The sequence below is a fragment of the Oncorhynchus mykiss genome, chromosome 30 (assembly GCF_057628025.1).
Source record: "Oncorhynchus mykiss isolate SJ-2025 chromosome 30, ASM5762802v1, whole genome shotgun sequence".
Lineage (NCBI taxonomy): Eukaryota > Metazoa > Chordata > Actinopteri > Salmoniformes > Salmonidae > Oncorhynchus > Oncorhynchus mykiss.
Window position 1 is genome coordinate 32,934,953 of NC_143051.1, and position 72,089 is coordinate 33,007,041.

The following is a 72,089-nucleotide window of genomic DNA, read 5'->3' on the forward strand; positions in this document are numbered from 1 at the left end:
TTGTGTCAGTGCTGTACATGTTGAGTGCCCTTCTTTATAGGTTCTGTATAGTTCTGATCAAATACATGAATAAAATCCTACACCTACAGTAGGATAATAAATATATATATATATATATATATATATATATATAACCTCAATAGGTTTGCATGTCATACTTAAGGGAAAGGGGGATACCTAGTCAGTTGTACAACTGAAATGTGTCTTCCTCATTTAAACCAGCGGTACGGGGGGCTGCCATATTCAACATCCACGTCTTCGGCGTATGATGGTACTCCAAAAATACTGTTATTTTTTTACATTTTAATTATTGATTGATTGAGGAAGGGTTAGTAGTGTATGTTAGTGGTGCTATAATATCAATGAAGGTTGGCTAGCGCTGACATTGTTATTGCTTCTTTTAAAGGCGGTCTGCATGCTTCCCATCCTAAAGTTTATGCATATATTATGACGACATCTTGATGTTTTTTGCTTCGGCAAGTGATTTTTCGGTCTTCGTGTTCACAATTTTTTTTGAGGCAAGCCAATGTTCTGTAGGTGAGGGCTACGGCCTTTTGTGTATGATTGGTCAACAGTAGGGATTCTTCAACAAAGTGTTTGAATGAAAACAATGAGACTTGTTTTCATGCACATTTTTTCACTTGAGAAATACTGCTCCAAACATCTCAGTTGTAAAATTGCTTTATTTAAGATCTCATCAGCAAAATATTAAAATCAACAGATTTCTTGAGTTATCATTGTTTAATTCAGACCATTTTGAGCAAGTGTATAGTGGCTATGGCGTCTCAAGATGGACAATGTACTATTGCCACTTTTTTTTCCCCCATTTCCTTTTCAAGCAAAGGTCTTTTTAAGGGAGTATGCGAGGCACAGACGTTCACTTAGCCTAGCCGAGAACATGCATATGCACACTCATTAACGTTCCATGTACAGTACCTTAAAGTACCTTCTCTGTTACAGTGAGACATTCCCTGCGCTACTTCTACACAACCTCCTCAGAAATCCCAGCCTTCCCTGAGTTTGTGGACATGGGGATGGTGAATGATCAGGTCATTAGCCACTATGACAGCATCACGAAGAGGAAGGTCCCCAAGCAGAGCTGGATGGAGACGTTTTTTGACCAGCAGTATTGGGATAGCACCACAGAGAACCTGAAAAGTGCAGAGAGCATTTTCAAAACCAACATTCAGATAGCACAGAAGCGTTTCAATCAAACAGGAGGTGAGCTTCAGAGACCCCAGTCTGTGTGATCGTACTGTGTGACTACATTTTGATATAATTTAAATTACTCCGTGCAGAAGTCGTATGGTTTTGTGTGTTCAATGTGAGTTCTGTGTAAAGAAAGTTAATGTTTGCATGTCAGTGTTTCTAATGTAATCTCTCTCTCTCTCAGGCATACACATTAGCCAGGACATGTATGGCTGTACATGGGATGATGAGACAGGATTCACAGAAGGGTTTCACCATATTGGATATGATGGACAAGACCTCCTGACATTTGACGTGAAGACGGCGACATGGATTGCCTTAGTCCCGCAGGCTCTCCACTCCAAAATGAAGTGGGAAATGGACCTGTCTGGCATTAAGAGCAAGAAAAGCTACCTCACCCAGGATTGCATTGAGTGGCTGAAGAAGTACCTGGACTATGGGAAGACTACTCTGCAGAGGACAGGTACAGAGACACAGGAGATTATATGAATTTACAGCCAGAAAAGTGATATGATATTGTGTATTTTTATTTACATTTCCGTACTGCACGTCATATTCAAGTTATTTATTTTTATCTATTGCTGTTCCGCTCCCTGTAATTGTTTCTCATCACTATGCCTGTATGTCTCTCTTCCTCCCCCTCTCTATTTTATTCTCTCTCCAGTCCCTCCCTCAGTGTCTCTGCTCCAGAAGACCCCCTCCTCTCCAGTGACCTGCCACGCTACAGGTTTCTACCCCAGTGGAGTCATGGTGTTCTGGCAGAAAGATGGGCAAGAACAGCATGAAGATGTGGAGAATGGAGAGACTCTCCCAAACGATGATGGAACCTTCCAGAAAAGCACCCACCTCACAGTGACGCCTGAGGAGTGGAAGAACAACAAGTATCAGTGTGTGGTTCAGGTCACTGGTATCAAGGAGGACTTCATCAAGGTTCTGACTGAGTTTGAGATCCAGACCAACTGGGGTAAGAGGGAGAAAGATTTTTTTTTTATACACTATACATAACCCTCCTACCAAATATTCCTAATTTAAGTTTACTCACCTGCTCAGGAACACTACCTTTCTGACCACATGTTCTCATTGACCTCCTGAATTTTTATTGATGTTGCTTAGAGTTCATTTGAGATCAAAATGTACTATCTAGCACTGTAGTCTGAATGCTCTGTTCTGATTACAGGTGACCCAGCCCCCAACTGTATCCCCATCATTGGAGGGGTGGTAGCTCTCCTCCTGGTCGTTGTTGTTGTTGGGGTTGTCATTTGGAAGAAGAAGAGCAAGAAAGGTGTGAGGAGAGAAAGACCTCTTTCTATTGTCATATGTAGGATACACTGTCATCTTAGACATTATCAGCTGTGATTTACTTTAGAAGTAGTAGTCAGTACTGGTTTACAAGTAATAGTATTGTAGATTCTAGTTAGTGATGGTAGAAGTATGTTTGAATTGACCTGTTTAATGTAAATAAAGAGTCACGTTGTCACTCATGTTGTGTGATGTCTGCAGTAGAAATACAGGATTCAGAATAATGTCAAACATGTTCTCTTGTAATATTCCACCAAATCGGAGTCCATAATAACACAACGTTTATCTCTGTTTCAGGCTTTGTTCCAGCCAGCTGTAAGTGGGGACCTTCATGTTGTTCACTATTCTGAAAATATCAGACTTTTTGGTTTTGTTTGACTGTATCCATTTTAGAATGTGGTTGTCTCTTTTCCTTGTAGATTGTGATGTGGGTTCAAACTTAATGTTAACTGATGTAGCTACTTAGTTAATATGGATGGTTTTATTTACTGTGAACCATGCATTAGGAAGTTGTAAATTAACCTGAACTCATATCTTTCAATCAGTCTCTTTCTAACATTGGTGTTTTATTTCTGTTTTAGCTTCCGACACTGACTCTGACAACTCTGGGAAAGGTCTCCTGAAGATTTGAGAAACCTCTGCACTTCTGTAACATCAGAGTAAGTCACTTAAGATGTCCTCGTATTAATGAGCAAACTAGAGATCCAAACGCTACCACACTGGAACATACTGCTACTGTTTGGAGTGTGTTTGTGTGTGTAACCTCTCTCTTCTCATGTGTTTTTAGGAGCTGAAGAGGACCGCAACGGAAATAACAAACGGAAACTTCAGTCTCACACACACACTGAACACATGATCCATATATAAAACATCTGTAGTCAGAAATATTCTTTGGTAATTTCCTTAGGTTTTACTTTCATTTCATTGATGGTTTGGCTTTTGAAAAGTTGTGCTGTAATTTTGTGGAATTATATAATGTAATATTACAACTGTGTCAGATGTATATTAGAGCCAATGGAACACTCGGCCGTACAGGTAAATGTAGTATAAGATACAGTAATTGTGTGATGTTAAAGCTTTGCTCACACTATCGTGTCTAGCTGATAGTTATACAATTTAACAAGGCCTGTCTACGTGTTCCATTTGTACATATTTCACTTGAAGTGGTGGTATTTTTCTTTCTTTTTGGGCGAGTAGGTTCTGTAGAATAAGTTGGTGATGGGTCAAGTTAAACAACAACTTTTTTTGCAAGTGTTTGTGCTTTGTACATTATGGATGCTCTACACATAAAGCAATGATCTACCACATCTTATGCAAGTCACATATTCTACAAGTGGAGGAGAGATCGACTTCATCACAGCTTTTATTTATGAGAGGTACTGACGTGTTGAATGCACCGAGCTGTCTGTCTAAACTACTGGCGCACAGCTCGGACACCATGCATACCCCACAAGACTGTCTGTGTGGGTGGACCATTTCAGTTTGTCCGTGATGTGTACGCCGAGGAACTTAAAACTTAGATAAAGTTTATCTAGATAAAAATTGTTTTTTGAACAAGTCATTATTCCAAATGGAGTTTTCTTTATGTGTCACATAACAAACATAACTTCATATCAAATTTTTGTAACCCTAGAGACTAATAGATCCTATTCAACTTCTAATCCCATTTGAAAATGGCTAAATATGTTTTGCATATCCAATCATCAGATGAAATCAGCTGTCTTTTCAATAGAAAATATAATGTTTTTCATTCTTCCTGAGTTGGAATGTCACAGAATTTCCTGATCGTTTTGCGAAATGCAGAGAAACAAAGTGTCAAGATAGTCTCAGGTTATAGAATCCATCTGATAAACAGGCTATGGCCTCTGCTTTGTCCTTACTTCCTGGGGTATGTGCCAAATGCCTGTTTTCTGTTGACAGTAACAAAGTCTATGAACAGGGTCAGATATTTATTTTACCACCCATTGTTTATGTTAGGATTGTGAGTAGGGTAATCTGATCCAAGATTTGTGATGAGGCAACTTCTTATTTTTATTTTCATTTTCCCCACTAATGGTTAAGGGTAGGGGAAGCTGATCCTATATCTATCTGTACCTAGGGGAAACTTTACCACGGAGCGACGAAGACACCCAAAAGTCATGACTCATCAGGTGATTCCTCTCAAACAGTGGTGAGAAGAGTTAATCTACCTATAGATGACACTGTGATATTGTTGATCCTTCACTGTAGACATATTGGACTGATGGTTTGTTGCTTTTATGATTCTTATCAGGGTTTGATTTGGTTATTGATTTAGTTTTCCCGTCAAAAGTACCAGAACACACTGTGGGAGTGGGCAAGAATTCAGGAACACATTTTCATTGGGGAGAGAAAATGAGTGTCCAAAGATGACTTGGTTGGACTTGTAGGCTTGTTACTGTAGTTATGGTCAAAGAGTTTTCAGCTAGTATCCACTGGCTCTGTTCTAGTTCTTTCAGTAGCCTATAGTCTTAGTGAAACAAAAACCCTTCTTAAATGAAAATGTGTCACTGTAATAGGCCTACGTCCCACTCGGCAGTATGGATATGAAAAAAGATCCCCATGTGTCGGCCATCTTATGATTGAGGATAGATAGACACAAGATAGCTGCATACTGAGGCTCTTACATGAAAGGGTGTGGTATTTACCTCAACACTGTTTGACACCACCTTCCTCTGTGTGTGTGTGTGTGCGCGCGCTGCTCATGTTTCTCTGTGTGTGTGTGCACAGTACTTTGATTGCATTTCTATGCTGTATTATTTTGTTGCTGTGTTTTTCAGTGTGATGATATAAAACAATTTAATATCACATGGAGCTAGATCCAACATGATTCACCTCCTTCAATGGGTCACATCCAGTACGCCAAATAAAGCTCTGACCTTAACCTGAGATACATGTAGCTCTATTATGCCATTCTCATATTGATGCATTGTTCCACCTCTTTCACGTCAAAGTGATCCTCCTCCCATGTTATTGATTTGAGTCAAGGCCATTGTCAGAACTAAACTTACAGCATCAAGTTGTTGCAAGACCTTCCTGTATTTAGGCCTACCACAATACACTTGCAGGTTATCTAAACTGGCTTGTCTTAAATTAGAAATACAGTACTTTATTGGCAATTGTCACAACGACACTGATACTGTTTGTGTTTTCCCCCCTTTATTCCAATTCATCTGATATATACAAAATAATGACCTTTCAACACAATGTAGTGAATTTCAGTGATGGGGAAACTGCAACAACATGAACCTGACAAAGATCAAGATGGCTTCTCTCATTCACAAGTCTGGTTATAATACAGGGTCTTTCTATAGGGTGTAAGGACCACTCAGTGAGGTGGTGGTCTCTTACTGTATGTTTCTGTTTTAAGACCATGTGTCTATCATAGACTTGGTATAATTACAGTATGACTGTTATAGACCATGTTCTTCTGTTTCAGATCAAATGCAGTTTTCAATTAGTTTGCTTGTCTGCGTGTCTCAATCTTCTGTCTGTCCGTTCTCATTTGCCCCTGCAACATGTGCTGTGTTTCATGACGTATTGATACTGAAACCTACAAACTCATATCCGTTCTGGGGTGATGCTGGTTGGGACGCTGCTCTGTTTAGATACATGATCTCAGTGTAACAGAAGGAGGAATAGAACAGAGATGAACAACAGCCTCAAACTCTGGTGCTGATGACCATGAAAATGAATCAGCATACTCTAATGTAGACAGACGTTCAAGGGGCATGCGAGGTAATGACATAGATATTGACATAAATAATAAATAACATTATTGATGTTGGTAATTCAACTGACTTGCCTAGTTAAATAAATAAATAGGCAGCATCTTGAAGAGGATAGGTACTGAGACACATGGGGCCCTATTCAATCAAAACCTATTACTGGTGTGAGGCACAACATCCTCTCACTTCTTCTCTCCCTCCATCAGTGTCTCTGCTCCAGAAGACCCACTCTTCTCCAGTGACCTGCCACGCTACAGGTTTCTACCCCAGTGGAGTCATGGTGTTCTGGCAGAAAGACGGACCGGATCACCATGAAGATGTGGAGTATGGAGAAACTCTCCCTAACGAAGATGGAACCTTCCAGAAAAACACCCACCAGTGGTCAAGTGGAAAAGCAACTATCAATGTGTGGTTCAGTTCGCAGTTAGTGTGATTTAAAAGCACAAACACACATATTAATATGCTTCCCATCACATTATGGGATATGTTAAATCTTTTATCTTTATTCTCAGATATACAGGCTCAAATCGGCAGCCCAGCAGGTTTGTAGAAAAACAGCTCCAAAGAACTGTTCTGTAGTAACTGCTGTTACAATGTTAAAAGCACTGACACTACTACTGTTACAATCAAAATAATTCTGGCATATAACCTGTCCTCACCCTTGTATTTTCCTACCTGGTTGTTTAGGCCCATTCAGAGTGATGAATGAAACCAGCTCCTGTGTTTGGAAAGCAGGGGTGTTTTCTATGGATACTGGAGGACTGTATTTCAACTTGAAAGCAGCTAATATTGTGTGGAGAAAGATGGACTGTGGGACAGCTGTAGCTGCAACTTACAGACCTCAGTTTGGAGGGAAGTAGAGGATAGAAACAAGCATGTATTGATTGCTATGGTCAGGATTCTACTCTTGAGAAGTGTACATTAGTCTCACACGGAGATGGTGTCTTTGTGCATAAGCGTAATTATGCTAATGTAATCTGTTCAGGTAAGATTGATATATGTTGTATTAAAGATTGTATCAAACAAAATTAGGGTATTTTAAATTTTCATTTAATATTCAAATTTTGGGGGGGGATGAAAATACTAGTATCGTCAACAAAACTGAACGTTCTACCGTCTCTTTTTGATCTGATTTTGTCAAGTTTGTGGATGAAGCTGGTTTCTGCTCTGGAAGAGTGGAGCTGAAGTCCAATCAGTCCTGGACGTCAGCGCGTGAAGCTGACTGACAGGCAGGATGCAGAGGTAGTCTGTAGGCAGCTTGTCTGTAGCGCCTTGTTGAGAATGTATAAATAAATAGCATGCACTCTTCTTTCTCCAGAGTCTGATGATGTGAGGCTGGTGGGAGGAGGCAGTCGCTGCGTTGGTAGAGTGGAGTGGTACCAACAGGGAAAGAGGAATATGTAGCCTGTAAAATATGGCTGGAAATTGAAGGATGTCGCTGATTTTTTTGGTGTAGACAGTTGGACTGTGGCTCCACTGTTTCAAGACTACTTGGAAAACGCACTGAAGGGTTTGAAGTGTACTGTAATGGACCTGTGTTATGGCTGGGTGCTGCTGGTGGAGAAGTCAGGTGCAGGAGAGCAGAGAGTTCTGAACAGCACACTTTATTTGGCAGGAGAGAATAACAGTAGGACGCAACTGTGTCAAAAAACCTCCAACCAAAATAGGCAAAAGTGTAAATGCTCCACAACTATATAAAGTTAACAAAGTAACAATCTTCGTGTAAACAATAAACACGGAACAAACCAGCGTAACACAAAACAATCCTACACAAAGACATGATGGGGAACAGAGGAATAAATACATATGATGATTGGGGAATGAAAACCAGGTGTGCAAGGGAACAAGACAAAACAAATGGATACATGAAAAATGGAGCAGCGATGGCTAGAAAGCCGGTGACATCGACTGCCGAACGCCGCCCGAACAAGGAGAGGAGCCGACTTCGGCGGAAGTTGTGACAACCTGAGCCTGCGCTCAGGGACTGTGGAAGAGGCACAGGGCTAACTTTGGTGGCTCCATTAAAGGTGATCTGCTCAGGTAACACTAAAGTTATTATATTCAGCTGATTTGTATACAACTTCCTTTAAACATCTCACAGTTTAACTTTTATGGCTGCTTTACTGCTCATAAAGATGAACTAATAATAATTCAATAGCAATGCAAAGTATCACACAATGCTTTTGTATTTTCATGTAATTTCAGTCACTATAGGCCCATCACAGATGTTGCCCTGTAAGAGAGGCTGGCAAGCACTGTTATATGCTGATGTTATGGTCATATCTACAGTATATGATGAAATTAGTTAAAGTGGCGATCAGCAGTTGAAACAGTAACAAAGCCACTCCCCGCCCTGTTTCTGTAAAAAAGCAGAGGGATGGGGGTTGGAGAAATGTAACCACTTTCAAAATTATAGACAGAGCTATGGATGCAAGGACTGACCATCCATGATATCAAAATGTTAGTTTGAACATGTTTTGAGGCTATATAGTGTTTGTTTACATTTACATAGCTTTCTACTGTTGGTGACAGCCAACTCCGCCACCTATCTGTACATCAAGGTAAAGACATTAAAATGTGACAAGTAAGGTGAACAAAATGTATATTTTAGAAGGCAAGTCTTGGTTTCATCTCTGAATAAATCAGTTGGATTGTATTGTACCTGTTTTTTTTTTTTACTGACTCTTGGTACTGTGTTTTCTTAGACCACCAAGAGGCCGAAGTGAGTGGAAGGGGTGAACTTGGAGAAGGTTTCTCTGAAGTCTAGAGCTGTAGTCGGACCAGGAGAGGAGAGAGCAGCCCAGGGTACAGAGTAGGAAGTTGACTGAAAAGTCCAAGTGGGGTCCTTGGGATGTCCAACTCTGATGTTACCCCATTGAAATTGAAAGTTAAAATATTTTAAATGTAGTTGAAATCTAAAACATTTAATGTTGTCAAAGGTTAAGAGTTAAGGGTTAAGGTTAAGGTTAGGGTTATGATTATGGTAAGGTTTAGGGTATCGATGTCCCAAGGTTTCCGGGTGGCACTAACTGAAATTGACCGTAGAGACGTTGACCTTAGGTCAGTTTTTTGTTTTCCAGATATGATGGGACTGGTGTGGATTTGAGGGGACTTTAATCCCCATCCAATCAAATTAAATGAGTGTTAAGTTTCCATTGGTGTTGCTGTTGTTATGGCTACACTCCTATTGTTGTTGTTGTCATTGCTGCCAGACATAAGAGTTGGCCAGAGCACAGTTAGCATTAGCCTAGCTTAGCTGAGACGTGATCAGATGTCAGTGTAGGGCTAGGTTGCCCCGAGGTGCTGCTCTAATATCAACCACCAGCTGTCTCCACTGCTCCCCTCTAAACCCCACTCGACTTGAGGGGTAACTTGTTCTTACCCTGGGTAACTGAGCGCTCAAGATACAATTCAAGATACAATGCAATACCTAAATCTGTGACAGTTTTTTTGTTGTTTTAAACTCAACTCTTGAGATGGATAACAAAGACAGTTACTTAACATAAAGCGTTGAGTTTCCATTCATATATAGCTACTAATCACTTTGAGGAAACAAAACGGGAAAAGTCAACTAATTTGAACGTTTTTTTATTTAAGTGAAAGACATGATATTACACGTGACATGATAGCTAATAAACATGGACACAGCATTTATTACAGGAATTGTTTGGAACCACTTCCCTGTGCTCACATAACACCTCCACTCCTTCAGCCTGGGTTAGACACACAGATGGCAGCCAATCTCTTCAGTAAATATTAGTAGCTTCATTGACTCCCGCTCAGAGGAAAGAGAAAACCCTAACAAAACGAGTGGTAGAAACGCCACCAGAGGACACATTCTGCCCACCGAGTCCAATCGTGGCTTCAGAGAGCTAAATAACCATGGCGATATACATAATTTGATGCTAATAATAGCAAAATAGCAAAAAGTCACAGGAACATATATAACATATGCCCTCTCACTCTCACTTTCACACACACTGTTTGTGTGTGAAAGTGAGAGTGAGAGGGCATATGTTATATATGTTCCTGTGACTTTTTGCTATTTTGCTATTATTAGCATCAAATTATGTTATTTGCGTGGGTCAGTGCAAATAGTGGATGTGTGGGTGGGTTGTGTGTGTGTGTTCAGTAGTGCGTGATCAGTGTGTGCACGGAGGTGTGTGCGAGGGAGCTGCGTGAAGGATTAGCCCCAGTGTGTGTCCACCCGTGATTAGCCTGGTCAGTGGGCCTGTTGTGCATTCACCCAGGCCATTAGCATATTAATGCTGCCTCCCTCTTGATCTCTCTGTCTCTCTCTTTTCTCCACCCTCTCTCTTTCTCTTTCCTTTCTATAGCTATTTCCCGAGTCTCGCTCGAACTTCCTCCCTGGCAATTTTTTTCTCAACTTATTTTGTACTTCCCTTTCTCTCTGCGCTCATTTTGGGCCCTTCATACTTTACACATTTCTCTCTTCCTTGTTCTCTTGTCTTTCCCTCCAAAAATGTCCTATTGCCCTTTTCTTCTCCTTCTTTCTCTTCTGAAATCCCTCCTTCCCTGATAATCCCAGTCTCTCGCCCCAAGCCCCGTCTCTCCCTACAATCTCCAAATCCTTTACAGTGCTTTACTTTTGCTCTCGTTTTCCCTATTATTCCGTAGCCTAACCCCTGAACTTTGCCAAACACAGGCAAATGCAAACACACACACACACACCCCACTTCATTCATTCAATCTAATTTTCTCTCACTCTCTCCCCTTTCCTGCTAAAAGTGTGCATCTTGTGAGACCTTTTCTGAATAGCTTTGAAAGAAATAGCAACCTAGAAAACAGGGACTGAAGTGCAAACCGGACACATTCAACAGTACTTAACATTATAAATGCTATTAATTTCTCCCTCTAATGACTTCAGCCTCCAAGTAGACTCAACCTCTTGTTCTGGCTCTTAACCGCCACCGTGAGCCACGTTTAGAAGCTGGAGAATAGTAGAAGTACAAATATTTTTTAGGAAAAAGCCCAGCGTGGTAAAGGTGACCATTTATACCCACACGTTTGCTTCTGTCCCTTCCATGTCTGCATTACTGGAGATTTCTGGAGGTCAGGGGCGTGATGTCCATCCACAACTCCTGGTTTCAGGGAGGCAGACACAAGAATTGCGTTTGGACAATCAGCTCCGGACCCCCCCTGGGTCAGCACATAGCAGGGATGGATGGGCAGACATTTGGATAGACAGAGGGCACAGAGAAACGTATAGGGAAATGAAGGCCTCTGAAACCCTAACTCAACCACCCTTTCTGTGTGTTCATGACACAATGATGAACGCAGGGTCACTTTGCAGGGCAGCACCCCAAGGCAGCAGCAATGTGACCCATACAAAAGGGCTCCCCATGGTCACACGGATCAAAGAGACAAAAGCTCCCTATGATAACTTAGTGCAGCCGAGTGTTAACACATGAGCAGCCAAGGTAAGAGCTGGAAACAAAAGTGAGAGGTTGAAACAAAAGTAGCCCCCCAAACTGAATTGCTCTATGCCACATTTGTCTTTCTATATGAGCTGTGTCAAAACGAATAATATGGGCTGCTTTCGAAAGGCCTCAGCCATTCATTGAGGCTCCATGTGCTGCTCACAATTGAAGAGCAGCCCCGCACGCCCCACAAAGAGAAATAAAGTATTTCATATCCGTATCTTAAAGTTAACAGTTATTTGTTTGAGTAGATACTATGAAAAGTCATATTTAAAAGTCTAATGAAGACTTGTTTTTCTTTTGAATTCAGAAAATGCCCTTTTACTCGATTACAGAAAAAAAAGTGGTTTGCTTAAAAACGGGTTAAGTTAACCTCTTTTAAATATCAAAAACCAAATCTTGATTCTTACAGTACTTAGTACATTTTTTTTTCCCACAGAGGATGTTTAGAAGGTTCAATAAAGATTATTTCCCTTTCTGAATATCAGCCACGACTTGAAAATAAAATCTAGTCACCCATTTTTACCCATTCATCTTGAGAAGTTTCTTCAAAGTGGTAGTAATCTGTTGAGCAGCAGTGAAGTTGTTCCACTGTCCCGGACAGGAATCCAACGAGAGTCCAACTGCTGCATCTGGTCTACGACACGGCTCCATGCCACAGATACAACCTCTAGCTCTGAAGTCAACCTTAACTACTGCTCTTATATCATAACAGGTCACTATAGACCACCTCAACCATGGTTGCATACACATTGGCACAACAATTAAAGTGTACCGATGTATTCAAGCTATGTTGAGTACCTTAAAGACAACAAAAAAAGCTACTAGACTTAGTTGAGGCCTAAAAACATTGACACGTTATAACAAATAAAAACACTGCTGCTCAAAGGTGTAGAAATTCATCCTGAAATATTTTTGATCTTCTTCCCTCAGATGTGTTATTGTTTTAGCTGCGTTGCGTTCAATGTCTGACACACTTGTCCTACTTTAGCATCTTAACTCTTGCCTTCTCTGCTCCTGCATCCTTCTCTCTTGCGTTCTCCGAGCCTTTCTGCCTGTTCCTCCTTCTGTCTTTCAATTTCCTTCACTCCCCCCTCTCTCTCTTTCTCTCTCTCTGTCTCTCTCTCTCTCTCTCTCTCCCTCTCTCTCTCTCTCTGTCTCTCTGTCTCTCTCTCCGTCTCTCTCTCTCTCTCTTCATTTCATGCAGCACTGGGGTTACCTAAGAGACTGGGCCTCAATGAAGAAAATCTCCTTTGGTACAATGAACTGGGCGAGAGGCAGGGGGGGGGGGGGGTGTGCAAGGAGGGGTGGAATGAGAGGGAAAGATAGTGATGCAGATGCGGGACAGAGGGATACAAAATCCAAAATTGAATAAATGGTTGCGCTTGTGTGATTTCGCATCAATGGTCTGTCTTTTGGGGTCACCGTTGGCGCCTCTTGATCAGTCAGTCTGTTGGGCTGAGCTGAAAACGTCTCCCACTTTTGAATCTTATGCTGAACTTCCAACTAACTTCTCCCTGTATAAAAGTGCTAGAAAAAATAAATAGAATATACAACTGTTCTTATAAGACTGGGAGATCATTTAGTTTTCATGTAGGCCTATACGGCTGTGTTCATACAGCCATCCCAATTCTGATCTTCTTGTCATTAATTGGTCTTTTGACCAATCAGATCAGCTCTAAAAGAAGCTATTAGTAGAAAAAAAATCTGAATTGGGATGCCTGTGTAGATGCAGCCTATGAGATGAACCTTTTCAAACATAATTGTACAGATTTGTGAAATATGATGTTTTTGGGAGTATTCGGCAGTTTCAATAGGAGCCATTTTGTTTGTTTGTTTGTTTACTCTGAGTGGGAGGTGAAACGACATTGAGGATCAGACTGCTCTATTAAAGGACAAGTGTGTGTTTTGACAACACAACACCAACATGGTCACAGGCCCATTCAACACAATTCAACACAGTCCCTGTTTAATTTAACACATTTGTCCCCATAATCAACTTAATTGGTCAAGTCAAGAAATGTAATTAGTGATAAGTCATTTTCACAAAATGTCCTGCAAGCACCTTATTGGGTATGTTAATCCTACTATTGTTCTTTCCATTTGTTTTGGAGTAGCATACAAATTCCTATTGCTCCAATCTGTCTCTTTTACATCTCTCTTTAAAGCTACCCTTTGAAGAATGTGAGAAAAACAATAGGACTAATAAAAGTGGTTTAGCTAATAATTATGAAGTTAGCTGATGAAGTTAGTTACCACTCCCACTCCCTGCCATAAATACCAGCACTGTGAAATAGGATATTTGTGTATCTTGTTCGTGCCTTTTGCGGCTTACTGCGTTGACGACATGCTCTTCTTATTTCTATGAACATTTTCAGCGCACATGTCAGGATAAATCTGAGATTACCATGGTAATGACTTTATTAAATAGCATAACCAGAAGTACCGCAGCGGAATTAATCGAAGGACTGTGGGCGCAGAGTGCAGGGGTGGAGGGAGTGTGTGGGGGGCTTTGGGGTGTGTGTGGGGTACCCCTGGGCAGATTGTCCGCTGCTCGAATGAAGTTATTTCCAGGGCCCTGTCCATCTGTTACCGTGGCAGCAGTGACCGAGGCGTTGCCATGGCGCGGTCCACACAAAAGGGTGTGGCGTGGGAACGAGTCCAAGGGTCAGGAGTTGAGGTTGTCCGGGTCATAGGTCACAGCCAGCTGGACAGCACACAAGAGGAGGTGAGGGTGAGAAAAGAGGGAAGGAACCATTTTGCGCAGGAGCTGGCCAACTGGACACTGCTGGATGTTAACATTGAACTGAGCGGTGAGATAAAAGGTCAAGAGAAGGGGGGGGGGGGGGCCACTGTCTGGACTCTATAGGAGGCTCCCTGCATTAGGCCCGATATCCACTGGTATCTAATCATGCATAGCATTTGACAGGCAATTGACTCTGGTCAATGTCCACACAAATGTGGCTATTGAGAGCCACGGAAGGCTGTGTGTGTGCCATCGCTTTGCCTAGATAAGTGAAACTCAGGGAAAACAATTGGGTATTTGCAAATGTTTAATTCCGGTTCCTTTTGAATAAAAAAATCCAATAGGGAAGAATGCGGCCAATGTATCACAATTGTTCAATGTAGCAAAACGCTATTTCCAACCTAGAAGACACGAACTGTAAAGAACTGGCTTGAACACCAAACCACCACGACTAGACAGCCTGCATCTCCATTCCTCCACAGGCCTTTAGATTCATTCATTTCATATCAACTGCTTTTAAATCTGCAGTTCCGTTATCATGCCAATCTAAACATTCAAATGTTCAAAATGTTACAGAACTCAAGTACCAAGTTTGAAACGTTAATTCAGTCAAAACTAACATGGTGAGAAACAGATTGAAAATGCCCCACCGCCCCAATAGCGAAACCCATTCAGCCCTTACGATCCAAACGGCGGGTTATAACTGAATCAGAGGATAACACGTTATGACACACGGATGGGGTGAATAGCTTACAATGTAATTAAAGCTACACCAACACCCCCTAGTCAACAGCACAGCACATAGACCCTAATGGGGGAAGGATGAAAGGCCGTGATCTATGCGCCATGGCCAACAGTAATAGGATTAAAGTCAGCCATGGGAGAACATGGCAGACCAAGTCCAATGCCCCCGTTGGACACGTTTTGTGATTGGCCAGAAACACTGTTGGCCTGTTTCTGGCCAAACACTGCAAGAAGATGAGGGACAAAAGCGTTTAACATTGTGTTGTGGCTACAGATATACTAAAAGGGAGAGCGGGGGGGCTAAGATATGCGACGGACAAAATTTAATCCTGAGATTTGACAACTCAATCCCAGATGTATCTTTTTAGCTATGTTCTATCATTTATGGAATAAATAAGGACAACTATTGATGTATCTTTGATGAAATGCCTTAGTGTAGTTTGATGGTTCAATGAACATGATTTGTTATCGATCGATTGTGTCCCAGTCAGATTCAGTTTCATTATACCATGATGTGAATCTCAAGTCCAATGCTTACCATTTGAACAAGTCAAATATTCAAATGGAGCTTTTCATAATGAGAAAAAAAAGGTATGTATTAAAAAATATAAACCCACAGTACAAAATGTTTAATTAAAGTGTAAATAACACATGCATTGATATTAATAGGAGACTAAGTGAACATTTCACCAGAGTGGAAGTTAGGATTCGCACCATGCTGACCTTTGTTCATGCTTGATGCAGCGATGCCATAACCACATGAAATGTGCAACTTCTATTTGCTCTTTTGAGTTTATAGAGCCAAATAAAAGAGGGATGCGTCTCTGGGAAATAGTAAGTTCACTGGGTTCAATCTCTTTAAATCTCCTGCCATGTTGAAGTGACCCAGAGAGCCATTCTGCCCCTCTGTCCTCTCCAACAGTGCAGGCTGGGAGAAGGACCAAAAACGGTTGTTTTACACCAATGATAGTCACTTCCTGCCAAAATTCACAGGGACAGAGTTCAAAGTGATCAGCACACAAATATATTTTAGGCCTCCATTTTCAGAGCCCATTTAATGTGTCTGTAGCCAGGAGGATCACTGAGTTGGAGTTGAATCTCACCTGTATCTTCTACACAGATTGGACTGATATGACACAGCATCCCAAGAAACTTGCTAGCTGGATGTAGATCACAAAATTGTTTCCAAGGAGTTCCAAAAATGTGTTTCAAGCTCTGTCCTCACCTCTGGTTTTAGGGAATTCATATTGAATCAAGCCAATTGTATTCCTCATTGCATATACTGTATCTGGGATGAGTTCTTGTAACAACAGAAGACAGGATTTACTGTTGTGATGACACCATACATCTAGCATAACATATGACCAAAACAATAACATACTATAATGTGTCTACACATTTGAATGTCTTGCAGCCTATTATTTAGGGGTCATGCAAATGAGTTTATGTGTGTAGATGGGGCATTCTGTGACTGTCAGTTTAGCAGAAGTGAGTCACTGTGTACATTTGAAAATATTCAAAACAATCTGGTCTTAATGGCCATGTACTATCCTACCTGGCACAGCCAGAAGAGGACTGACTGGTCACCCCTCAGATCTCTAGGTTTCTTGCTAGGTTTCTGCCTTTCTAGGAAGTTTTTCCTAGCCACCGTGCTTCTACAAATGCATTGCTTTCTGTTTGGGGTTTTAGGCTGTGTTTCTTTATAGCACTCTGACATCTGCCGATGTAAAAAGGGCTTAATAAATAAATGTGATTGATTGATTGACTATGTTCAACCAAATAAACAAATCTCTGTATTTCATTGGAAATTATCGTCATGGACTGGTTATGAAACGTGTACGCTAATAATCGGGAAACAAGTACAGGGAGTGAATTTTTTAAATAAATGAAGATAGAACAAAACAAGAAACACAAGTAGAGTACAAACAGAAACAGAGTCAATAATGCCTGAGGAAAGAACCAAGGGGAGTGACAGATATAAGGGAGGTAATCAGGAAGGTGATGGAGTCCAGGTGAGTGTTGCGCGTAACAATGGTGACAGGTGTGCGTAATGTTGAGACAACTGGCGACGTTGTGCCCGGAGATGGGGAGCAGTAGTTAACGTGACAGGTTATGCTAATTAACAAACTTCGTGTGAGTTTCAGTAGCCTAAAGTACAAATAAAACCTAGACGGAAGAGGAGGTGTGCTTGACAACACCATAAACAAACATCCATGCAGTAGTGGAAAAAGTACCCTATTATCATATTTGAGGAAAAAGAAAGATATTTTTAATAGAAAACGACTTAAGTAAAAGTGAAAGAAACCCAGTGAAATACTACTTGAGTAGAAGTCTAAAAGTATCTGGTTTGAAATATACTTAAATATACTTATTTTTGTACTTGTACTTGTATGTATTGTATGTCGTTTTTTTGTGGTGGGGTTTTCATACAAGCCTTTGGGCTTCCAACCACACCTGCACACCATATTATTATTTTTTATTTAATTATTTTTTTTTTCTGTATTGTTGTGTATAATTTGTTTTCTTGAATAAATACAAAATAAATAAAAACATGAATTCCACCCAAAAACGATATTTTGGTATTTGTTTCATTAGTGTTCAAAATACAGAAATCATCACCGTATGATGCATTTTGCATTATATGTGTCACGGCTGGCTGAAGGACTGGACCATGGTGCAGCATGGTAAGTGTACATTTTCTCTTTATTAAAAATGACGTCGACAAAACAAAGAACAAAACCAAACCGTGAAGCTTTGGGCTATGTGACCTGAACAAAGTCAAAGTTACTGTCACGTTTTGACCTTAGTTCTTTTGTTATGTCTTTGTTTTAGTATGGTCAGGGCGTGAGTTGGATGGGTAGTCTATGTTCTTTTTTCTATGATTTGGTACTCCTGTGTTTGGCCTGGTATGGTTATCAATCAGAGGCAGCTGTCAATCGTTGTCCCTGATTGAGAACCATACTTAGGCAGCCTGTTTTCACCCTTGAGTTGTGGGTGATTGTTTTCTGTTAAGTGTTTGTATCTGCACCAGACAGAACTGTTTCGTTCGGTCACTTTGTTGTTTTTGTTCAGTGTTCTATTATTTTATAAAAAATATGGACACTTACCACGCTGCGCATTGGTCCTCACCTTTTTCCAACGTTGGCTGCCCAATGTTGGTTCCCCTTTCAAATCAAATCAAATACAATTTTATTGGTCACATACACGTGTTTAGCAGATGTTCTTGTGGGTGTAGCGAAATGCTTGTGTTTCTAGCTCCAACAGTGCAGAAAAAACAAACATGAATGGAATTTAATAATAAATGATTTCAAGTCTATGTATATAGGGCATCAGCCTCTAATGTGCTAGTGGTGGCTATTTAACAGTCTGATGGCCTTGAGATAGAAGCTGTTTTTCAGTCTCTCGGTCTCAGCTTTGATAAACCTGTACTGACCTGTGAACAGGCATTGGCTCAGGTGTTTGTTGTCCTTGATGATTTTCTTTTTGCAACCCTGCGGTTGCAGGTGGTGCAGTTGCCTCACCAGAAGGTGATACCCCCCGACATGATGCTCTCAATTGTGTATATCTGTAAGGGTTTGTGAGGGTTTTAGGTGCCAAGCCAAATTTCTTCAGCCTCTTTAGGTTGAAGAGGCGCTGTTGCTTCTTCTTCACTACACTGTCTGTGTGGGTGGACCATTTCAGTCTGTCTGTGATGTGTACGCAGAGGAACTTTCCATCTTCTCCACTGTGGTCCCGTTAATGTGGATGGGGGGATGCTCCCTTTGCTTTTTCCTGAAGTCCACGATCAGCTCCTTTGTTTTGTTGACATTGAGTGAGGGAATTTTCCTGGCACTACACTCCCAGGGCCCTCACCTCCTCCCTGTAGGCTGTCTTGTCATTGTTGGTAATCAAGCCTACTACTATTGTGTCATCTGCAAACTTGATGATTGTGTTGGAGGCATGTGTGGCCACGCAGTCATTGGTGAACAGGGAGTACAGGAAGGGGCCGAGCACGCACCCTTGTGGGGCTCCAGTGTTGGGGATCAGCGAAGTGGTGGTGATGCTTCCTACCTTCACCACCTGGGGGTGGCCTGACAGGAAGTCCAGGACCCAATTGCATAGGGTGAGGTTCAGACCCAGGGCCTCGAGCTTAATGATGAGCTTGGATGGTACTATAGTGTGGAATGCTGAGCTATAGTCAATGAACAGCATTCTTACGTAGGCATTCCTATTGTCCAGATGGGATAGGGCAGTGTGCAGTGTGATGACGATTGCATTGTCTGTGGATTTATTGGGGCGGTAAGCAAATTGAAGTGAGTCTAGGGTGTCAGGTAAGGGAGAGGTGATATAATCCCTGACTAGTATCTCGAAGCACTTCATGATGACAGAAGCGCTTTCTTGGGTACAGAAACAATGGTGGCCATCTTGAAGGATGTGGGGACAGTAGACTGGGTTAGGGAGAGATTGAATATGTCCTTAAACACTCCAGCCAGCTGGTCTGCGCATGCTCTGAGGACGCTGCTAGGTATGCCGTCTGGGCCGGTAGCCTTGTGAGGGTCAACATGCTTAAATGTCTTACTCACGTTGGCCACAGAGAAGGAGATTCCACAGTTCTTGGTAGTGGGCTGCGTTGATGGTACTGCGTTATCATCAAAGAAGGCGAAGAAGGTGTTTAGCTATTCTGGAAGCAAGACGTCGGTGTCCACGACGTGGCTGGTTTTCCTTGTAGTCTGTGATTGTCTGTAGACCATGCCACTTTATGTCTGTATGAATGTTTCATGACCCCTCGGCCAATGAAATATATTCAAAATAGCTTGTCATCAAAACTCTTAAGTCCACTGGCTCTCAAAGTTGTCTGTCAAATCCCATATCTCCAACACAGCTTTTGCAGTGAAGCGTGCATCTTCACTTGAAGTGATTTTTATTTGTGGGTTCAATCTTAGCCAGACGCGATCAAGGTATTGTGTTGTGAAATCCCAGGTCCAGCAAAATGAAGGCAGTTATATACAATTTTAAAAACATTACAATACATTTCACAATATAATATATTGATTGCTAATGGGGATCCATAATACATCCAAATAACTTTCTGCCTTTGAAATTTTAGATATTTCTGGAGTAAGATAAGTATTTCTAAGATATACACTACCGGTCAAATGTTTTAAAACTACTCATTCAAGGGTTTTTCTTTATTTTTACTATTTTCTACATTGTAGAACAATAGTGAAGACATCACAACTATGAAATAACACATCTGGAATCATGTAGTAACCAAAAAAGTGTTCAACATTTTATATTTTATATTTTTCAAATAGCCACCCTTTGCCATGATGACAGCTTTGCACACACTTGGCATTCTCCCACTGAATTGCTCTCTCTCTCTTCTCTTATGACAAGGTCATAATTTACCTTTTTATGAAACTGAGCACATTGATAGATATTAAGTCAACTTTGAATAAGACCATAATTGAAAGTGTACAGCCTACGGACTGTTTGATATCAGTCTTCATTGGAGACTGCCTACCGCTGGAGGACATCTGCAAGATGGTGCTGGCAGGCTTAAATAATAAATTCATGTAAAATCAAGTAGTTGTTATTTTTGTTTGCTGTCACGGTTTACCATAAGGTGTAAAAAATTACCTAACTAAATGTGTAACTTGTACTTAAGTAGTTTTCTGGCCAGATACTTTTTCACTGCGAATCTCATAGTGTTTGAAAATCACTGTTTTTAAAATATTTGAACTTTTGATGATGTCATCGAGTAGAACCTTTTTACTTTATAGTATTTTCTATAAAACGTAGAAATGCGCTGTTTTTACATATGTATACACTGCAGATAATGAAAATGAGGTTGAAAAATAGTGGAATTGCCCTTTAAGTATAAAAAAATAAATGCAAACCAGACGGCACAATTTTGTTGTTTTTCTTTTTTACAGATAGCCACTCAAACGTGCTGGATTGTTTGGATGATCCAGTTGCTGGGTTGTAGGCATCGGGTCACTCAGTTTGGTTGTTGTCTTTAAAAAAAGGAAGGTTGGGTTGTTTATGTTCAGTTGAGATGTGACCAAAGATGTTCTAATGATACAGTGCCTTGCGAAAATATTCGGCCCCCTTGAACTTTGCGACCTTTTGCCACATTTCAGGCTTCAGACATAAAGATATAAAACTGCATTTTTTTGTGAAGAATCAACAACAAGTGGGACACAATCATGAAGTGGAACGACATTTATTGGATATTTCAAACTTTTTTATCAAATCAAAAACTGAAAAATTGGGCGTGCAAAATTATTCAGCCCCTTTACTTTCAGTGCAGCAAACTCTCTCCAGAAGTTCAGTGAGGATCTCTGAATGATCCAATGTTGACCTAAATGACTAATGATGATAAATACAATCCACCTGTGTGTAATCAAGTCTCCGTATAAATGCACCTGCACTGTGATAGTCTCAGAGGTCCGTTAAAAGCGCAGAGAGCATCATGAAGAACAAGGAACACACCAGGCAGGTCCGAGATACTGTTGTGAAGAAGTTTAAAGCCGGATTTGGATACAAAAAGATTTCCCAAGCTTTAAACATCCCAAGGAGCACTGTGCAAGCGATAATATTGAAATGGAAGGAGTATCAGACCACTGCAAATCTACCAAGACCTGGCCGTCCCTCTAAACTTTCAGCTCATACAAGGAGAAGACTGATCAGAGATGCAGCCAAGAGGCCCATGATCACTCTGGATGAACTGCAGAGATCTACAGCTGAGGTGGGAGACTCTGTCCATAGGACAACAATCAGTTGTATATTGCACAAATCTGGCCTTTATGGAAGAGTGGCAAGAAGAAAGCCATTTCTTAAAGATATCCATAAAAAGTGTCGTTTAAAGTTTGCCACAAGCCACCTGGGAGACACACCAAACATGTGGAAGAAGGTGCTCTGGTCAGATGAAACCAAAATGGAACTTTTTGGCAACAATGCAAAACGTTATGTTTGGCGTAAAAGCAACACAGCTCATCACCCTGAACACACCATCCCCACTGTCAAACATGGTGGTGGCAGCATCATGGTTTGGGCCTGCTTTTCTTCAGCAGGGACAGGGAAGATGGTTAAAATTGATGGGAAGATGGATGGAGCCAAATACAGGACCATTCTGGAAGAAAACCTGATGGAGTCTGCAAAAGACCTGAGACTGGGACGGAGATTTGTCTTCCAACAAGACAATGATCCAAAACATAAAGCAAAATCTACAATGGAATGGTTCAAAAATAAACATATCCAGGTGTTAGAATGGCCAAGTCAAAGTCCAGACCTGAATCCAATCGAGAATCTGTGGAAAGAACTGAAAACTGCTGTTCACAAATGCTCTCCATCCAACCTCACTGAGCTCGAGCTGTTTTGCAAGGAGGAATGGGAAAAAATGTCAGTCTCTCGATGTGCAAAACTGATAGAGACATACCCCAAGAGACTTAAGGCTGTAATCGCAGCAAAAGGTGGCGCTACAAAGTATTAACTTACGGGGGCTGAATAATTTTGCACGCCCAATTTTTCAGTTTTTGATTTGTTAAAAATGTTTGAAATATCCAATAAATGTCGTTCCACTTCATGATTGTGTCCCACTTGTTGTTGATTATTCACAAAAAAATACAGTCTTATATCTTTATGTTTGAAGCCTGAAATGTGGCAAAAGGTCGCAAAGTTCAAGGGGGCCGAATACTTTCGCAAGGCACTGTATGACTGGGCGGGTCAGATCAGAAGACTGGAGACGTGGCTTAGTAGGGGGATGGCATTCAGGAAGTTATTTTTGGTCACTCGTGAGAGTAAATATCATTACGGTTAATTTGTTCTGTTGTATTGTAATCATAAGTTTAAGTTTCACATGGACACTTTTGAAGCTTTAGAGGCTTGCACAAGTTTATGAGTTCCTGAAGAGTCTATACATGTTCCAAAGTTGGGATCGTTTCCACTTTGTTACAATATTTCAAAACATATTATAATAAATGTATTTAGAACATATAATGTGCAAAAATAATCAAGGAAAATCAAATTGCAGTGTACAAATGTAATAAGTTTAACAGGAATGACATTTACTCTCACAGGTGGCCAAAAACAACTATATGAAAGCTACGCCCCTAATAACTTATGGATTACATTAAGAAAAGACAGCTGCTGGGTCAACCAGCATGAAAGGGAATACAAACTCAATTGATGGTTAAATTAACCCATGTTTAGGTAATCCCAACAACCCAATATGTTGGGTTATTCACGCAACCCAACTGACTGGGTCAAAATAACCCAGTGTGTGATCTGTCCAATATTTACCCAGTGCTTGGTTACCAAATAAACTACATTTGGTTGTTTTTAGCAGGTTGACATTTATTGTCATGACTCTTTTCCTGGAGGCAGAACTCTGGATTTCCCCTTAGATAGATATTGCAAAAATTCATGGAAACAAACATTTGCTATTTTGTCTTAATTTAAGGTTAGGGTTAGGCATTAGAGTTATCTGTGTGGTTAAGGTTAGGGTTAGGTTTAAAAACAGATTGTATGACCTTGTGGCTGTGCCAGCTAGTGACCATACTGCAGAGTTGCCTCCAGAACAAGAATAATGATGAAAAACCCTAATCTGTTTGTTTTTAACCCAGCATTTTTTGAGTGCAGTCCCATACTCCAACATTCAGACATCATTCACAAACAAAGACTTTTGTTGAGTGTATCCACCAGTGCATGTCCAGGCCCGTCTGAAGTTTGCCAATGACCATCTGGATGATCCAGAGGAGGAATGGGAGAAGGTCATGTGGTCTGATGAGACAAAAATATAGCTTTTTGGTCTAAACGCCGTGTTTGGAGGAAGAAGAAGGATGAGTACAACCCCAAGTACACCATCCCAACCGTGAAGCATGGAGGTGGAAACATCATTCTTTGGGGATGCTTTTCTGCAAAGGGGACAGGACGACTGCACCGTATTGAGGGGAGGATGGATGGGGCCATGTATCGCGAGATCTTGGCCAACAACCTCCTTCCCTCAGTAAGAGCATTGAAGATGGGTCGTGGCTGGGTCTTCCAGCATGACAACGACCCGAAACACACAGCCAGGGCAACTAAGGAGTGGCTCCGTAAGAAGCATCTCAAGGTTCTGGAGTGGCCTAGCCAGTCTCCAGACCTGAACCCAATAGAAAATCTTTGGAGGGAGCTGAAAGTCCGTATTGCCCAGCAACAGCCCCGAAACCTGGGATCTGGGAATTTTTTGCAAATTAATATAAAAAAACAGAAATATTACATTTACATAAGTATTCAGAGCCTTTACTCATGTCACGTTCTGATCTTTATTTTCCTTTGTTTGGTCTTTATTTAGTATGGTCAGGGCGTGAGTTGGGGTGGGCAGTCTATGTTTTGTGTTTCTATGTTTAGGTTTCTGTTTCGGCCTAGTATGGTTCTCAATCAGAGGCAGGTGTCGTTAGTTGTCTCTGGTAGCCTGGGTTTCACTGTTGGTTAGTGGGTGTTTGTTTCCGTGTCTGTGTTTGTCACCACACGGGACTGTTTCGGTTTGGATTTCATTCATGTTCACATTTATTGTTTTGTATGTCTTAGTGTTCAGGTTATGTTTTATAATAAACGATATGGACACTTACCATGCTGCGTTTTGGTCTGATCCCTGCTATACCTCCTCTTCAGACGAAGAGGAGGAAATCTGCCGTTACAACTCAGTACTTTGTTGAAGGACCTTTGGCAGCGATTACAGCCTCAAGTCTTCTTGGGCATGACGTTACTAGCTTGGCACACCTGTATTTTGGGAGTTTCTCCGATTCTTCTATGAAGATTCTCTCAAGCTCTCTCAGGTTGGATGGGGAGCATTGCTGCACAGCTATTTTCAGGTCTCTCCAGAGATGGTCGATCGGGTTCAAGTCCGACCTCTGGCTGGGCCACTCAAGGACATTCAGAGACTTGTCCCGAAGCCATTCCTGCGCTGTCTTGGCTGTGTGCTTAGGGTCGTTGTCATGTTGGAAGGTGAATCTTCGGAAACACGATGCATCTGAGCTCAATTTCGAGTCCCATAGCAAAGGGTCTGAATACTTCTGTAAATAAAGTATTTCAGTTTTTTATTTTGAATACATTTCAAACATTTCTAAAAACCTGTTTTCGCTTTGTCTTTATGGGGTATTGTGTGTAGATTGATGAGGAAAAATGTGTATTTAATACATTTTCAATTAAGGCTGTGACGTAATTTGTTTTGAAAAGGTCAAGGAGTCTGAATACATTCCGAATGCACTGCACTTGCACAGCACTTCAAAGAAATCCAGCAAATTATTCCAGCTCTGTTCAAATAAATGAACATTGCTACGGGTTATTCATAAGAAATAGAAAAGCAATGTGATCTGCTGTCACCAGCACAAACCATGTGTCATTTGTGTGTAGGTCTTAACCTTTTACATACCGTGTATGTTTTAAGGTTTCATTTTCCTAAAATCCCACTACTTCTACTATCTGTTGTATGTTGCATTAACACACACTTTCCAAATTTAGATTAAACATTGTTTTATTCCGTGAAATCACTGAAAAAGAGCCTCTGAAAATTATTTGGAGCTGAAAAGCTTCAATTTCAAGACAGAGTCATATCTGGTCCAAAGGGTGACACAACTGTGAGAAGTGAAAAAAAGCGGTGCATATTATTATGGGCAAGGTCGCAGACAGACAGAGAAAAGGACATTTACCTTGAACTCTGGCTGCTCTTTCTCTAGGGCGGGGTCTACAATTGTGCCAGGGTCTTACAGGGTCAGGGGGGCGGGAGGAACCAGGGACAGAGGCCGCCCTGGGGTCGTGGGGGCTACCCGGAGGTCAGGGGGGCGGGGTGGTTATTGGCAGATTTGAGGGGCAGATGTCTAATCGAATTGTGGAATGTTTAATTGGTCCCCCTGATTTGCATCAATACAATAGGTTTCCCTTCGCGCCTTGGGCTTAGGGGTCAACCGTGTTCCCTTGCATTGAATAAGCATAATCTGAAAAGGTGTGAACTTTATAGAGCAAGCAGACTGCATTGACGGGAATACACAAAATTAAATATACAGTGCCTTCGGAAAGTATTCAGACCCCTTGACTTTTTCCACATTTGTTACGTTAAAGCCTTATTCTAAAATGTATTACATGGTTGTTTTCCCTCATCAATCTATGCAAAATACCCCGTAATGTCAAAGCAAAAACAGGTTTTTAGAATGTTTTGCTAATTTATAAAACAAAAAACTGAAATATCACATTTACATAAGTTATTCAGACCTTTTACTCAGTACTTTATTGAAGCACCATTGGCATCGATTACAGCCTAGACTCTTCTTGGGTATGATGCACAGCTGTATTTGCGGAGTTTCTCCCATTATTCTATGCAGATCCTTTCAAGCTCTCTCAGGTTGGATGGGGAGCATTGATGCACAGCTATTTTCAGGTCTCTCCAGAGATGGTCGATCGGGTTCAAGTCCGGGCTCTGGCTGGGCCACTCAAGGACATTCAGAGACTTGTCCCGAAACCACTCTTGCATTGTCTTGGCTGTGTGCTTAGGGTCATTATCATGTTGGAAGGTGAACCTTCGCCCCAGTCTGAGGTCCTGAGCGCTCAGGAACAGGTTTTCATCAAAGATCTCCCTGTACTTTGCTCCATTAATCTTTGCCTCAAGCCTGAATAGTCTCCCAGTCCCTTCCACTAATAAACATCCACACAGTATGATGCTGCCTCCACCATGCTTCACTGTAGTGATGGTGCCAGGTTTCCTCCAGGTGTGGCATTTGGCATTCAGGACAAAGAGTTCAATCTTGGTTTCATCATATCAGAGAATATTGTTTTTCATGGTCTGAGAGTCTTTAGGTGCGTTTTGGCAAACTCCAAGTGGGCTGTCATGTGCCTTTTACTGAGGAGTGGATTCCGTATGGCCACTCTACCATAAAGGTCTGATTGGTGGAGTGCTGCAGAGATGTTTGCGGTTCTCCCATCTCCACGGAACTCTAGAGCTCTGTCAGCGTGACCATCGGGTTCTTGGTTACCTCCCTGACCAAGGCCCTTCTACCCGGATTGCTCAGTTTGGCCGGGCAGTCAGGTCAGAATTGTTTACATACCCTTCCCCAGATCTGTGCCTCGACACAATCCTGTCTCGGAGCTCTACGGACAATTCCTTCAACCTCATTACTTGGTTTTTGCTCTGACATGCGTTGTCAACTGTGGGTTATATAAACAGGTGTGTACCTTTCCAAGTCATGCCAATTAATTGAATTTACCACAGGTGGACTTCAATCATGTTGAAGAAACATCTCAAGGATGATCAATGGAATACTTATAAGGTATTTCTGTTTTTTAAATTTTTTTAATACATTTGCAAACATTTCTAAAAACCTGTTTTTCACTTTGTCATTATGGGGTATTGTGTGTAGATTGCTGAGGATTTTAGAAAATGTCATCAATTTTAGAATAAGGCTTTAACGTTAACAAAATGTGGAAAAGTTCAAGGGGTCTGAACACTTTCTGAAGGCACTGTATATGGGGATATACTTCCTATATATGTAATATCTGTCTCTCTTATATTGAATGTATCTCTATTCTTATATATATTTCCACATTATGAGGTTGGAATAATACTATGAAATTGTAACAATGACTATACTGCCTTTTTAGTGTAAGAACTGCTTGACAAGACCACCTGAAGTGTCACCTAGACCAATAACAGACAGTCCTATTTAAATGATTTCTTGAGAAATGGCTCTTTGCGAAGAAGCTATTTTTGTTTCTTCTTTTTTTTTTTTACCATTTTAATTGAAAATAATTACAGTAAGGTACTAAGAAAAAAATTGATATTGATATTTTTTTTAAATGGCTGCAATTGGCCTTTAAATTGTACTGGAGATGGGTCATTCCGCCATTTCGGTGCCTTTTGAGAAGTGTAACTTCACCTAATTTTAACACATTCTGTCATAAAGAGCACATGTTCTACTTCATAAAAAATAAGTTTCCCTTCTCAAGAGGTTAAATAAAAAAAATACTATATTAAGTGTCTATTAAGCACCAAATGAAGTAACAGGGTTGACCGTAACAGGTTTGACGATTTCATCTTAAATCAGCCATAAATCACCTTTTGATTGGGGAAATGGAAGCTTGTTGTGTGCCACAGGAAGGGACAATTGAATGCAAGCTTCACAAAAAAAAAATATTGTTAAAAGATTTCTATGGGTAACAGGGTTGACGTGTTATGATCTACCAGCTCAGTTTCCCAACATAAAACACCAGAAAATTGCCAAAAAGTGTAGAACAAGCTCACCTGCTTTTACACAATGATTTGACTAATAGATGTTCAATGTTTCTCCTGAAAAACATTTTTAAAGGAATAGTTTCATCATATTAAAACGAGAGCTCCTTTCATGTAACAGGGTTGACCTTCAAATGAGGGACAAACATAAATGAATCACTAATCATACTAAATAAATAATAATCTTCAGCATTGACTTTGTCGAAGCAACAAAATATCTAGGGCTTTACAATGAAAACTTGGAGAAATGTGTGGGTTAAGTGGGTTAAAATCTTTCTAGAAGTGACAGAGGGTGCATGGAGGGACATGTCAAAATGATGGATTTGGCACTTTAGCAAATCTTAATTCATATTAAAAATCGGATTTATTTAATTTTCCATGTGGTCTATATTAAAGGGCACTTCATTTAATATAACAGGCTTTTAAAATGCAATATTGGTGCACAATTTCTACTTGAAATATCAAAGGGACGCAAAAGGGGAATAAGAGTTCAAAGTTCATACCATTCTCAACCAAAGCTCACGCTGATGTTGGCTTCGTAGTTATTATCTGAACCATTCTGACATCGGACCGTTGTCCTCACATCCTCGGAACAGGAGGTTATATTGTCGTCAAGCCTTTATATAGGAAGGGAGAGGAGGGCATGTTTGAAGACTTTTATAGCCCATGTCCCTTCACGGGGGCGGGCCACTGATTGAGCAGAGCCCTCCCTACCTTATGAAAACCCAAATCTCACATTTTAGAAGCTAAAATCACATTTAATCCCATCACGAATAATTCCATATTCAAACATATAAATTGAACAACAATTCCATGTGAATCCGATAACTCTGATGTGTAGACTTGAAAACCCAAATCTCACATTTTAGAAGCTAAAATCACATTTCATCACGAATAATTTCATGTTCAAACATATAAATTGAACAACAATTCCATTTGAATCCGATAACTCAACCACGTGAATCCACAACCGGGAGGCCGGTTACAACAGAGCCTGGGCGCAAACCCAGAGTCTCTGGTGACATAGCTGGCGCTGCAGTACAGTGTCCTTAACCACTGCGCCACCCGGGAGGCCAGAATCTCTATGTTATCCAAGGGTTTTGCAAATGTAACATCAGTAGGGTAGAGAGAGGAAAAAGGGGGGAAGAGGTATTTATGACTGTCATAAACCTAGCCCCAGGCCAACGTCATGACAATTTGAATATTATTATTATATGTAGAAGAAAGCGATGGATTAGAAGAAGCCTACATAACCAACCCATAAAGTAAAATGTTACATCCATATATGGCCAGCTATGTAACCTTTAACATTGATTTATCCTGCAATAGATGTCGTTCAATTGGTGACGTACATGTTGTCTTCTTCTAATGCCTCTTAAGGGGGAAGAAATCTAAAAGTAACAGAGTGTGATCAGATTACGTTACTCAGTTTGGTTAATCCAGAAGTTACGTTACTGATTACAATTTTGGACAGGTAACTAGTAAATGTAACAGATTACATTTAGAAAGTGACCTACCCAACCCTGATTAAGAAGAACCAGTTATTTCCCTTCAGGCTAACAGGAAACCGTTGGTCTCACTTGTCAGCTCTTGGCTGTGTCCCAAGAACATAATGGGAAATACTTCTCATGCTACACACACAAAACAGTTCCAACAGGCCTATACTAATGCACGCACAATTCCATCTCATATGATCTAATTTCTTTAACAATCTCAACCTTAGGCACCAAATCCACTGGCTCCAGCTCCATCTACAAGTCTCTGCTAGGTAATGCCCCGCCTTATCTCAGTTCACTTATCTCAGTTCACCATAGCAGCACCCACCCGTAGCACGCGCTCCAGCAGGTATATCTCACTGGTCACCCCCAAAGCCAATTCTTCCTTCGGCCGCCTCTCCTTCCAGTTCTCTGCTGCCAATGACTGGAATGAACTGAAAAAATCACTAAAGCTGGAGACTCTTACCTCTTACTAGCTTTAAGCACCAGCTGTCAGAGCAGCTCACAGATCACTGCATCTGTACGTAGCTCATCTGTAAATAGCCGTTCCAATCTACCTCATCCCCATAGTGTATTTATTTATTTATCTTGCTCCTTTGCATCCCAGTATCTCTACTTGCGCATTCATCTTCTGCACATTCTGCCATTCCAGTGTTTAATTGCTATATTGTACTTACTTCACCACCACGGCCTATTTATTGCCTTACCTCTCTTATCCTACCTCATTTGCACATGCTGTGTATAGATTTTTCTACTGTATTATTGATTGTATGTTTGTTTATTCCATGTGTAACTCTGTGTTGTTGTATGTGTCGAACTGCTTTGCTTTATCTTGGCCAGGTCGCAGTTGCAAATGAGAAAGTGTTCTAAACTAGTCTACCTGGTTAAATAAAGGTGAAATAAAAAATTATATAAATAAAAAATATAATGAATCCTAACTTTATATGAGAAGAGAGAGACTCTTCATCAAATAACAGAAGCATGGAGTAAGTTAATTTATTTTCTCCATCCAATATACGGGTCAGTCAATGTGCACCAATGGTAAACGGCCTGAGTTGGACGCCTTCATCTATCCACCATCTTTGAGTCCGGATGAGAGATTACAAAAACATAAATCTCGCGATATTATGACAGGTACTCTTTATTTACACCAGCGACTGAAATCACGCGAGGTTTCTAATGATTTGACTAAATGCCACGTCTGAGAATGAATAGACACCTTTGAGACCCTTTGCTCTGTTTGGAAGAATTTGTTTGATTAACGATCATCGCTGCATAATTACAGCAGACACGTGAGTGTGTGGCAAGTCGCTTATACTGCAACATTGTTGTCATCACCGCAAACGTTAGCCAACCGTTGTTTGCTATTGTACTTAATTTAGCTAATTATCCCGACAACACGTTGCATGCAAGATAAACTGCGACATCTGCATTCTTTTAATCGCATTCACATCCATCTTTGTCGATGTGGCTAGCTGCTAGCCAGACAGTTAGTGGCTAACGTTAGATAACTTGCTAGGTACAACAACAACCGCATCTCTTTCAATCCATCACTTTAAGGGCATCTAGCTACGTTAGTTACTCAGCAAGGCTACTTCCCCATTTAGGACCCTTTCCCTCTTCCTGAGTCAGTCTTTTATACGAGGAGTCAATGGAAAAGTGTAACGTTAGGCCTATTGCCTTAGCAAGAAGGCCATCATGGGAATGCTGTTAGGTGTAACGTTAGCAGATGGGATGTCAATGGAATGTTTAATGTTTTATATGATAACTAGCTAGCGTAACCCATCCACTGTAACTTCCCAAGTTCATGATGAAATCAAGCTGTTGATATATGAAGCTAGTGTTGCTGTACTAAGGCAGGCAACTGTAACCATAGATGTTCCCTTTGTGTGTCTGTTCTAGGTGAGATGATGGCCCATGGACGTCTGCTAGCGTTAACACTGTTCTCGGGAGCAGTGCTGTTGCTAGCCGCCCAGCTAACTGTTGCTCATAGCCACTCTCATGACCATGGGCATGCACACGACCACCATGGGCATGCACACGACCACCATGGGCATGCACACTCGCACGGGGGCGGCGGTTCCGATGGTCACTCCCATGGCAGTCAGAAACTGCACCACGGGGCGAGCAAGTGGAGTGCTGAGGCCAACCTGCCCCCAGCTGAGGAGTCTCACCACGGTCACGCACATGACCATGGACATAAGCACGAGGAGAGTGGACACGGGCACACCCACGGAGGAGAGAGGGTGATAAGGGAGGCAGAAGGAGAGAAGAGGGACATAGTGGAGCTCTGGATGCAGGTATTGTCAGTGGAGACCTTGGAGCCATTCATGAAGGGACATGAATGTGTTATTGTGGATATTTGAAACATGATTTTTGTCCAGGTCCCGTGCTACATTTAGATGTCCATTAGTGGTCAAGGCCTACCTTACATCAAATCATATGCAAAATGTCACATCTTTGTCAGTCGGTATCCCTCCTGTTCATTCAAACAACCTCTTGACTTTCCTACTGAGTCCCAGTGCAAACGCAGGCTGCCTATTACTTTTCTACAAAAACATTTCCCTTTGCCAGTGAGTCTGTTGCTAAGTTTTGTCTAGAGTTCTATTGACTCATTTGGTTTTGACAACTGGACCAGACAACCTCACTGCAGTGTACTGGCAATAACTTTCTGTCGATTTTCACTGCAGTCGAAATGCGTCTCTGTTATAAAGTTAACATTTTTATTTGCCATGTTCAAAAGGTTTAGGTTTGTTAGACACTATTTTGCCATTATTTAAATGTCCTGGTCAGCACGACTCAACAGGTCAACCAACTATTTAGCTACTATCAATTGAATTGGACCTGAATTGGAATGTATTTATTTGGCATTCAATTATTGAATGGGTTGGAATGTAAGTACTTTTGTAGACAGGGAATAGCCTTTCCTTATTTGATGAAGTCGATTACATTGGTTTGATACCCTTGGAACTCAAAACAGCCGTCCTTATCAAGTGTGGGATTATTTTACTACCCACAAGCACGCCTGCTCACACACTTTAAAAATGGCCTCTTATGACCTCTGTTTTTCTCTCCTATTCTTACCATTAGGCCATCGGTGCCACCCTGCTGATCAGTGCTGCTCCCTTCTTCATCCTCTTCCTGATCCCAGTCCAGTCCAATACAGACCAGCACAAGAACCTCCTGAAGGTGCTGCTGAGCTTTGCCTCTGGTGGCCTGCTGGGAGATGCCTTCCTACACCTCATCCCTCACGCCCTGGGTTAGTGTCAGTATCACACAACTACTTGAAGTGAAGGGAGGGCATTTTCCCCTAAACTATTGTTACGGTAGATTTCTTAATTAAGTGAAAACAATTGATTGCCTATCTAGTTTATTGAATATTTTTGGTATTGATGGAATTAATATTTTTAGGTATGATTCTGGGATTTAATCTTTACACAGAATAATCAGTGAAGGAAATTCAACCTTTAAACTGAGCCAAAAAATAAATATTTATTGGTTTGTAGTTAAAAGGATGTTGTCATGCCAGTCTGATATCCATTGTAATTCTTTCTTATTATCTCTCGCTTGTTTACACAGTGCCTCACTCTCACCATGGAGACGAGGGACACGGCCACTCACATGACAGTGAAGAATCACAGGATCATGGCCACTCGCATGGTATATCTACATTTACGAACACCATCATATTATCCAGCTGATTCATTACAATTTTTATTTTATTAAACCTTTTATTTAACCAGGAAAAGCCCATTGAGACCCAGAGTCTCTTTTTCAAGGGAGACCTGGCCAAGAAGGCAGCAACCATCAATACATTACAGAATAAAAAAATACGGGGGGTCTGCCCCCATTTTGGCAAACAGCATGTCCCTGACGGTGCTCCTTGTCATACCTGTAGGTGCCGCCCATGGTCACATGATGTCAGTAGGGCTGTGGGTCCTTGGAGGAATTGTGGCCTTCCTGGTGGTGGAAAAATTTGTTCGCTTCCTGAAGGAAGGAAATGGACATGGACACTCCCACGGTAGGTAATCCATTTTAATTGGAGTTTGTAGCACAGGGGAAAAACAAAAGGCCAATTTGAATTGATGCATGTGCTCCTGCAATATAAATTCAACATGAGCTTTTTTTTTTTTTACTATAACTCTCATGCCTTGAAATTATCTCTCTGTGTGTAATGCATTTCTTTCCTCCTGTTGACCACTTAGTGCATTCGGAAGTATTCAGACCCCTTGACTCTTTCCACATTTTGTTATGTTACAGCCTTATTATAAAATTGATTAAATTGTTTTTTACCCCATCAATCTAGACAATACCTATTAATGATAAAAAAAATAAAAAAAACGGAAATATCACATTTACATAAATATCCAGACCATTTACTTTGTTGAAGCACCTTTGGAAGAGATTACAGCGTCAAGTCTTTTTGGGTAAGACGCTACAAGCTTGGCACACCTGTATTTGGGGAGTTTCTCCCATTCTTCTCTGTAGATTCTCTCAAGCTCTGTCAGGTTGGATGGGGAGTGTCGCTGCACAATTATTTGTATGTCTCGCCAGAGATGTTCGATCGGGTTCAAGTCTGGGCTCTGGCTGGGCCACTCAAGGACATTCAGAGACTTGTCCCTAAGCCACTCCTGCATTGCCTTGGCTGTGTGTTTAGGGTCGTTGTCCTGTTGGAAGGGGAATTTCAGTCTGAGGTCCTGAGCGCTCTGGAGCAGGTTTTCATCAAGGAACTTTGCCCCCTTCATCTTTCCCTCGATTCTGACTGGCCACCCAGTCCCTGCCTCTGAAAAACATCCCCACAGCATGATGCTGCCACCCATGCTTCACCGTACAGATGGTGCCAGGTTTCCTCCAGACATGATGCTTGACATTCAGGGCAAAGAGTTTAATCTTGATTTCATCAGACCAGAGAGTCTTATTTCTCATGGTCAGAGTCTTTTAAGTGCCTTTTGGTATACTCCAAGCGGGCTGTCATGTGCCTTTTACTGAGAAGAGGCTTCCATCTTGCTATTATACAATTAAAGGCCTGATTGGTGGAGTGCTGCAGAGATGGTTGTCCTTCTGAAAGGTTCTCCCACCTGTCATTGACCATCAGGTTCTCGGTCACCTCCCTGACCTAGGCCTTTCTCCCCCTATTGCTCAGTTTGGCCGGGCGGCCAGTGCTAGGAAGAGTCTTGGTGGTTCTAGACTTCTTCCAACGATGGAGGCCACGATGTTCTTGGGGACCTTCGATGCTGCAAATATTTTTTGGGTACCCTTCCCCAGATCTTTGCCTCGATGCAATCCTGTCTCGGAGCTCTACGGACAATTCCTTTGACCTCATGGCTTGGTTTTTGCTCTGACATGGACTGTCAACTATGGGATCTTACATAGACAGGTGTATGCCTTTCCAAATCATGTCCAATCAATTGAATTTACCACAGATGGACTCCAAGTTCTAGAAACATCTAACGTAAGTCTAACGTAACAAAATGTGGGAAAAAGTCAAGGGGTCTGAATTACTTTCCGAATGAACTGGATGCATTGCATGTCTATTGTTATGGAATAGGTTAGGTAGTTAGATGAACATTTCAGTCATTTAACAGATGCTCTTATCCAGAGTGACTTACAGGACCAATTAGGGTTAAGTGCCTTGCACAAGGGCATGTCGACAGATTTTTCATCTTGTCTGCTCAAGGATTAGAACCAGCGACCTTTTGGTTACTGACCCAACGCTCTCAGTTTAGGGCTTATAAGCATAGTTGCACTACTCGAGCCGACTCGTGTGTCAGGATTGAGCAGGCGCTGGAACCTGGTAAAGTGGCTGTCTCTTGGGCACATGTGTACCACACGGTCCACACACTCTGTCCCGTCAGATAAATTCACAGGTTAAATCAGGTTACAGACCACTTAGCTAGACCTAGGACCCCTAGACCTAGGACCCCTAGACCTAGGACCCCTAGACCTAGCTAATGTAGCCACATCTTTAGGCTAGCAGTTAGTTGGTTTTGTAACATGACCTCTGGGTCCATTTTGAAATCTGAACATTGATTCATTGAGATTTCCCTCTTGCCGAGAGCTACTGTATGGTCAGGGGATTATATGCCGCTCTTCTAAGCCGTCTTGGTCAATAAGAATTTGTTCTTACCTGACTTGCCTAGTTAAATAAAGGGGGATGGTCAGTACACCAAAGAGTTATGCACATGTATTTTTTTTCGTCTTTTTTCAGCTGCTCCTAAGGCAAAGGAGAGTGACGGGGAGGAAGAAAATAAGGAGGGTGAGAAAGATGGAAAAGAAAGCAAAGATGAGAAGACTCCAAAAGGAGTGGAGGAGAAAACTACAGGTAAGAAGAGTTGACTAATTGCCACTTAATTTCTTAGTGGGCAGTTTGCCTTTACTGACATTACTTATTTTTAAAGAGAATATTCACTTTGACAGCGTTTAATTTACCAGCCTCAAATCAATCCTGTTTCTCTGTTATTGTGTTTAACTGTTGCGATTATTGTCCATTCTCCCTTCTCAATATTAAGCAGGGAAACCATATTTTGGTGATTTCTGGTACATCAAAATAAATCAAACACAGCATGTTTTTGGACTCATTCAGCAGTTTTTACCAGATTAAGTACAATACCATTTGAAATGAATATAGAAAGTTACATTTATATTCCTAAAACATACATTTCCGGTGGCAAATCATTTTGAGAAATAGCCCCTTGTCAAAACAGTTTTAATGTGTCCAAATCAATAAACAATATGTAGAAACAGTTCCTGATGTATTGCAAGCATAAAATGTACTATCTACACACACATGTGCAATAATATTAATCAGATTACTTGTATTTTTTTATAGGACACCTTATAAACTGCACACACACCAAATTGATAGATCACTCATAATGATTAGGGGGGAAAGCTAGTTGTATTTTCTGTTGAAACTACCACAACTCAATAACCACATTGAAACTGGGGGGGGTGTTCCCCAATGCTGGAAGGGGGGCCCCCCCGAGTGAACGTTTGGGAACCCCTGGGTTAGAGCTACATTTAGAAGTGTTCAAGGCGGTTGCCGACGTGGTAAGTGTAACGCCAGTTTGTTTTGTTAGTCACCTCCTGTTTAAACTAACATGGTTCAAAATCATCTAAATTCTAGAATATCGGCTGGAGATTCTGGGAGGCTGCTGAAACGGGGCAGAAACGAATCAGTTGCTTTGTTATTAAACTTCAACAAATCGTGACCCCCGGCATAGGATGTCATCACTGACAAAGGGTTGGCTGTTGTTTGGGTCTCAAATCAGTGTATTGGTGTGCTGCCATCAACTTTAATACAGAGAGCCACAAAATGTTCTGGGCCATTTGAGCTTTAAAATTAGAAGGCTGTTCTAAGTCCTGCGACTGACAGGCGCGTATCATAAAATCAATGGTGCCAAATCCAATCCATTTAATGCATTCGTGATGACTGTAAATTTGGATATTAATATCACCAATCTGAAGAAAAAAGGATGTATATAATTCCACTATATTGTATGTGGTGAAAATGCAAGCTTGTGTAAGGTGGACATGTTTTGTCCACCATAGGGAAATTAGCGTAATATTACATAAATATGTCAAAAGTAATTCAATATTTTAATATATGATAGTAAATGTAGTACACTCACAACAATGACATCTATTTATTTGTGCTTTAACCATGGAGGGAGTTAACAAATGCTCCTAAGCCCAATTTAACCAGGCTCTCTAGACTAGAGTCCATAGGTTCTGTGCTGAACGTTTGACGTCCCTATCAATATAGATATCAAGGTATCGGGCTACCTGAACCTGGCTGCTGACTTCACACACAATTTCACTGACGGGTTGGCCATCGGGGCATCGTTCCTGGTGGGCCCAGCAGTAGGCACAGTCACCACTCTCACCATCCTGCTGCACGAGGTGCCCCACGAGATTGGCGACTTTGCCATCCTGGTCCAGTCTGGCTGCACCAAGAAGAAGGTAATGCACAAGCTTAAACTTTTCATAACAATTGATGTTACACGTACTGATGTCGGACAGGAAACGGAAATGTGCTCGACTATGTACTGAAACATGCTCGGTACCAGTTGTCTGTCATGACTACAACACAAAGCCTATTCACACATGGTGGCAGCCGTAAGACTTAAGAAAAGACGTAAGCCTTTTCTGTTTGAACAACCTGCATCAGAAAGTCTCTGTAGGTAGAGATGTCCATTGACAACTTCCTCTTTCCCATCAGGCCATGTGTCTACAGCTCCTGACAGCCTTGGGGGCTCTTGCCGGCACAGCCTGCTCCCTATTGGCTGAGGGGGTGGGCGCGGCCGCCACAGCCTGGATCTTGCCATTCACTGCAGGTGGCTTTGTGTACATCGCCACGGTGACGGTCCTGCCTGAGCTGCTGGTTGGGCGCTCTAGTCTGGGCCAATCGGTGATGGAGATCCTGGCGATGCTGGTTGGAATTTACATGATGGTGCTAATCGCAGAGTACGAGTGAGAGATTGAGTCGTCAATAAGAGAGGGTGGTAGCGCTTAAGGAGATGGAGGTATTTGGAGAGGGGAGGGGGAGAGACTGAACCAGAGAGATTGATTTATATCATTGTTGTGATTGGAAGGAAAGACTGATGAAGTTTAAAGGAGAGCGGGAGAGAGGTGAGAAGAGACTGACAAAAGAGCTTTCACAGGACTGGACTATTTGTTCCAAAGAGGACCTGAATAGGGAGTTGCATTTCAACACCAACCAACTGGAGGATTATGACTAACAAGTTCTGAACTGTACAAAGTCCTCATCAGCAGGACTGTCCCCGTGTCGAAGTCCGATAGGTCATCAATCCGAGACTTATAAAAGCAAGGCAGATGACTCAGTTGTAGTCCATTATAATTGCACAGTTCATTCCCTTTCTGGTCACAAAATGGCAACCCAAAACAATGTACTTTTAAGTTGCTGTTTAACCATTGAATCTGTCCATTTAGTTAACTAAAAATCAAGAATGGCCTCTACACACACATATTTGTAATGTTTATTTTACCTTTAATTGTACTGGCAGAGATCACAGATTGAACGCAATAGAACTAGACAGTTAAGTGGTTAGGGCATTTTCCAAGATTTTTTAGGATCAGAGTATATTAGCATATAACTGGAACATTCCAATTAAATTAAAAGAGCACTACAGTGTAACGTATAGTCCATTTAACCAGGTCCCCAAATAGCAGCCATCTTGGATACTTGACATCGATGAGGGCAGAAGTGTCCTAAAATGTCATCCGTTTCCTGAATAGGACTTATTGGGAAAGATTAAGCTGTTTTAGATGTCTACATTACACAGCAGTTACTGACCATTTAGCTAGGGAGATATACTTGTTAAAAGGTTTTCATACCTGCATAATGTGGAAGTACATTAATATGTATTTAGGGTGGGCTATCCATGTGGAAACTTAACCGATTATCCAGAGTGACGGGATTCGGGGGAAGTAGACACTGTCCTTCAAAACCTAATTTCTTCAACCCTACTTCATTGTAATGTCTTGACCAAGTGATGTTTGCCCTTATTTTGAAGAACCGAATGATGAACCCTCTTCCATTTTTGTTTAGTGTTTATAAGCCACTGCTGCAGCAAGTTTTGTTGAATTGTAACATTTATTCTTTTAGCGGATTCACACACATTCTCTTGCGTACTGTACGCAAACCTGCACTGAGTGCGTTTGCTCTCCCTCCGCTCTTGACGAATACAGAAGGCCTTGTCTCATTAAGGCAATCAATGCTGTCGCTGTTATGCGTTTAGAAATAACTCCCTCACCCTGGACCATTCTGTGTGTACAAGACTGCATCTCTGGCCTGATTCCATGCCCCTATCCACAGGACCTGGTTGACTTTCTTGTGGGTCTGAAACTGTATTGCCAATATTGTATAGTAAGCTGCTTTACCTAGGTATCTGTGATACGTATGTTTTCATCGATTGTATACCTTACATCAAAAGTCTTATCGGATGCTTCAGGTAGTCAACATTGGCCTATAGATGGGTGCAATGGCTTGATTTGGACCAAGTAAAGTACTAATGTTAAAGTGGTGGATGGGATATTTGTTAAGCGTGGGGGTGGAGACTGGTGGAATTTTTGTTACTTTGTTATCTTGACTTTTCATTAAACAATTTAAGATTCTCTCACAATGTTTCACACGATCTTTACTGGGTACCTGTTTCTCATTATATAATTGATGCAAGAGAATATGAAAAATACAAGCAATCCAATTCTTGATTAGGCAGTAATCCAATCGAGCACGCAGCCATGCAATCTCCATAGACAAACATTGGCAGTAGAATGTCCTTACTGAAGAGCTCAGTGACTTTCAACATTGCACCGTCATAGGATGCCACCTTTCTAACAAGTCAGTTCATCAAATTCCTGCCCCGCTAGAGCTTCCCCGGCCACACAAGCTCACAGAACGGGATCCCCGAGTGCTGAAGTGGGTAGCGTGTAAAAATCATCATCTCGGTTGCAACTACCGAGTTACAAGTTGCCTCTGGAAGCAACATCAGCACAATAACTGCTTAGCAGCCGCACACAAGCCTAAGATCACCATGCGCAATGTCGCGTTGGCTGGAGTAATGCTTGCTGCCATTGGACTCTGGAGCAGTGGAAACGTGTTCTCTGGAGTGATGAATCACGCTTCACAATCTCGCAGTTCGACGGGTGGTCCTGGAGGTTTTTTCTAGGCCTGAAAATATTTCAAGTCAGGCCGATAACAGGTTACACTGAAGTTTCTAAACCAAACCGAAACTTCTTTGGTACAGTGTCACCATAATATTTTCATTGAGGAAGTGTGATCATAATCATTAGGATGTTTTAGCGGTCCGCAGTAGACTGCCTAAATGCCCCCAGCCTTCAGATGTAAGCCAAACAGCGCTCTTGCTCTTGATATGTGTTTGTAGGCTATGGATGAGAAAGTGTCCTTTCCAAACATTTAGCTCAGTTGTATGCTGGCTTGCGATATTAACAGCAAGGGTAGCATTAAATAGGCACAATATTTTTTACTGATGCATTTGCCAATATTCAATTCATATGCACAAAACATAATAGTAATTTTGAAAAAACAGACCTGTTTGTGCCTCAGGATGAGATTTTTAAAATTAAATTAATGTAAAAAAATATATATTTCCCATTCATTAAGTAGAGACTAAAATAACGTAACTTTTTTTTTTAGCTTTCAATGTTTTATTTAGTTTATTTTCTAAAGCATTTAATGTCAGGATTTCACTGTTTTTGTCCTCACACCCAGACGTTTAACATTTTATGTATTACACTTACAAAAGTCTTTAAAAATATTTAATGTCGAATATGTATATATGGCAATAATATACATATTAGATGTGCATAAGCCATTTGTTACTTTTTAAACAAAATACAGTAATCTCTAAGTGTGGTGTCATTACCACCACAACAAGCAACTTACACAAGGTTTTTTCAAAAGTTTGTACTTTGTTAACATGGATATGAATAGTCACAGTGGAACACATGGATGTCATGGAAGGAGATTCAAATTTTGATGCTGTGAAATTATAGAAAAATCCAAGGTAAATATGGCTTGAGAATATATTTTTTTATTGTACGTCATTACCAAATAGGCTATAATTTCATCAAATTATGTTAGGTTTGTTATTGTTTTAACTATGTGCATTTAGGATACATTGTAGGCTAGCTGTTCAACTGGAGTTTGCATGCTAGAATCCCTGCTATTTATGATCAAATACTGTAAAAATGTAATTTCCACCACATAATGAACTATAATGGTAAGGACAGGGTGTGGTGGTAATGACAAAATATATTAGTTTATAATTTTTTTTACTTGCCTTAATACCCGAAAAGACACAAATTACATGCATGATCATGGTCGGGTTGAAATTGAACACTTATTTGTTAATACAAAATGTAATGGTCTTATTTATGTCAGGATGATTGAGGGATTTTGATGTCTATTTATGTGACTTACTATGGTTATTACTGACTTTAATTATATATTTTTCTATTAGATGCCCTCTAAATCAACCAAGGAGAGGTCAAGGACATATATAAACAAGATCCTATAAGATACCAGGAGTATCTTGAGAAACAAAAAGATACCTCAAAACAAAAGTAAGTGGTGAACTGACAACTTGACAATCTCACAACTTTCCCTGTGAGAAAAAAGGAAAATGGAAAATAAATCAAAGAAACAGAAGATCAACTATCCAGAAAAGAGGTTATGATCAACTATCCAGAAAAGAGGTTATGATCAACTATCCAGAAAAGAGGTTATGATCAACTATCCAGAAAAGAGGTTATGATCAACTATCCAGAAAAGAGGTTATGATCAACTATCCAGAAAAGAGGTTATGATCAACTATCCAGAAAAGAGGTTATGATCAACTATCCAGAAAAGAGGTTATGATCAACTATCCAGAAAAGAGGTTATGATCAACTATCCAGAAAAGAGGTTATGATCAACTATCCAGAAAAGAGGTTATGATCAACTATCCAGAAAAGAGGTTATGATCAACTATCCAGAAAAGAGGTTACCTGTCAAGGAACACACCACCACACTCACCTGAAGTCTTCCAGCTACAGAATGATGACCTATTTGTCCCTCAAATTACTCCAAATATATGTGATTGTTTTGGCCAACAGACCGTGAAAATTCAACAAACAGAGGCAGACAAAGCACAACCGCCATTTTTATTTTTTATTTTTTCCACATTTTCAAACAGTCCATTTATGTTCCAACGGGCCTATACATTTGGGTTAAATCAAATTTTATTTGTCACATACACATGGTTAGCAGATGTTAATGCGAGTGTAGCGAAATGCTTGTGCTTCTAGTTCAGACAATGCAGTAATAACCAACAAGTAATCTAACTAACAATTCCAAAACTACTGTCTTGTACACAGTGTGAGGGGATAAAGAATATGTACATAAGGATATATGAATGAGTGATGGTACAGAGCAGCATAGGCAGATACAGTAGATTGTATCGAGTACAGTATATACATATGAGATGAGTATGTAAACAAAGTGGCATAGTTAAAGTGGCTAGTGATACATGTATTACATAAGGATACAGTCGATGATATAGAGTACAGTATATACGTATGCATATGAGATGAATAATGTAGGGTAAGTAACATTATATAAGGTAGCATTGTTTAAAGTGGCTAGTGATATATTTACATTTCCCATCAATTCCCATTATTAAAGTGGCTGGAGTTGAGTCAGTGTCAGTGTGTTGGCAGCAGCCACTCAATGTTAGTGGTGGCTGTTTAACAGTCTGATAGCCTTGAGATAGAAGCTGTTTTTCAGTCTCTCGGTCCCAGCTTTGATGCACCTGTACTGACCTCGCCTTCTGGATGATAGCGGGGTGAACAGGCAGTGGCTCGGGTGGTTAATGTCCTTGATGATCTTTATGGCCTTCCTGTGACATCGGGCGGTGTAGGTGTCCTGGAGGGCAGGTAGTTTGCCCCCGGTGATGCGTTGTGCAGACCTCACTACCCTCTGGAGAGCCTTACGGTTGAGGGCGGAGCAGTTGCCGTACCAGGCGGTGATACAGCCCGCCAGGATGCTCTCGATTGTGCATCTGTAGAAGTTTGTGAGTGCTTTTGGTGACAAGCCGAATTTCTTCAGCCTCCTGAGGTTGAAGAGGCGCTGCTGCGCCTTCTTCACAATGCTGTCTGTGTGAGTGGACCAATTCAGTTTGTCTGTGATGTGTAAGCCGAGGAACTTAAAACTTGCTACCCTCTCCACTACTGTTCCATCGATGTGGATAGGGGGGTGTTCCCTCTGCTGTTTCCTGAAGTCCACAATCATCTCCTTAGAGTTTTGTTGACGTTGAGTGTGAGGTTATTTTCCTGACACCACACTCCGAGGGCCCTCACCTCCTCCCTGTAGGCCGTCTCGTCGTTGTTGGTAATCAAGCCTACCACTGTTGTGTCGTCCGCAAACTTGATGATTGAGTTGGAGGTGTGCGTGGCCACGCAGTCGTGGGTGAACAGGGAGTACAGGAGAGGGCTCAGAACGCACCCTTGTGGGGCCCCAGTGTTGAGGATCAGCGGGGAGGAGATGTTGTTGCCTACCCTCACCACCTGGGGGCGGCCCGTCAGGAAGTCCAGTACCCAGTTGCACAGGGCGGGGTCGAGACCCAGGGTCTCGAGCTTGATGACGAGCTTGGAGGGTACTATGGTGTTGAATGCCGAGCTGTAGTCAATGAACAGCATTCTCACATAGGTATTCCTCTTGTCCAGATGGGTTAGGGCAGTGTGCAGTGTGGTTGAGATTGCATCGTCTGTGGACCTATTTGGGCGGTAAGCAAATTGGAGTGGGTCTAGGGTGTCAGGTAGGGTGGAGGTGATATGGTCCTGGACTAGTCTCTCAAAGCACTTCATGATGACGGAAGTGAATGGGTTAGGTTGTACTATGAGCTGGCTGAGTGTAAATACATGGCTCTGAGTGTAAACACCTTTTCACTAGAATCTTTGTGTTAAAATGACCGTCAGTGCGAAATAGCTAGAAACTTTTGTATTTCCACTTGGCTGCACCTACGGTAATGAGAACAATAAATCAAGTGCAATACCTGCGTCGACCAGGGACGAGCAGCAAAACACCGGAAAAATTCTAGCTTACCGGAACGTTACAAGAAGAACAGGAATGGTTACCTCATCCGGTCATGTGACATTTGTTTGAAGATTTTTTGCCTCCACCAGATGACGACCGTGAACAGATAGGTCGCCAGTTCGTCGCTTGTTGTCAGAAATACAGCATGCATACACATTTGTTTTGTGTGTTAAAGTGTTTGGTTTAAAAAACGTGTTAAACCAGTAAGGAAGGTTACATAACTAAGAGGAATAAAGAAAGTTGCATACACAACATAGAATGTGTGCACACATGTCATAGAACCACATGAAAAAGAAAGTGACAGACTAATAATGCATTGTTGGTAAATGGTGACTGACTGATCTGCAAGTAATAATTTTAAGACTGGAAAAAGAAAGTCACGGTCTTAACAATCGGGAACCAGTGTGTCCAGTGCGCAGGCTCGCTATAGGTGAGCCCACAACGGTTTGGCGCAACGTGGCCCATCCTGCTCTCCTGAATCGGCATCAGGACCTGTCCTGGATGGTCGCCCACGAGATCCTCCCGGTCAGGGCCGTTATGCACTCACGGGGCATGGCGAGGACATCCGCGTGCCCCCGACCAGGCTGCGGCCAAGAAGAGTCGGTGAGGCACATGCTCTGGGAGTGCAGAGCCGCCAGGGACCTGTGGAAGGAAGCAGGCCCCCTGATCACCTCGTGTCTGCCAGCAGGGGAGGACCTAACACCTCAGCTCGTGCTGTATGGGGTGGGCCGAAGGCCCATTCCATCGAAGGCCTTCACCAAGCTCTGGCCCACCCTCACGTGCCTGAAGGAAGCACTGTGGTCCTCCCGTAACCTGCTGGTAGCGAAAAACGTAGAGACCACCCCCCAGGCAGTGGCCATGGTAGCCACGGAAGCCCTGGGGTGGTACGGAAGGAAGGGGGCCTCGACCCCAGGAGAAGGGTCCCCCACAACACCCTAGGTCCCGGCGGCCACGGCCTGACAGCGCTGCGGTGAGGGATCTCCTCTGGGCCCCGAAGGACGGGACGATGATCTATTCAGAAGAGCAGGATGAGGTGAGCTTGATAAAGACTCACCCCGCTCCTGTACAAGGGACCGAAGACAGCCTTTTAACAAAGTGGCTTTTTAACATGTTTTTCATGACTTAAAAATGTTTTACCTTTGTTAGATCATTAGTACACATTTTAAATGGCTTTTACAGATTTGATGTTTTTACAAGGAAAGTACTTTTATTCATGGTTGTTTTCATTGGTTTTAACAACATGTACTTTTTAACAAATTTAAATGTAACTTTCAAATGCTGTGTTTTATGTTTTTTTGCTGCTTTTATGTGTATAAATGAGGTAAAAAATGTATGAGCTGTTTTTAAAGGAATTGTGTCAATAAAACTTTTCCAAAAGAAAAAAATGTATTTGTTATGCGAAGGGATTTGTAGATCAGTCAGTCTGCGTGTGGAGGAGGATGAAGACTAGTTACGTGCAGGACATAGTAAAACATACGCTATCATTGACATGTAGCTTTTCTCATAGACGGGAGGTTACTATGTGAAGCAATGTGTTTAGATTGGTAGTTGTCTCTTTATGTTTCTTTTGAGATGGTATGGCCTCCGAGGACACCCAAGACCAACTGGATGAGGCTATTAAAAAGGCAGACCAGCTTGCTGAGGAGCTCAACCAAGAGAAGGACCCACAAACCCAACTGGACGAGGCCATTAACGAGGCAAAAAGGCTGGCTGAGGAGCTCAACCCAGAACGGGTAATGTAACCCCTATAGCTCCCATACGTGCACAAATATTCCCAACACAACCCCAGCACCACAGCGTTATGATTTATCATTGCTTTTTCTTGGTTAAAGTAGACCCCACATGGCACAAATGTGAATTTAAACGTAGACTCCGTGATGTGAACTGAACACGGGCATCAATGATATTGAGCATGAGGCACAAGGGTGCACTTGTTAGCATCCCTGTGAACTTCTACACATGTTAGCTGTGTGAATGAGCCAGAGCTTGGGTCTACTGCAGGTGCCTTTCCTCAGCTGACAAATCACTTCACCTTATGTGAAAATAAAATTCTTGCTTGTGCTCCATATATGCACAAGCAAGCCATGCATATTTAACGAAAGGAGAGTCAGAACTCCAGCAAATCTTTTGAATTAAAAACCTTTTTATCACAATTTTTTTCAGCTCCAAGGGCCAGTACATCAAGAGCCAGACTAGTGCAAAAAAAATTGGGCCGGTCACTGAGGAGGAAGAATCAGGTATTGATGAGCGATTTAATATATTAATCTATAAGATTCCTTGATATTCAGTGGTTTGTAATTCATTTATTGTATTTTTATTAAAGCTGTAATCGGTAGTTGAAACAATAACAAAGCACACTCCCCTCCCCTGTTTTGGTTAAAAGCTGAGTGATGAGGTTGGCGAAATGTAACCACTTTCAATTTATAGACAGAGCTATGGATGCAATAACTTACCATCAATGTTATTCTTTTTTATAACATTTTAACCATGTTTTAAGGCTATACAGTGTTTTTTTTTACATTTATTTTGTCTGCAAACATTGACTAAAACAAGCTTATAGTTTGGGTTCTGATGGGGTACGACAGTTGAATTAAACTCATGAGGCATTAATAAGTTATAATCTTCTAGAATCAATGGGTATATATCATTAATAGAAGTCCAAAAATTGCTTTATCAACTTCTTTAACTTTAAGTCTAATCTTTTTTTGCAGATTTTATTTTAGAGACATGGACCAGTGGATTGGAATCCACTCCAGTTTTAAACATTGATGAAGAAATAGGTATGTTTAAATTGTTTCACTTTCAAAATTGGGGTCATCTTGGTGTTACTGACCTATACGGCACTACATCTTTATTTTGACAGTGATGCAATATTTTTAAATGTGGCTCTAGTCTCCAGAATTTTGAATTTGAGATCAAATGTTTGATATGAGGTTACAGTACAGAATGTCACCTTGTATTTTATTTTATGATTTACCGTTTAGAAATGAAAGCACTTTGTATGTCTAGTGCCCCCCCTTGAGGATGTCAAGTATTTGGACACATATCACTTAGTGGTTTAAAGTTGTCAAAAGTGTAGTATTTGGTCCCATATTCCTTGCACACAATGATCTTCTATTCTTCCTTACAATAAAAGTGACTACAAAATTACACAAATTATTCACCATTCAGTTCCTATTGGGCACAATATAATCTGAAACACAACCAAAACAAGCTGTAAATGTATCCAACAAGTTTGTAGATTCACAAGCTTTAATACATACATAAAATGTGTCTAAATACTTATGACACCGTTGTCATGAAGTTGCCCTCTTTGGTTACAGCAAGCCCCATCCCCCTCTCCCTGTCTCCTACACCCAGGCTGCTGTGATCAGAGAGAGGTTGGAAATTCCTGGAGGAGATTATCTCGTCATGGCCACAGTATAGAGAGAGAGTAGAGTTTTCATAGAAGAGAACAAAGTAATTTCTTCCACCTCACAGAACTTGAGGTCCGTACAACATTTATGTTCCAGAGAAGGTATAAAAGATCGGTGAAGAATCCAGCTACGAACTGGTCCGTTTGGTACAATTTTGTGAAACTCATGGGAGACAATACGGCCACATTACCATAACGCTGTTTATATAATAGCCTCAGATATGAGGTTTACATCTAATTGTTGTATAAGATGAATGAGTGAGGATGATACTTTTTGTAAAATTGTGTAATGTGATTTTGGACTGTTTTAATGAAGGGAACTCCAATTCCCTAAATAGTTTCACTTAGTCCTTGGCACGCCCCCAGGGGCACATGACCTGGCGTCATGAGAAAGCTTTTTCTGCTCTCCTGAATAAAACCCCCACTTTGAGAATTTTTCAACAGACCATGTTGCTCTCAATTACGAGAGGACAAAGGTTGCAGACCAGCTTACCTCGATAACGAGAGGGCCAAGGTTTGAGACCAGACTGCTGAATCTTTTAACCATCCCACGTGGTTAAACTCTTAGACTATCGATACCGACAGAATAAGAACAAGTCTTTGATATTTTAGAAAAGGCTGTTGCGCAGCAACTCACTGCCTTCCTGAAGACAAACAATGTATACAAAATGCTTCAGTCTGGTTTTAGACCCCATCATAGCACTGAGACTGCACTTGTGAAGGTGGTAAATGACCTTTTAATGGCATCAGCCCGAGGCTCTGCATCTGTCCTCGTGCTCCTAGACCTTAGTGCTGCTTTTGATACCATCGATCACCACATTCTTTTGGAGAGATTGGAAACCCAAATTGGTCTACACGGACAAGTGCTGGCCTGGTTTAGATCTTATCTGTCGGAAAGATATCAGTTTGTCTCTGTGAATGGTTTGTCCTCTGACAAATCAACTGTAAATTTCGGTGTTCCTCAAGGTTCCATTTTAGGACCACTGTTTTCACTATATATTTTACCTCTTGGGGATGTCATTCGAAAACATAATGTTAACTTTCACTGCTATGCGGATGACACACAGCTGTACATTTCAATGAAACATGGTGAAGCCCCAAAATTGCCCTCGCTAGAAGCATGTGTTTCAGACATAAGGAAGTGGATGGCTGCAAACGTTCCACTTTTAAACTCGGACAAAACAGAGATGCTTGTTCTAGGTCCCAAGAAGCAAAGAGATCTTCTGTTGAATCTGACAATCAATCTTTATGGTTGTACAGTCGTCTCAAATAAAACTGTGAAGGACCTCTGCGTTACTCTGGACCCTGATCTCTCTTTTGAAGAACATATCAAGACTGTTTCAAGGACAGCTTTTTTCCCATCTACGTAACATTGCAAAAATCAGAAACTTTCTGTCCAAAAATGATGCAGAAAAATTTATCCATGCTTTTGTCACTTCTAGGTTACACTACTGCAATGCTCTACTTTCCGGCTACCCGGATAAAGCACTAAATAAACTTCAGTTAGTGCTAAATACGGCTGCTAGAATCCTGACTAGAACCAAAAAATGTGACCATATTATTCCAGTGCTAGCCTCCCTACACTGGCCTCCTGTCAAGGCAAGGGCTGATTTCAAGGTTTTACTGCTAACCTACAAAGCATTACATGGGCTTGCTCCTACCTATCTCTCTGATTTGGTCCTGCCGTACATACCTACAGGTACGCTACGGTCACAAGACGCAGGCCTCCTAATTGTCCCTAGAATTTCTAAGCAAACAGCTGGAGGCAGGGCTTTCTCCTATAGAGCTCCATTTGTATGGAATGGTCTGCCTACCCATGTGAGAGACGCAAACTCGGTCTCAACCTTTAAGTCTTTATTGAAGACTCATCTCTTCAGTGGATCATATGATTGAGTGTAGTCTGGCCCAGGAGTGTGAAGGTGAACGGAAAGGCTCTGGAGCAACGAACCGCCCTTGCTGTCTCTGCCTAGCCGGTTCCCCTCTTTCCACTAGGATTCTCTGCCTCTAACCATATTACAGGGGCTGAGTCACTGGCTTACTTGGGCTCTTTCATACCGTCCCTAGGATGGGTGTGTCACTTGAGTGGGTTGAGTCACTGATGTGATCTTCCTGTCTGGGTTGGCGCCCCCCCTTGGGTTGTGCCGTGGCGGAGATCTTTGTGGGCTATACTCGGCCTTGTCTCAGGATGGTAAGTTGGTGGTTGAAGATATCCCTCTAGTGGTGTGGGGGATGTGCTTTGGCAAAGTGGGTGGGGTTATATCCTTCCTGTTTGGCACTGTCTGGGGGTGTCATCGGATGGGGCCACAGTGTCTCCTGTCTCAGCCTCCAGTATTTACGCTGCAGTAGTTTATGTGTCGGGGGGCTAGGGTCAGTTTGTTATCTGGAGTACTTCTCCTGTCCTATCCGGTGTCCTGTGTGAATTTAAGTATGCTCTCTCTAATTCTCTCTTTCTTTCTTCCTCTCTCTCGGAGGACCTGAGCCCTAGGACCATGCCTCAGGACTACCTGACATGATGACTCCTTGCTGTCCCCAGTCCACCTGGCCGTGCTGCTGCTCCAGTTTCAACTGTTCTGCCTGTGATTATTATTATTTGACCATGCTGGTCATTTATGACCATTTGAACATCTTGGCCATGTTCTGTTATAATCTCCACCCGGCACAGCCAGAAGAGGACTGGCCACCCTACTTCTCCACCCACTGGCCACAGCCTGGTTCCTCTCTAGGTTTCTTCCTAAGCGTTGGCCTTTCTAGGGAGTTTTTCCTAGCCACCGTGCTTCTACAACTGCATTGCTTGCTGTTTGGGGTTTTAGGCTGGGTTTCTGTACAGCACTTTGAGATATCAGCTGATGTACGAAGGGCTATATAAATAAATTTGATTTGATTTGAATGAATGTCACTCTGAACTATCCACGACAGAGAGGGCGGACAAACTCTCCAACTTTTCAACAGAGACCCTGACAACACTGAGTATAAATATATATATATATAGATTGATTGCAATTGTTCCCGAATGAGTGAGCATTCATGTGCAAAGGATTATGATTTCAATTGTTATAATTATCAACTGTGTGTTGTCTTATCTCAGTCGACCCCCACTTCCCTAAACCGCCATGCCGGTTTAGCCCACTAGGGCACATTCCCCTATCATTTCTTGTAACCATATCTACTGTTTGTTTATGCATTTCTGTGAATTACTTAGTAAATAAATGATTTAAGACAATTGATGGATGACTCATAGTGAAGACTGGGTTCGTGCAGATAACCAACCATTTACGACGTTTGGAATGAGACTAACGTGAGGTAAAGAAGAATTCATTAACCAGAAGACTATTGATCAGATATGAAAATATCTGAAAAGTAATATTAGGAAAATTATAACTTTGTAATCTGAATATTTTCTTTGGTGCCCCGACTTCCTAGTTAATTACAGTTACATGTTTAATCGCGTAATAATAATTACAGAGTCATTTGATAAAGATTAATCTTCAGTTTAATGATGCAAAAGACATGACACCGTCAAATGGTGGGGCTAGTTGCGAGTTTCATTAGTCATGTACAGGATACTGATGGCAACACCATCCAACAAAATGCCTACTTGCAGGTTGCTTCTCAACAATGCAATTCAAAATGCTGGAGAGTAGAGACAAATTCAACATTTTAGCATCACTGTCCAAATACTTCTGTTGGGGAGTATAATAACACAATCCTGACAGAGCTTTTTCCTGCACAATTCCTTTAATATGAAGTAATCTGCCATTCTACATTATGGAATTAGTCTTAGTTGAATTCATTCAAATCCACTAGTGGAATGGTTACACAGTGTATTTCCTTTTGCAACCACTGTCTGTAATTGTGGAAGCTGGAAGCATTTGCCTTTGAGGAGAGTTTACTCTGTAGTCAAAATACACTGAGTATACAAAATATTCCTAATATTGAGTTGCACTCCCTTTTGCCCTGAGAACAGCCTCAATTCATCAGGGCATGGACTCTACAAGGTGTCGAAAGCGTTCCACGGGGATGCTGGCCCATTTTGACACATGCTTCCCACAGTTCTGTCAAGTTGGCTGGATGTCCTTTGGGTTGGGGACCATTCATGATATACACGGGAAACTGTTGATCGTGAAAAACCCAGCAGCGTTGCAGTTCTTGACACAAACCGATGGACCTGGCACCTACTACCATACCCTGTTCAAAAACTCTTAAATATTTTGTCTTGCCCAGTCACCCTCTGAATGGCACATACACAATCCATGTCTCAAGGCTTAAACATCCTTGTTTAATCTGTCTCCTCCCCTTCATCTACACTGAAGTGGATTTAACAGGTGACATCAATAAGTGATCATAGATTTTCACCTGGTCAGTTTGTCAGGGAAAGAGAATGTTTTGTACTTAGTGTGCTTTTGCTGTTTTAATAAAGAACGTTCAGAATTTCTATTTGACTATGGGATCAAGTTCTATTGTTTGATATTCCAATTTAGACTTTAGTCAATATTTTGGTCTGTCCTGTAATTGAATTTACTGTAGAATCAAAGCTGAGGTTTTTGGCTTGTCACACCATAGATTGTGCCGAGATATATTTGCTGTCACCTACTTACAGCCCTATCTGCGTTTTAATAGATGAATTATATAATATTAATTAAATCCTTTTCCCATTTTTGTGTTTTCAAAAAAGCAATAGTTCATCGAGAAATTAACATCCTCCTAGCTGACTTAGTAGACCCTGAGTGTGCAGATCCTGCTGTGCCTGGTGCATCACACAGTTGGAGTGTGAGGAAGGAACTCTCACAGGATAGGTGGAGGGAGTCCAGGCCTGAGATGGTAGATTCTCTGCTGGCTGCAGAGCATGCTTCTCAGAAGATCTGTCAGTCATTCAATGTGAAAAGGGCTATTCTGCGATGCTGAGACTGTCTGCCGAAACAACTTTACTGTGAAGACTGTGAGGTCTCTACACATGCAAAGTTCCCCCTGCACAACAGAGAGTCCATGATCGAGGGGTTCTACACGCCCCTTCCTCCAACTACAGCCGTATCTCGCCACAGTGATGGCAAATATGCACTTCATGTGTTTTTTTTTTTGTTTTTTTGCGGCTGAATGTATTATATCAAAGTTCAAATGTATTCTTGTTTATTGTCGTATATAAATATTGTCCCTAGATTTGTTTCTTACCATTGGACGTACCAGAGGTGATATGTGGTTGACTGACAAGCACCATCCATGTTGGCTCCGGGAAACATATAATCCTCGTAGGAATAAATGGTATGTGCAATATCTACAAGAACCAAACAGTGATGTAGCAATGCAATGTAAAACAACATTAGTTTAGACCTCATTTTTTCCCTCAAGGTCGCTACAATGTCACAGTGCCTGTGCTGACCTGCACAACCTGTCTTAGCACCTGGACAGCAAACTTGGCAGATCTGATAAAGAATGGGTACTGGCCTGCCACTGTCAACTGTGACACCATATGCCAGGTAGATCTGTTCAGCTCTTTTGAGGAACTGAAAGTGTCAACCCCAGGAATGTCCCGTCTGGCGTTTATGTGGATTATGGAGCAGTGAGCTGATTTCTTTGTCAGGGTAACAATAAATGATACTCAGCTTTACCAATGTAAGACTTCAGGTTAACAATATGTTAAAGTTATGTTACACAAAGTGTTGTAACAAAAATGTATTTCCTGTACTACAACTAGGTTAAAACTGCAGGTCTCTTGCTACAGTGTGTGTTAGCCTCCTGCACCACTGTCCTACCATGCCCCTTATCTGTGCCCCTCTTGCATCCAATATATCCTGCTCTTTACAACATAAGTACTCATCCTACTTTGCATTGGCTTTCACCTGCTTTGCTGTCAACACTATACACGGGCCCTGCTTTAACTCAAATCCAGTCAGCCATAGTGAATTATAGTACGTTTTGTTTATAGTATTGTTGTAAGTTCTTTCATATATTTTCTATATGTATTTTTCCCTTACCAGAATGAAATGATCTGTGGGGAGACTTTTCAAAAAAGCTTATTTGAGTGGACGTACTGCCGCTCTGAAATTGATCAGGTCTGTGATGCACAGTACTTTGACTGCCCAGCCTGGTCTGTGATGTACAGTACTTTGACTGCCCAGCCTGGTCTGTGATGTACAGTACTTTGACTGCCCAGCCTGGTCTGTGATGTACAGTGCTTTGACTGCCCAGCCTGGTCTGTGATGTACAGTACTTTGACTGCCCAGCCTGGTCTGTGATGTACAGTTCTTTGACTGCCCAGCCTGGTTTGTGATGTACAGTAATTTGACTGCCCAGCCTGATCTGTGATGTACAGTACTTTGACTGCCCAGCCTGGTCTGTGATGTACAGTTCTTTGACTGCCCAGCCTGGTTTGTGATGTACAGTAATTTGACTGCCCAGCCTGGTCTGTGATGTACAGTACTTTGACTGCCCAGCCTGGTCTGTGATGTACAGTACTTTGACTGCCCAGCCTGGTTTGTGATGTACAGTACTTTGACTGCCCAGCCTGGTCTGTGATGTACAGTACTTTGACTGCCCAGCCTGGTCTGTGATGTACAGTACTTTGACTGCCCAGCCTGGTCTGTGATGTACAGTACTTTGACTGCCCAGCCTGGTATGTGATGTACAGTACTTTGACTGCCCAGCCTGGTCTGTGATGTACAGTACTTTGACTGCCCAGCCTGGTCTGTGATGTACAGTACTTTGACTGCCCAGCCTGGTCTGTGATGTACAGTACTTTGACTGCCCAGCCTGGTCTGTGATGTACAGTACTTTGACTGCCCAGCCTGGTCTGTGATGTACAGTACTTTGACTGCCCAGCCTTGTCTGTGATGTACAGTACTTTGACTGCCCAGCCTGGTCTGTGATGTACAGTACTTTGACTGCCCAGCCTGGTCTGTGATGTACAGTACTTTGACTGTCCAGCCTGGTCTGTGATGTACAGTACTTTACTGCCCAGCCTGGTTTGTGATGTACAGTACTTTGACTGTCCAGCCTGGTCTGTGATGTACAGTACTTTGACTGCCCAGCCTGGTCTGTGATGTACAGTACTTTGACTGTCCAGCCTGGTCTGTGATGTACAGTGCTTTGACTGCCCAGCCTGGTCTGTGATGTACAGTACTTTGACTGCCCAGCCTGGTCTGTGATGTACAGTACTTTGACTGCCCAGCCTGGTCTGTGATGTACAGTACTTTGACTGCCCAGCCTGGTCTGTGATGTACAGTACTTTGACTGCCCAGCCTGGTCTGTGATGTACAGTACTTTGACTGCCCAGCCTGGTCTGTGATGTACAGTACTTTGACTGCCCAGCCTGGTCTGTGATGTACAGTACTTTGACTGTCCAGCCTGGTCTGTGATTTACAGTACTTTGACTGCCCAGCCTGGTCTGTGATGTACAGCACTTTGACTGTCCAGCCTTGTCTGTGATGTACAGTACTTTGACTGCCCAGCCTGGTCTGTGATGTACAGTACTTTGACTGCCCAGCCTGGTCTGTGATGTACAGTACTTTGACTGCCCAGCCTGGTCTGTGATGTACAGTACTTTGACTGCCCAGCCTGGTCTGTGATGTACAGTACTTTGACTGCCCAGCCTGGTCTGTGATGTACAGTACTTTGACTGCCCAGCCTTGTCTGTGATGTACAGTACTTTGACTGCCCAGCCTGGTCTGTGATGTACAGTACTTTGACTGCCCAGCCTGGTCTGTGATGTACAGTACTTTGACTGTCCAGCCTGGTCTGTGATGTACAGTACTTTGACTGCCCAGCCTGGTTTGTGATGTACAGTACTTTGACTGTCCAGCCTGGTCTGTGATGTACAGTACTTTGACTGCCCAGCCTGGTCTGTGATGTACAGTACTTTGACTGTCCAGCCTGGTCTGTGATGTACAGTACTTTGACTGCCCAGCCTGGTCTGTGATGTACAGTACTTTGACTGCCCAGCCTGGTCTGTGATGTACAGTACTTTGACTGCCCAGCCTGGTCTGTGATGTACAGTACTTTGACTGCCCAGCCTGGTCTGTGATGTACAGTACTTTGACTGCCCAGCCTGGTCTGTGATGTACAGTACTTTGACTGTCCAGCCTGGTCTGTGATGTACAGTACTTTGACTGCCCAGCCTGGTCTGTGATGTACAGTACTTTGACTGTCCAGCCTGGTCTGTGATGTACAGTACTTTGACTGCCCAGCCTGGTCTGTGATGTACAGTACTTTGACTGCCCAGCCTGGTCTGTGATGTACAGTACTTTGACTGCCCAGCCTGGTCTGTGATGTACAGTACTTTGACTGCCCAGCCTGGTCTGTGATGTACAGTACTTTGACTGCCCAGCCTGGTTTGTGATGTACAGTACTTTGACTGTCCAGCCTGGTTTGTGATGTACAGTACTTTGACTGTCCAGCCTGGTCTGTGATGTACAGTACTTTGACTGTCCAGCCTGTTCCCCCGGCATTCTTGCAGTGTCAGTGGACGGGAACAAGAAGCTGAATCGATTCAAAAAAGGGTATGTAAAACTTGTCATAATTGATCAAGTAACACCATACTCTATATCATTTAAACAATCCAAACAAGGTTTGCCTTTTCTTTGTCCAGTGTGAATGTTTTAAAATGCAGTTGAGTTCATTTTTAGCTTAAATGTTTTTAGTTTGTAATTAAATGAATTATCAACATTGTTAATTAAGTGTCCCACAATCAGTTACTGAGGTTGATTGCTATTTCATATGTCATGTATATAATGTATTTCATGTATCCTTTCAAGGACTGATGACAAAGGATTCTTTGATGGTGTATTTATCTGCAAGGATGAGGATGTCTGACTTTGAACTATGTCCCATACAAAGACTAAACATGTACGTTTCCTGTGTATCTTCTAAACTGTGAAATAGGACTGGCCTCGGGCCATCTGACTCAAAGGCAGACTCGTTACACACTATTCCAATAAAAACATATCATTTTGGAGAGATGGTAATCCTCTCTCCAAGTCCAGGGTCGTTACACCACTCCCTCTGTTCAGAAATGCAACACACTTTACAAGTGCTTGTTTTTGACAGTCAATCTCTGATCTCCATTGTAGCGAACACAGAGGGTATCTCAGCGCCCTCAGCCTGATTTTAAAAACCTAACCACTGTCCCATTAACACCCCCCCCCCCCCCCCCCCAAAAAAAAAAGAATGTTCAACCTATACTCTTCTACTTCCTTGTCTAGGGTTATGGAAAAGGGCTATGTGGAGCATCCCTGTGGACAGCAGCTAAAGAGTCGTCAAGGAAAACAAACAACAAATTTGATGAAGAGGGACTTGATGTTGCCATCTGCCGCCACGGAATAATTCTAAGGAACCTCAACATGATGCGTGGAGAGATCTTTGTGTACCCACTGTTCTTGCCGAAGGAATTGTCTGGCAGCAGGTACATACAATTCATGTGTACGGATGTGATCTGCAAATGTTGGCCATACCTGACCAAAGTTGCCCTTCATTGTCCAGAGCTCGCCACTCTTCCAGACATGAAGCCCCTTCTGTCCGTCATGCATGCAAAGGCACATCGTTTGAAATGCCAGGTAAGTTTTCCTTTATTAAGCTGTTCAAAGAGAATTTCCAGCGTCAGTCCTTTACAAGGCTTCCCATTTAGATGTTTGCTATTCACATAATTGCAATATTAAGTCAATCTTCTTTTTAAATGTAAATGAAGATTAAGTGGGGAGGATGGAATCGGGAAGAAGCTGGCACAACTCTGGGGGAGGAAGTAGAAGAAGGGAACAGCTTCTTGTCGAGGGCTGCAATCTGTTCCAAAGGAAGTAACAATTTAAGGTTGTTCTATTCAGCTATGTTAGTACTTATCTGGAATAAGGAGTTCTATTTGGATTCTCTAGCAAGAACAGACATGCTAACCATCCAGGCCAGGGGGTGGAACAGAAGGAAGAAGAACAACCTGAACAGAGCATTGTCCAGAAGATACAGTGGGGCAAAAAAGTATTAGTCAATCACCATTTGTGCAAGTTCTCCCACTTAAAAAGATGAGAGAGGCCTGTAATTTTCATCATAGGCACACTTCAACTATGACAGATAAAATTAGAAAAGTTTTTTTTCAGAAAATCACATTGTAGGATTTTTAATGAATTTATTTGCAAATTATGGTGGAAAATAAATATTTGGTCACCTACAAACAAACAAGATTTCTGGCTCTCACAGACCTGTAACTTCTTCTTTAAGAGGCTCCTCTGTCCTCCACTCGTTACCTGTATTAATGGCACCTGTTTGAACTTGTTATCAGTATAAAAGACACCTGTCCACAACCTCAAACAGTCACACTCCAAACTCCACTATGGCCAAGACCAAAGAGCTGTCAAAGGACACCAGAAACAAAATTGTAGACCTGCACTAGGCTGGGAAGACTGAATCTGCAATAGGTAAGCAGCTTGGTTTGAAGAAATCAACTGTGGGAGCAATTATTAGGAAATGGAAGACATACAAGACCACTGATAATCTCCCTCGATCTGGGGCTCCACGCAAGATCTCACCCCGTGGGGTCAAAATGATCACAAGAACAGTGAGCATGTGTCATTCCAAATGAACCACCCAGTGCACTCAAGGAGATCTGGAGAGAATTTGATAGGTGTAAGGAACGATATGGTGGTAGCTTCAACTTGTTCTCCGATAGGTATAAGTAATACGGAGAAAATACAGACTAGCCTATTAAAGCCTCTCATATTGCGACTATTGTATAGAAGGTAGGGGCTAGGGATTCATTTGGAATTAGGCAAGACTATGTGATAGGATTCATTGCATCAAAAATTATTTACTTATGTCTCATGTGTCCCAAAGAAGAACACTTGGTACTTGTTGGAGGGGGACTTGACCACTCCTTCGGGTAACTCCCAGACCTAGTGAATGACCCGCAGAGAGCTGGGACCAAAGTAACAAAGCCTACCATCAGTAACACACTACGCCGCCAGGGACTCAAATCCTGCAGTGCCAGACGTGTCCCCCTGCTTAAGCCAGTACATGTCCAGGCCCGTCTGAAGTTTGCTAGAGAGCATTCAGATGATCCAGAAGAAGATTGGGAGAATGTCATATGGTCAGATTAAACCAAAATATAACTTTTTGGTAAAAACTCAACTCGTCGTGTTTGGAAGACAAAGAATGCTGAGTTGCATCCATACCTACTGTGAAGCATGGGGGTGGAAACATCATGCTTTGGGGCTGTTTTTCTGCAAAGGGACCAGGACGACTGATCCGTGTAAAGGAAAGAATGAATTGGGACATGTATCGTGAGATTTTGAGTGAAAACCTCCTTCCATCAGCAATGGCATTGAAGATGAAACGTGGCTGGGTCTTTCAGCATGACAATGATCCCAAACACACCGCCCGGGCAATGAAGGAGTGGCTTCGTAAGAAGCATTTCAAGGTCCTGGATTGGCCTAGCCAGTCTCCAGATCTCAACCCCATAGAAAATATTTGGAGGGAGTTGAAAGTCCGTGTTGCCCAGCAACAGCCCCAAAACATCACTGCTCTAGAGGAGATCTGCATGGAGGAATGGGTCAAAATACCAGCAGCAGTGTGTGAAAACGTCATGAAGACTTACAGAAAACGTGTGACCTCTGTCATTGCCAACAAAGGGTATATAACAAAGTATTGAGATAAACTTTTGTTATTGACCAAATACTTATTTTCCACCATAATTTGCAAATAAATTCATTAAAAATCCTACAATGTGATTTTCTGGATTTTTTTTCTAATTTTGTCTGTCATAGTTGAAGTGTACCTATGGTGAAAATTACAAGCCTCTCTCATCTTTTTAAGTGGGAGAACTTGCACAATTGGTGGCTGACTAAATACTTTTTTGCCCCACTGTACTTGGTGTATTGTGTGGATCAATACATTTATTTTAGAAGTTTTATAGCTTTGCATTTAATTTATTTTAAAACAATTAACGATTTGGGTGTAGGCGATGAGACTGTACAACTGGACAATGGAAGTTCTTAAGTAATTAGCAATGGGCTAATACAGGTAAATGAATACAAAAAAAATACATCTTAAATGTAACTCTCCTGGACTGTCACCTTGACGTGGTGGTAATCAACTGGCAGGTGCAATCATGCCGGACAGGTGGAAGGGTAGGAGGCAGACAAAACATTCCCTGGTTCTCCAGGTTGGGGCTCACTCACCCCCCACATAACAAATAATTTGTTACAGAAACCTTCACAGGCCCTATGTTCCTCCAGGAAGTGAGTGAAACTACTCACCGTTGGAGATGCGTTGTTAATTTATAGATTTATTGTATTTCAGGGGAAAACAAATGAGAACATGGATGGTCCCCAGGTACTACAGAGAACAATTGAAGTCCTGTTTCTTAGCATCAAACAAAGGAAACAGAACCTCTACCGTCAGACAGGTTTGTTACATTTCATGAATATTGGATTGCACACACTTCATTTCAGAGCCATGCAATTTAACAAATAATTTAATTCTCCTTTTGTTTCAATGACAGATGGATGCAAGAAAAGACACCCTCTGTGCAGAAAGATATTGAAAGAAAATGCCAAATTGACAGCTGCCATAGAGGAGTACAACGCCCTTGTACCAGATTCAGCAATACCATCTGCAGATGAGATCCTTTCCGCAGACCTTCATGTAGTATGGCCTTGGGAGCTGCATGGACAAAGTAAGTAGTATGTTTGTGTGTCACAATAACTATGTTTCTGTTTTGCTATCTGTGTTTGTTCAGTTGCACAAACACAGACAGCACTGCCAAAGTTACAAATCCACATTGCATGAATTTACAGCTGACCTACTCACAAAGAAAATAGCCTTTGACCGGGTGTCACTCCTGAGACGGCTGAAAAGTTAATTGAGTTAAAAGTTAATTGTCCTAAAGGAAGTCAAACAGCACTGGGAAAGCCTAAAGAGGGAATCGGAGAATGTGCAAGACCTTGCTTCACATGTGGCACTTGACCTAAGCAGACAAGTTAGGGGAATTTTCATTAATATGTACAATTGATGTTGGCACCCTGTAATTGCTATTGTATTTAAGGAATAGGTCATTTTATTTACCCTACACATTACGATTGTTGGTGTTAGGCTGGCAATTGAATCAGTTGGAACCTGGGAGCAGAGGTCTCTACTCCATGCTTCAGAGGAGAGTCAGCAGCCTCAGAAGACACCAGAACACTGTCATGCTGAGAGCAAAGCTATGGGCCAAGACACCTCCCTCCTAGAAGATAACTTCATAGATGATCTCCTGGAAGAGGACCTAGATGACATCTATGACAGCATCCACTACAGCTCTGATGACGAGGAATCTGTCACCGACTGAAGAAGTTTGTTTGGGTGGGTGCAGTTTGCACTGGGTGGAAAGTGATTCTGCCTTCCTAAGGAAGAATAGTTTGAACATTTAATGGAAAATAAACGTTTTTTTTTTTCTTGTTGACAATGTGATCATGTGGCATAGATTTGAGAAGGGCGCTCGTCTGTTACTGCTTTTGCCCGGTTACATGACCAGGCCCGATGCGCCCCTTTAAATGGACAATCTGCAGTTGCTACATCCACTTTTGGATTCTTGAAGAATAGTTCAGCTGCCGTACCCCATCAGATCCCAAAATGTAGTTTTTTCACTCCAATGTTTGTAAACAAAGTAGATGTAAACATACACTAGCATGTGTCAAACTCATTCCACGGGTGAGCTGAGTGTCTGCTGTTTTTCCGCTCCTCCCATGATTGATGAATTAAGGTCACTAATTACTAAGGAACTCCTCTCACCTGGTTGTCTAGGTCTTAATTGAAAGGAAAAAAACAAAAACCAGATGACACTAGGCTCTCCATGGAATGAGATTGACACCACTGGATTATAGCCTCAAAACATGGTTTAAACTATGGTTCCATTTCTCCAGCCCCACCCCTCTGCTTTTTACAGAACCATTGGCAGGGAGGAGGATTTTTTGTTTCACCTGGTGATTGCAGATTTAAACATAGTTAAACTGTAACGTGTGTGCTTATTAGTTTAGTTAATAAAAAAAACAGAAGGTTATCCTTGACTTCAAGTAATCATTTGCATTATGATGGAGCTACGTTAGTACATTAGTCATGGGCTTTTAAGTCAACAATTTCTTATGTATGTATGAGATGTACAAATGCTTAACTAGTACTGAGTATTTTGACCAGTTACTACTTTACTCTCAAGTCGTTTTCGAGAGGGCTACTTTACTTGTACTTGAGTACAAGAACGGACTCCCATCAGTTACAGATGAATCGGGTTAGTTGCAAAATATTTCCTATAATCTACAGGCACTCGCAATGAGTCATCAAAAGTATGGACACAGAATTATTGTATTTTATTATCTTGACCCAATTATGACCCATGACATCTTTTGGGAAGAATAATGCATAGCCCTTGTGTGTTAATTAAGCTGCAAGCTTGGAAATGTTCCTATTGAAATGTGGGTTGTCCCATCCTGAGAGTATGCACTCTCATATATGACATACTCTTAACGCTACTATCAGCGTATTATTATTAGAATTAGATGAAAAAATGGCACTTATGCAGGCAGGTCTGACATAGTGGGAGAATTGTGAACATGCATGTATATATCTGTGTTGTCAGCGTTTGGCTACGTCTTCGGTTTGGTCGATCGGTCAGAGTTTGTTTCGGTTATGTGCGTCGCAATGCCCGTTACGTAATAGACTAGGTTTCTGAATTTTCTGATTATATTTTTTAACTATTCAGAAATTATTGTTCCGCAATGTTTCTTTCATTTGAATGTCGTAAACATTGTCGGATTATATTAAATAATTGATGTAACATAAATTCTTATAAATTCATATGTTACAGAAACCGGAAAAGTTGTGAGCTGCAAATGTGGCGCCATTTTGTACGGTTTGTTCTTTATCAATATCTTCGCCGATATCATTCTAATTGATGTGTAGAATTATATGTACATTCATTGGGACATACATAACGCTGTCCTGCATCAGCAAATTCAATGTCTGAAGTACTGCACTTTTTGAAATGTGCTTTTCGTCATAAATAGTTAAGCTTGACATGTGTGATTATTTTGATTTAATAAGGTCCCCTTACTAAACCTTAATGTCAAATAACGTTCGGATATGTTAATCTGTTCTTGAATATAAAAAATCATAAAAGTTTGGGGAAAAGTCAACTGTTGGTGGCGCCACTGAGCCCCCCATGGCCACCAGGGGTATGAGATTGCATAATTATGTCTAATTCATGTAAAGGATTATTTGTGCCAAGCCATAAAACTGAACTACAAAAAAAAAAAAAAAAAAAAAAAAAAATGGGGGGGGATTCTATGACCAGACCTGACCTCTTACAAAGGTTTTCTAGGTTGTATAAACGTTCATGGCAGAAAACAAGTGTATGTATAGAAATGCTTATATAAACGTTTTTACACCGATATTGACGCTTCTAGAAGTTCAAAAATAGACATTCAACAGTCTATATATGTGGCCTTTCAACCCATATACCCATTACCCACATTGCCTTATAACCGCACCTCTATCGCCATGGTCCCCGGCACATCATATTCCTGATAAGCAACAATGATGAAAATTAATTCTCACTGCCTATTCAAAAAAAGCAGTTGTGAAATTATTTGGCTTTCACCCTCATTAAATATTTCCTCATTAAATATTTAAACAAGTGACCTTATAGTCTCAGATTTGCATTCATTTGTTCCAAACAGAATGTTGTAGCTTTACTATATAGGAAAAGGCCCAGGTAACATGAAGAACTGTGTATGTTAACCTGTGCTCTTTTTCTAATAGTGCGCCGTCGTTTTATTTCAGGACCACGGACAGCTACTGTTAGCTCGTGCGGGAGAAATGCAAGGCATGCCGTGGCGAGTTCAGGACCACGGCAGTGGAGACTGGAGAGCGTCACTAACAACAAATACGAAGACCAGTACCTCCAGGAAAGAAAAATATATATATTTTTGCCTACTGTAAACATTGTCATTTCAAATCACGATATGAATCTGTAATTTCCAACCATCTGACCTAATACTGTCTGATTCATATAGCCTGATTTTTTAAATGTTTGTTCTTTATTATATCAACTGATTGCTTCTGTATGTGGTGCTTTGGCTGAAAGACCAACACGTTTGATCTGGAGCCCATAGACTATTAAACTTGCAAATGAACTGTCTCTTTAGTAAATATAATTGTATCTACTCCATAAGATAAGCAGCTATGTACATTGTGTTATAGAAATAGGCATAGACTAAAGGTAAACAATTAGAGAGTGAAATTAAATGTATATATTTAATAACATTGTAAAATGAATCAATGCAAACATAAAATACTCTACTTCTGACTACTTTAATACACATATACATGAATATCACAATACTTTTGGTCCCCTAAAATGGGGGGGGGGGGGGGGGGGGGGGGTGTATGTACAAAACGTGCTGTAATTTCTAAACAGTTCACCAGATATGGATGAAAATACCCTCAAATTAAAGCTGAGACTGCACTTTAACCTCATGGTCATTGTATATTTTCAAATCCAAAGTGCTGGAGTACAGATCCAAAACAACAACAAAAATGTGTCACTGTTGCAATACTCTTGTAGCTCACTTTATATCAATATCTAAATGTATATTCTCATGAAGCTGATTGAGATCAAATGGTTGGCATTGTGATGCTCCATGAATGTTTCAATGGTAAATCATGGCGAATTTGGCCAACCATTTATGATTAACAGGGATACATGTGAAGGGAGAGTGAGGAATACATTTGTGCATAAAGTAGAAGTTAAACTGGAGAAACGCGGTCCTCGGCCTTGATCTAGTCATCGTCCCATTTATTGCCACTGTAAGACAAGAAAGAAAACATGAAAAGGAATGTCATGTTTTTAAGCAGAAATAGAAAATAAATAATTCACTATATAATCGTGAGCAAGGGTTGCACCTATTCCTTTAAAAGGGTTTTCTGAATTTTGGTTGCACCTAATCTCACGTTGGTCAAGCGCCTTCTCCTCTCAAATATAACATTTCAACTACATAAAGTACCTTGCAAAAGTATTCATACCCTTTTGATTTCTTCACGTTTTATTGTGTTACAACGTTGGATTGAAATTGATTTCATTTCGATTTTTTTTGTCAACAAGTAACTCAAAATGGTGTACTCTAATGTCAAAGTGGAAGAAAATGTAGATTTTTTTATAAAGGCATGCCTAAATTAGTTCACGATTTAAACGTGGCTTAACAAATCACACAATATGTTATATGGACTCTATAGGAGTTTACATGACTTTTGAATAATTACTCATACCTCTGTACCCCATACATAGAACATCTGTAAGGTCCCTCAGTCAGGTTTCGAATTTCAAGCACAGATTCAACTACAAAGACCAGGGAGCTTTTCGAAAGCCTCATAAAGAAGGGCAGTGATTGATAGATGGGTAACAATAACAAATCAGACATTGCATATCTCTTTAAGCATGATCAAGTTAATAATTATACTGTGGATTATGTATTAAACCACCCAGACACATCAAATATAGTCATCCTTCTGAACTGAGCTGCAGGACATGAATGCAACTGCTCAGGTGTGTCACCATGAGGCCATTGGTGATTTTACAGTTACAGGCTGTCCTGGTAGAACAACGGAGGATGGATCAACATCATTGTAGTAACGCCACAAAAATGACTTAAATTACAGTGAAAAAGAATACAAATATACGGAATAAAAAACAATCTAATCATGCATCTTGCATGCACAATCCTGGTGTGTTAAGCTCTAAAAGACTTACCCAAGAAGACTCCCAGCTGTAATCACTGTCAAAGGCGTTTCCAAGGGGTATGACTACTTTTGCAAGGCACTGTAACGTTCAATACCAAGGTACAGCCAAAACCATATGTATTTGGAGAGTGAAGCTAAAATGTTAAATTTGGATCTATACTCCAGAATGTAGTTTTTTAAATAAAAGGTTTCATGTACTATAACTTATACACTTTAAGTGAATTTGTCCAAATACGTATGGCTTCTTCAAATTGGGGGGGGGGGGGGGGGGGGGACTATATACATAAAGTGATTTTATTTCTAAATTGTAAAAAGGTGACCTGTACTATCGTCTCATATGAAACATTTGATCTCAAATCCAAAATGCTGGAGTTTAGAGTCAAATTGTACATTTTAGCTTCACTGTCAAAATATATATGGTGTTGAGTGTACAGCATATCCTCAATACATATGGTGTTGAGTGTACAGCATATCCTCAATACATATGGTGTTGAGTGTACAGCATATCCTCAATACATATGGTGTTGAGTGTACAGCATATCCTCAATACATATGGTGTTGAGTGTACAGCATATCCTCAATACATATGGTGTTGAGTGTACAGCATATCCTCAATACATATGGTGTTGAGTGTACAGCATATCCTCAATACATTCTAGGAGATTAGTTGAAGTAAACATACCATCCAGAGCATGGCTTCCACCTCACTTTCTGCTCCTGACACTTTATTGCGCAACAAACACAAATGTCTGTTTTATTTTAAAGCTGCACTATGCAGAAATCGCTCTGCAAGGTCATGGTAGCTAATATCAGCTGTTTGAAGCTGTTGTACAAAACCAAAGTAAAAGACTCAATAACAAAACTTAGGAACGGGAAGCATAGAAATAACGCAAACTGTAGAACAGATCTACAGCTTCTTAGACTTGCTTTCAAGTAGAATGATGATCTGTAACTAACATTTCTATGTGAATTTGGTCGGGCCACCGAAAAAGTTACATATTGCCACTTTAACTACAAGGCCTATGCACTGCAAGTTAACTACAATTGGTGTTGCACTATGATTAGCCTGTAAATACAGTCACAGGAATTTCAATATTCTGCAGATTTACCTCCTTTGAAGTTCTATTGGCAAGAATCTTGAGAATAGGGAAAATCGTTTGCCCCTGGTGCACTGGACACTCTGAAACAATAAATGCATGTATTTATTTAATCACCACCCACCAGAACACGAATAAAGTAAAGTTAGCAGGACAGTCATTTGAATTATTCAGTTTACATCTATGCCTAGCCTTAGACGACACTCTTATAAATGGTTCTTTGGCTGTCACCACTGTAGAACCCTTTTGGTTCCATGTAGAACCCTTAAGACAAAGGGTTCTACATGGAACCCAACAGAGTTCTACCAGGAACCAAAAAGGGTTCCACCCAAGAACCAAAAAGGGTTCTCCTATGGCGACAGCTGAAGAACCCTTTTTTCTAAGAGTGTACAGTATGCCTGCCTCCTGAAAAGTCGGGGACCATCAATCACTGGAATTGTTTTATTAATTTATGAAAAACATAATTTAAGTTATTGACATCATTAACATTTATGAATAAACAATATAAGTTAGATACTGATTTACATTTTTGCATTTTAGTCATATTTCCTCTTCCTTGGTCGGGGTTGGCCGTGTCATACTCAGCGAGTTGGAGGGTTTTTTGAGGGTGACAGGACTTTCTCCCCGTCTTCTTTGGTTTGGTTTGGTTTGGGTGTAGCTGGTCTCCTGGGCGGTGGGGTTGGGGCGGTGGGGGTTTAACCTGGTTGAGGATAGTGTAGCTGGCCTTCTGGGTGGTGGGGATTATTGGGGGTTCAACTTGGTTGAGGATGGGGGCGTAGCTGGAAAGGGTGTGATGTGTGAGTATGTGAGTGAGACAGCAGGTGAGTGAGCGAGCGAGCGAGCAGGTGTTGCGTGTATGTGTGAGTGTGTGTGCGAGTGTGTGAAACAGAAGAGGTGTGTGTGGGAATGGTGGAGGGGGAGGTAAAGGTAGGCCATGGTGAAGAGGTGGGTTTTTAGGCAGGACTGAAAGATGATGATGGAGCCAGGAGCCATTCTGCATGAAAGGTGGATAGGGGGGCCTCCCGGGTGGCGAGGGGGTCTAAGGCACTGCATCGCTAGCTGTGCCACCAGAGACTCCGGCTGTAGCAGCCGGCCGCGACCAGGAGGTCCACGGGACGATGCACAAGTGGCCTAACGTCGTCCGGGTTAGGGAGAGTTTGGCCGGTAGGTATATCCTTGTCTCATATCCTTGTCTCCCGCCTGTGGCGGGCCGGGCGCAGTGCACACTGACCAGGTCGCTAGGTGTACGGTGTTTCCTCCAGCTTGGTTGGGTTTCGGAGGACGCATGGCTCTCGACCTTCATCTCTCCCAAGCCCGTACGGGAGTTGTAACAATGAGACAAGTGGGTGGGGTTATATCCTTCCTGTTTGGGGTCTCCTGACCCCTCCTGTCTCAGCCTCCAGTATTTATGCTGCAGTAGTTTATGTGTCGGGGGGCTGTTTGTTATATCTGGAGTACTTCTCCTGTCCTATTCGGTGTCCTGTGTGAATTTAAGTGTGAATTTAAGTGTGCTCTCTCTAATTCTCTCTTTCTTTCTCTCGGAGGACCTGAGCCCTAGAACCACCCCACACTACCTGACATGATCACTCCTTGCTGTCCCCAGTCCACCTGGCTGTGCTGCTGCTCCAGTTTCAACTGTTCTGCCTTATTATTATTGGACCATGCTGGTCATTTATGAACATTTGAACATCTTGGCTATGTTCTGATATAATCTCCACCCGGCACAGCCAGAAGAGGACTGGCCACCCCACATAGCCTGGTTCCTCTCTAGGTTTCTTCCTAGGTTTTGGCCTTTCTAGGGAGTTTTTCCTAGCCACCTTGCTTCTACACCTGCATTGCTTGCTGTTTGTGGTTTTAGGCTGGGTTTCTGTACAGCACTTTGAGATATCAGCTGATGTACGAAGGGCTATATAAATAAATTTGATTTGATTTAAGACAGAAACTACTAACAATTGGATACCACGGAATTGGGGATAAAAAATAAATAAAAATACAACAAAAAACAAAACAAAAGGTGGATACGAAAGTGTCAGAAAGAATAGCCCTATACACATAACATTGACTGATGGAATGCACCAGGGGGGTCCACTCTGGCATGGGGCTTGAATTGACAAGAAGAACCAGAGATTGTGATATAAAAACTATACTAACAATAGCAATTAATAAAGAGAGTTTGGACAATTAAGGAGCTGACGTTGAGTTCACATTAAACATCAAGCCCTGACCCTTCACAAACCCACTAAAGAAGTGCTGTGTGTGTGTTTGAAGGTGACATGGGTTTCAATGACTCAATCATATGGGTCAGATCTGATAACTGTAATGTAATGTGTCATACTAACTAGTTGACTACTATTGTAACCTAGATGTAGGCTACCTGCCATAGGTGCACAGTGCAATGAGTGTCGTTAGTTGACTGTTGAAACAGTACCTGGGCCCGTGGGATTTGCTTATGTATTTTAATCTCCTCCACTTAATTTTTTGAAAACACAAGAAATTGGAAGAAAGCTGAATGAAAAGAGAAAAAGTTTCCACTTACTTAAAATGCAGCCAGAGGATAGATCAAGAGATCTGTATCAAGAGGATGGAGAGAGAGAGAGAGAGAGAGAGAGAGAGAGACACTAAAGGTGTCAGCCATAGGTGTAGATCTGAGTGGTCTGAATAGAAAGGTGGTAGGTGTAGGTCTGAGTGGTCTAATAGAAGGGTGGTAGGTGTGAAGGGTCTTTATTTGGAGCTGCAAAGTAAAGAGAATAGAACAAGTTTAGAATTGTATTTCACCGCTGTATATGTAGGATACTTATTTGAATAAAACATTTTAACTGAGCATTAAGATGTACTTCATTTGTAAGTGGATTACATCACAAACACTACAGGTGGTGTACAAAAATGTAAAGAATGTGAATGATGGATAATAAGATGACCATTGGATAGATACACATTCACTGTGGATGGGAGCATTGCTGTCTGGTGGTCCCAACTCATCCATTGCTCGGAATTGTTTTCTCCACAAGATCTAAAACAGTCTTTGGAAAGGCTTTGCAAAGACAAGTTGAACTATCTCTATTAGGCATGGGTGTCAAACTCATTCCGCAGAGGGCCTAGTGTCTGCAAGTTTTTGTTTTTTCATTTCAATGAACATCTGGACAACCTAACCAGGTGAGGGGAGTTCCTTAAGTCATTTGTGACCTTCATTTATCAATCAAGGGTGGAGAAAAAAACCTGCAGACACTCGGACCTCCCATGGTAGGAGTTTGACACATGTGGATTAAAGTAATTAACCACTCAAACTAGTTTAATCAGGGGTGAAGATGTTGCCCAGAACAAAACCCTGCGCCCACCATGAAGCTCCATAGACTGTAGCCTAGCTCGCTGCTAGCTAGCTAGCTGAAACTGTTGAGTAGGCCTATAGCTAAGATTTTCATTGAAAACCTTGACAGATTAGTGAAAATGTATAGTGATTTGACAAATGTCGTAAAAAGATATAAATCAATCTCCATAACATTACATACTAGCGATTACAACCACATAGTTTTATTGCATACTTCACTTACCGGGAAAGAGAATGATCGCAGGGGAGGATCGGGTACGGTCCCAAGTTGCCTTCTTTGTTGAAGTCATGATGCGCATTTGTGTTGTAGGTCAACATACACAGATTATGCACAGAATACGAATATACATTCAAACTGCATGGAAAAGCGTTTCTTAGATTAATTTAATTTGATACTCTAATATAAACCGAACAACGCAGAAAGTAACCTCCCCTTCAGCCAATTGTGTTGACGAAATAGGAACGCGCTCCGCATTACATAGTGTTGAAGTTGCCTATCTACAGTACTGATCTTGGGTCAGTTTTCCGTTATTTTCTCGTACGACTTGGGGAGAGAAAGCAACATCACCCGCAAGGGTTTTGATCGGCCAACATATGTTTTCTGACTGCAATGAGCGCAACAACACCCACAAATATTAAGTGAAAACAAGCATAGAAAACAGTATTTGCCATTGACAATGTATTTAAATGTTCCCCGGCAAAGAACCCAAAGAGTGCCATTACTTGGAGTAATAAAATGCCTACCTGTTGAATATCCTCTTGTCTGCAGCAAATAAATGTATCGGATGAGTGGAGTGGAAGATTAAATACATTTCTTTCAATGGAAAAATCACCCATAAAATACATCTGAAGACAGATGTAGACTATGTATGTAGGCTAAACATTGGAACCGCTCCAATATTATTGTGTAGACATACCGACGCTCGTCGGATGTGGCAGGGCTTGCAAACTATTACAGACTACAAAGGGAAGCACAGCCGCGAGCTGCCCAGTGACACCCAGACGAGCTAAATCACTTCTATGCTCGCTTCGAGGCAAATAACACTGAGGCATGCATGAGAGCATCAGCTGTTCCGGGCGACTGTGTGATCACGCTCTCCGTAGCCGACGTGAGTAAGACGTTTAAACAGGTCAACATACACAAGGCTGCGGGGCCAGACGGATTACCAGGACGTGTGCTCCGGGCATGTGCTGACCAACTGGCAGGTGTCTTCACTGACATTTTCAACATGTCCCTGATTGAGTCTGTAATACCAGCATGCTTCAAGCAGACCACCATAGTCCCTGTGCCCAACAACACATAGGCAACCTGCCTAAATGACTACAGACCCGTAGCACTCACATCTGTAGCCATGAAGTGCTTTGAAAGGTTGGTAATGGCTCACATCAACACCATTATCCCAGAAACCCTAGACCCACTCCAATTTGCATACCGCCCAAACAGATCCACAGATGATGCAATCTCTACTGCACTCCACACTGCCCTTTCCCACCTGGACAAAAGGAACACCTATGTGAGAATGCTATTCATTGACTACAGCTCAGCGTTCAACACCATAGTACCCTCAAAGCTCATCACTAAGCTAAGGAACCTGGAACTAAACACCTCCCTCTGCAACTGGATCCTGTACTTCCTGACGGGTCGCCAGGTGTGCGTGCTCAGTCCCCTCCTGTACTCCCTGTTCACCCACGACTGCATGGCCAGGCACGAGTCCAACACCATCATAAGTTTGCACGATTTGATAGAGCAGTCTGACTGAGCGGTGGTAGGCAGCAGCAGGTTCGTAAGCATTCATTCAAACTTTACTGCGTTTGCCAGCAGCTTTTAGCAATGCTTACTTCACAGCGCTGTTTATTACTTCAAGCCTATCAACTCCTGAGATTAGGCTGGCAATACTAAAGTGCCTATTAGATCATCCAATAGTCAAATGTATATGAAATACAAATGGTATAGAGAGAAATAGTCAACGTG

General features: G+C 41.6%; 3 protein-coding genes across 3 annotated transcripts in view; all 3 read left to right on the forward strand.

Annotated features, from left to right (window-relative positions):
- The window catches only part of LOC110488340 (class I histocompatibility antigen, F10 alpha chain), a 9,362-nt gene extending 3,947 nt beyond the window's left edge, over positions 1-5,415 (forward strand). Inside the window, exons 2-8 of the mRNA XM_021560551.3 lie at positions 961-1,221; positions 1,394-1,672; positions 1,874-2,173; positions 2,387-2,491; positions 2,806-2,823; positions 3,090-3,167; positions 3,296-5,415. Of these exons, the coding sequence (XP_021416226.1) occupies positions 961-1,221; positions 1,394-1,672; positions 1,874-2,173; positions 2,387-2,491; positions 2,806-2,823; positions 3,090-3,139 (1,013 nt within the window). The 3' untranslated portion in view covers positions 3,140-3,167; positions 3,296-5,415. The remainder of the gene's footprint in view (positions 1-960; positions 1,222-1,393; positions 1,673-1,873; positions 2,174-2,386; positions 2,492-2,805; positions 2,824-3,089; positions 3,168-3,295) is intronic.
- A 25,552-nt stretch (positions 5,416-30,967) lies between these two features.
- Positions 30,968-40,066, forward strand: LOC110488341 (zinc transporter Slc39a7). The gene is made up of 8 exons (XM_021560552.3): positions 30,968-31,216; positions 31,827-32,224; positions 33,015-33,183; positions 33,504-33,584; positions 33,823-33,945; positions 36,133-36,246; positions 37,690-37,886; positions 38,146-40,066. Exons 2-8 carry the CDS (start codon positions 31,832-31,834, stop codon positions 38,398-38,400), a joined length of 1,332 nt encoding a protein of 443 aa, XP_021416227.1. The 5' UTR covers positions 30,968-31,216; positions 31,827-31,831; the 3' UTR covers positions 38,401-40,066.
- A 6,052-nt stretch (positions 40,067-46,118) lies between these two features.
- On the forward strand, positions 46,119-57,968 carry LOC149970271 (uncharacterized). The gene is made up of 3 exons (XM_090228349.1): positions 46,119-46,274; positions 57,148-57,498; positions 57,630-57,968. Exons 1-3 carry the CDS (start codon positions 46,119-46,121, stop codon positions 57,915-57,917), a joined length of 795 nt encoding a protein of 264 aa, XP_090084475.1. The 3' UTR covers positions 57,918-57,968.
- The last annotated feature ends 14,121 nt before the right edge of the window (positions 57,969-72,089 follow it).

What these genes read in the sequence shown, in the direction of transcription:
- LOC110488341 (XM_021560552.3), top strand. Translation starts at nt 31,832, where the DNA reads ATGATGGCCCATGGACGTCTGCTAGCGTTAACACTGTTCTCGGGAGCA. An exon ending in GGATCATGGCCACTCGCATG is followed by an intron (nt 33,585 to 33,822) that starts GTATATCTACAT and finishes TCATACCTGTAG; the next exon opens with GTGCCGCCCATGGTCACATG. An exon ending in TGGACATGGACACTCCCACG is followed by an intron (nt 33,946 to 36,132) that starts GTAGGTAATCCA and finishes GTCTTTTTTCAG; the next exon opens with CTGCTCCTAAGGCAAAGGAG.
- LOC149970271 (XM_090228349.1), top strand. Translation starts at nt 46,119, where the DNA reads ATGGCCTCCGAGGACACCCAAGACCAACTGGATGAGGCTATTAAAAAG. An exon ending in AGGAGCTCAACCCAGAACGG is followed by an intron (nt 46,275 to 57,147) that starts GTAATGTAACCC and finishes TTCCTTGTCTAG; the next exon opens with GGTTATGGAAAAGGGCTATG. An exon ending in CACATCGTTTGAAATGCCAG is followed by an intron (nt 57,499 to 57,629) that starts GTAAGTTTTCCT and finishes ATGTAAATGAAG; the next exon opens with ATTAAGTGGGGAGGATGGAA.